Raw genomic sequence first — 72,089 nt, 5'->3', positions numbered from 1 at the left:
ATAAACAGGTCTATGTACTTACAAAAGAATAGGAGACCTTACTTTTGGGATTACCCTCGTATAAATACTGTAAGTATTAGTATTGCTTTGGGTTTAAATTACATTGATCCACAAATTTTCACTTTTTATTTTTTACAGAAACAAACGTAGCCGTGCTTTGTAGTTTTAGATGCGCTGCATATGAATATCAAGTTTAGAATTGTCTGCTAGCTTAGGGTTACATGTAATAAGGTGTACACGTTTCACAGTCACAGTTATGGGACATTGTAAGAGCTACATGCAAAGGCAATGTGACAAGGGGTCCTCTGCTGTAAGTGAGCAGAGCGGACGCTTCCAGTATATTTTGCTGACACTGCTTTACGCCATGACTCATGTGCGCACCATCCAGTAATGTGAGCATTGTCTAATGTAGAAAGCACACGCGATCTTAATTATCGACTGCCACGGCTGCGTGTTCTTGTGTTGCGTTATTTCTCTTATTACTGGAACGAGTATCGTGACGTTTGGCACTGAACGCATGCGAGGTGAAGTGTTGAAATTGGAGAATTGTCATTATGCGGATGTACGCTTTCACAAAAATTCCCCGCAACTGCTGTAACAAGTATAATAACTTTTGCAACATCTGAGCAGATGTTATTTGTGGTTCAAGAAGGCGGCCAATGACGAAAGCAGTGCAACAAGATAAATCGTGGGCTCTACGCCTGTGTTCCTTTACTCGCAAAACTTGGCTGCATGGTATAAACGGCTCCATGAAGTTTGGAGTGCCTACTATTTGGCATGAACCCACAAATCATGCATTGGATTGCAATTTTTTGTATCCTAACTTCCTTGAGGAAACACGTAATACCAACAGGAAGAGGAATATGCAATACCCTGTCATCCCACCTGTCATCTTCCCTGTGGCTCATGGCGAAGGATTTCCAATTCCTGTCCCCCCTTCGTCCCTCCCCCCCTCTCCCCACATGTATCACCATCAAGCAGTGATAGTGATGATGCTGAACTGACACACAGCCGAAATAGTGCAATGAATCACCTGTGATACTGACCCAACATTTATACCAACGTCATCATCTGGAGAACCACACAAAATCACACAGAGCGAGATCAGTGGTATGATTAGGATTTAGATACTGCCAAAGCTAAAAGCTGGACTCTTGGCCCCACGACTGCACGAATTTTCTCGCTGACGCAGTATGTGTGTCTGTGATTCAGGAACATAAGAAAAAATGGATGTCATGTCAGTACTGGAGGCTACATTACCTTCATCAATGACATTGATGGTTTGCTGAAACGCCTGAACATTACATACAAACCAGAAGAGTGGGGACTCTTTGTAGATGATTCACAATGAAGTCCGAAGGCAATACTGTTACACAATAATAATGATAGCCCACCGATCCTTGTCGCATATCCTAGAAAAATTTATACCATGTTGAAATCCGTTGTAACCTGCATTAATTACAATAATTGTGGCGGCCTGGTACGTAGAGATTGCAAAGTCCTTGGGATGCTTTGGATTTGCATGGGAGTATTGCTGCTACCTGTGTGAGTGGGAAAGTCGCACAAGAGAGCAACACTGTACACAAAGGGAATTGCTTCCACGAACAGCTCTGGTGCCTGGATCAAAAAATATTGACGAAGAACTTCTAGTGCCAATGATGGAAGCTTAAGAAATGAATTAAAATTTGTGCTGGCTTCAATGCGTCTCCTGCTTACTAGGGACATGCGCTAACCACTACACCGCCGTAGCATTACGACTAATACAGCTGCGTGGACCACACTATTTCAGCGTCCTCCCCAACACAAACTACAGTTCACGCCTTCAGCCACTTTTTTCCCCTACTCAAATCGTCAGTGTTACAGAGGCTCTCCAGTACTGAAATAGCGCCCTAGCTATGTACGTAATGGGGAAATCCTGCCTGTATCTCAGTGTAGGTGATCTACTGATCCGATAGAATAACATTTTCCTTGAGACATATGTTTCAGTGGCTGACTGTAAACAAGAGCTTTTTACTGCTAATTGCGTGCGCCACTGTACTAGACCGTTTGTTTTTGTAGGGCCAACTGCTGCGCTATTGCTACAGCAAGGAATACAGCAAGCCAGAATTTGTATAATACAGTGATTTCTAGTTACTTTGTCTCGTCATAGGAAACAACATCTGACTTCAAAAAATATTACAGGGCTGGTACGGAAAACCACAAGTCACTATGAAAGGAGAAGGATAACTAGTTGGATGCAAGGCCGAAGTGTTACTTAAATGGCTTGTACAAAGTCGCTTCAGACATAGTAATAGTCACTCCAGACATAGTGTTTGCACTAACAAGCAAAGCGGCTACCTGTAGTGTCCGTACGTATCCAGTCAACGTCGGCGCAATTGCATGTAGGCTATACTCAACTAAAACAATCTTTTATATAGGCATGTATTGTAATCCCTTTAATAATAAATGAAAGCGGGATAAGATTCAGGTTTGCGAAAAAACCAACGTTAAACACCAAGCCTCAACTTGCAAGTTATTCAATTTCCTGAGCTTGTCAACTGTCAACAGTTAGGTCACCGATCATAAGCGTATGCTATATTTAATATATAATTAGTTCTTTCGTAACGTTCTTTTAAGTGAAACTTAGTTCCCTATTTACTGATACGTTAGAGTTCCTTCCGTAAATAAAACTTCCGACATTGTTGGGATAACTCGTAATAAACTAGCTCTCGAAATAAAGTGTTCACTCTACACCTACATCAACATTTATATATATACTCCGCTAGCCACCAAGCGGTGTGTGGCGGAGGGCACAATTCGCGCCAAAGTCATATTTCGCCCCGTCTGTTCCACTCCCGGATCGCGCGAGGGAAAAACGACTGTCTGAACGCCTCAGTACGAGCTCTAATTTCCCTTATCTTTCAATAGTGATCATTGCATGATTTGAAAGTTGGTAGTAATAATATATGCTCTACATCCTCGGCGAAGATCGGATTTTGGAGTTTAGTGAGCAGCCCCCTCCGCTTAGCGCGCCGTCTACCTGCAAGTGTGTCCCACTCTATGGCAATCGGAAATAATTCTGTCGAAGTATCAGTTATACAGTCTGCTTAAAAAAGTCAATGGCTATCATTGAATAATTCCTTTAGATTTTTAAGGTCCTAACTTTCATAATATTAATATATCAGCTTTGATAGACGTTGTAATAACTCAAAGAGTTATCTGAAAATACTGTCCCTAATCCTCTTTTTAAATGAAAACACAGTTAACATCGTTTAACGAAATTTAATAGGCCTACCTTCAGTTACTTATCAGACGATATCATTATCTTTGTCTTCCAAACATAAACTCTCTTTTTATTTTTGTACTTATCCGTAAAAGTAAACCATTTTATTATTTCACCCTAGACTGAATAATACCAACCACTGTTACATAATACTGCACAATTATAAGGCAGATTTAATTATCTTTCTGCTAGCGTAGCAGCAATTTTATGCAATAAACTCAAACTACTACAGATTTCCGTAGATTTCAAAGTGCGACTGCTGTGATCAAAGGAAAACACCCTTTCATACTGTATGGTAAGAGGAAAACAACAAAAACAAAACAATTTCTAAATGCCACCGCCACTTTAGTCCATAAACTAAAATTAACATTCATTCAAAAATTACAAAACTAAACCTCTCCAGATGCTGGTAGTCTGCGTCCCTTTATAATACTCTGTGAAACATTTATATTTATGGTTGCTTGAGTTCTGTCAACTCTGCCAACTATCAAGTTGAATACCCGGGTTGAAGTCCCAGCCATGGCACAATTTTTAATTCATTTCTTTAAGTTCCAGGATTATTGAAGATAAAGTTGAGACACATAAGTTTCAAGGAAAATGTTTTTCCATCAGATCAACAAATCACCTACGCCTGAGGTACAGGTAGGATTTCCCCTTTACGTACAAAGCAAGGGTTCCAGTGGTGCTAATCCAATGTCAGAGAGCCTCGGCAATACTGAAGATCAGAGAAAGGGAAAAAAAGGGCTTTAGGCGCTAGCTAAAGTTTGTGTTGAGGAGAGCATTGGACTAGGGTTCTCCGTGCAGCGGTGTGATCACTACTATTACTGTGGTGTAATGGCTAACACATCTGACTAGTACGCACAACAAGGTTCCAGTTCTGGCTGTGGTACGAAATTCAATTCGTTTCTTTAGCTACCATCATAATCTAAGAGGAAGTTGAGACACATATGTCCCAAGGAAAATAATATTCCATCATATCAACATCTAGTGACGTTAAACAAAATAATTCTATCTCCATCACACATTAATTTGGGACCCATCATAGCATTTGTTAATGTTGTGCAGAGAAATGAAGCAACATTTCCGTATTTGTGTAAGACGTTTCCGCGAGTCGATACATAAAAAATTACAAAGTTTATATTCATAGATCCACAGATACGCCAACTGTTGGGGGAACACACACTCTGAGTGAACGCTAATCCCTGATCAGCTGCACGCGTGGCACAGTTTTCGTAACCTGACAACATTGTTCTTAGGAAACAGGAGAGCCGAAAATTACAGGGGCCTTGTGGATGAACTCATTCACGCTTGTAACATCATTGGCTACAACATGACCCTGAAGATGCACTTCCTATACTTCCACCGCCATGTGTTCTGAGAGAACCGCGGTCCATTCAGCAATGAGTACGGCGAGCTTTTCCACCAGGACATTTCCCTTATGGAAAAGAGATACAGTAAACGGTGGACTGCCACTGCGTTGGCTATAATCTGCTGAATGCCAGAGAGAGATGCTCCAGACACCACCCATAAAAGGAAGGCAAAGAAACGGAGACAATACTCTAGGTAAATTTAATTAATATGTGTATCCTATTGGTTACAGTAGCAATACACATGGAACATAAAGTCAAATCTTACTTGTAACCCCGAGTTAGGGAACAATTTTAATCATGATATTCGGGCTCAGCGGGTCAGAAGACCATCTACTCTGGTTTCTGCAAAAAATTGATTAATTCAGTGGCCGGATTCTAGCTTTGCACTATTATACAGTAATTATTATAAGGGGAATCTTTAATTTCATCGTTAAAGGGGAAAGTCCCGGCACTACGAGCAAAGGCAGTTATTATTGAATGGTCCGGTTATAATATACTTTCCCTTTCAGATGAGCCAATTATGATATTGCTTGCATTACTTGTGTCGGTTCTGGTTCCTGTGGTATCTGTGGACCGCTACGTTGTATATACTAAGGTGTCCAGTTATGTTCACTGAACTATGGCGGGCCGGCCGTGCGGTTCTAGGCGCTACAGTCTGGAACCGCGTGACCGCTACGGTCGCAGGTTCGAATCCTGCCTCGGGCATGGGTGCGTGTGATGTCCTTAAGTTAATTAGGTTTAAGTAGTTCTAAGTTCTAGGGGACTGATGACCAAAGATGTTAAGTCCCATAGTGCTCAGAGCCATTTTTGAAGATAAGATCACTGAAACAGTAGGGATCGTGGGAGAAGGAAATGGAAGCTGCTGGTGGTTTTATTGAAGAAATGCCAATTCATCATTTATTATTAGACACCAAACCTCAACTTTACACATAATTCCTTTTCCTTTTTTGATTTACACGTGATTCTAAGAGCAGTTTACTCTGATTGATCCCAGCCGATTTATCTCGAAATATATTGGATCACATTTGGCAGTAATAAAACAAATCTCTGATTTTACAACTGGTGGCAATATGTTTGGCTCTAGTCCCTCATATTTATTATATAAAAAAATACCTGCCGGCCGATGTGGCCGTGCGGTTAAAGGCGCTGCAGTCTGGAACCGCAAGACCGCTACGGTCGCAGGTTCGAATCCTGCCTCGGGCATGGATGTTTGTGATGTCCTTAGTTTAGTTAGGTTTAACTAGTTCTAAGTTCTAGGGGACTAATGACCTCAGAAGTTCAGTCCCATAGTGCTCAGAGCCATTTGAACCAAAAAATACCTCAGGCAAACATGTATTATTAAGGCACAGTCATTCCGGAAAGGTGGAAATGACAGCTAACGATCAGTATTAAAGCGAAAATATTATGACTAATATTTAAATTTATAATAACAGCAACTTCGAAAATAAAGTATCTTTTCTTGTAATTCGAAAGATATTTACAAGCTATAAGAAAATTCTTTAAAATAAATATTCTCGACAAAATTCTACATAAAAAGCATGCATGGCATGTACGTGACTTAACTTGAGACATATCGAAATCTTTACATACGTTGGCCCAACTGGCACACTAAACATTACAGAGTCGAGTGGTGGGACTCAGATCAACAGCATACACCGAACTATCTGATAAACGACCTCAGCGCTACCAACGCAATAAATATTTAAAGATACTGGAGCAGTGGGAAGCTTCACAACTAATCATCTCAATACGGCATGATAGTCCTCTGCAGCGCTTAAAGCATGTGGTTAGAGGCATTAGTAAACAAATGGCAACTCACACTTTAGTCATTGTAACAAATGAGAGCAAATGAGAACAAATAACAGACTCCCCTCACTTATAGGGGAGACAAACGAACTGACATACGCCGTTTAACAGGGCACTAGTTCAAGCGCAGTACGCAACACTAACAGAACTCAATGAATGACACGAACATGATGTACGAGAAAGAAAAAAAAAAAAAGAAAGAAACACGTTGCTGTACGAATCGTATTGCTTGAGAGAACAACGTCACTCACATATATGATAGAAGTCTTGTACCCTCACTGTGCGCGCGCGCACACACACACACACACACACACACACACACACACACACACACACACACAAGCAACTGTGAGAAAATGGCAAGCCGATAAGTTTCTGTTCACCATATTCGGTACACGGCACCGAGAGAATGACAGGCCGACACCATGCACCCTATGCCTGTTAGTCAACAGCATCCATGCAGGCACCGTCTCCATGCACGACACCAAGAAGTGGCTGACAAACAGCCTGTCTTCGATGCGCACAGCTCAGGGATGTTCTCCGTACTCAGCGGTCGCAGGCACAACTCCAGTACACAAGCTGGCTGTTATTTAAGACACTCCAGCAGGCCATGTGTTCCTTCCCTCGTTCGTAGGCAGTGCCTTGCCCTTTAAAAGGGATTGGGGATGGCAGAGCCTACCTTTTCACCACATAACGTGGATTTTGCTCTCAACTGCAATATCAGTGTGACTTTCCTTTATCAAGAACGGAGGACTAGGTTGTATTTCATACAATCACCACATACAAGAGTCGTCGGCGCATCAGAAGGGATTAGGGCCTGGCACAATGATCGTGTATCTGAGTGCATAAAAATACCCACCAAGATCAAACAAAAACTACTAATTGAATTTACAATCAATTTTATCACCTTAAGAGAAGCATTTTCAGTAGGAGGATTTCAACGCTAGCATTTCCTTGATATCTCTATAACTGGGGTTAACACTTTTCATGGAAAGTCTGATTAGGAGCACCACCATTTATTATAAATCGAAATTACACATGTACAAACGAAGTATAATTATTGAGTATACATATCTTGTTACCTACGAACGTTAATACAAGACTGGGGGCGTAGGGGGATATGACCTAAATTCAGCAGTCACTCGCAATACTAGCCTTCGAAATGGACAAGGAAAGGTGGGAGGTGACCATTCAGAAAAGAATTTACTCTAATAATTAGTGAAAGGTAAGACACAGTATCCAATAGCTAATACGTAAATAAATTGAAAAGGCAAACTATGAACTACTTGTGGATGCACGTTATTAAAACGGCCTCCCGTCTGTAAACTAATAAAATTCATAAAACTCATTCTGCAACACCTTGATTTATCAATGTGACTAACAAGAAATGCGGGCCATGCTGCTTCTGGTTCAATTAAGTATCGTGCGCAGAACTACTCGCCACGTGTTCACACCTGGGCGACAAAGAAGGGAAAACCTAGCACACAAAGGCCGTTATGAAATGTTCAATAATATCACGGCCGGCCGCGGTGGTCTAGCGGTTCTAGGCGCTCAGTCCGGAACCGCGCGACTGTTACGGTCGCAGGTTCGAATCCTGCCTCGGGCATGGATGTGTGTGATGTCCTTAGGTTAGTTAGGTTAAAGTAGCTCTAAGTTCTAGGGGACTGATGACCACAGCTGTTAAGTCCCATAGTGCTCAGAGCCATTTGAACCAATAATATCACGGAGTATGGGAGAAGGAAAGACATTCGCTGAAGGCGAAGTAGTTACGAAGGTGGCTGCATTATACCGAACGTGGTGACTGAGAATCCCATGTATCTTTTGCATATGGAAATAAAATAAAAGTACCTTGCTCCATTCCTCTCTCCAGTTTCATTATGTTGTCTTACTGAAAAAAATCACCAGAATAGCAGGCAAGCTATTGCCTTATTAGTAATGAGAATAATATTACAATATTGTAAATAAGTGAAAAAGTGCAAGGTAGATGCACGTCTTTCAGCAGACTTACGACGGAGATCGCGCGCCAGCCAACACGGCTTCCCTTCCGCCTCGGCCAGAGATAACAAACGCCACAGCCCACACGCGGCAGACATCTCTGATATCGATTGTCAGTGACGTGCTGGGAAGACTCAATTGTTTTATCAGCCAAAATGCTCCTATTTTTTTCGCTACAGACCTATTGTTTTCAACTTATAGACTGTTTTTCCAATGGCAGATTGCATTATTATAGCGCAAATCCATGTGTGGAAAATCCAGAACTAGATTTACCATACATTCTTCCTGTGGGCTGGAGACGTTTTCCCATTAGAGATTTTCTCACAAGTGGGAATAGGAGGTAGAACCATTTCGACAGCGGGCTGAGTGGGACTGGGGCAATCCTGGGGGAACTGAAACAAGGAAATATCCCCGCTCGTGCCTAAGATTAAGCAAGGGGACCTCCAGAGCGGAAGTATGTAGTAGGTCTGCTAGATCGCAGTGGCCTAAATCCAAATCTGAACCTACGTATTTTTTCACCAATTCTGTCCAGAAGAAATATGGAGCATTCAGCAGTTATGGTTTCGCCTTATGCAAGGTAATCATTAAGAAAAGGGACTCCCCCCTTCCCCAGGAAACACTAGCAATAAATAAAAAGATAAGTTTATTTTGGTGTCTTTTATTGACACTGAAGAATTTTCAACTTGCCCTTGGTTGGCCTTGACTGGTTTCGACTGAAACCATCTATTCATGTGTAATATCTTACACGACTGTGGCGGTAAATTATCTTTTCAAAAACATTATATCAATTACATTTTTGTCTCCACTATGACGAAACTGGCACATTTACCTTTTCGTTGAATCGAACGTATTACACTGTAAGGTAATTTTTTGAAAAGGAAGGAAGATTAGAGTTTAAGGTCACATCGACAGCGCGGTCATTAGAGACCGAGCACAAGCTCGGGATACAGCAGGATGGGAAAGAAAATCGGCCGTGCCCTTTCGAAGGGAACCATCATGGAATTTGTATTAAGAGATTTAGAGAAATCACCGAAATCCTAAATCTGGATGGCCAGACCGGGGTTTGAACCGTCGTCCCCTCGAACGCCAGTCCAGTGTGCTGACTACTTCACCACATCGCTCGGTGAATTTAGCTTTATGAAGGTAACTGTTACTCCTGTCTATCTGCTAACTGATTTGTTTCCGGCTGTCGCCTATAATAATTAACGGTTTTGCCATAGTTCTTTTGTCTTGTTCCATATTCTTCTCTTACTGTTTACCGATACCGATGGTTGTCTGCCACATTCGTTTTCGAAAAAAAGCTGCCGGTTCTCAGAAAGAAGATGTTATTGCAGCAACTTCGATAGTTTTAATGTATCCTCCTATTTACACTCATCGTATCTAGAACGCTTCTTGCTTTTGCTATCAGATACAGAATAATGACCTTGTAACAGTCGTGAATCTATGTATTAGTTAGATTTGAAATGAGTGAGGGGAGCTACCATTCCGATGGACAGCCGTGCAGATGTTGTCTGTACATGTAGAGACGACCTAGATGGACTAGCTACGAGATTTATTTTAGATGCTTTCGAGGATTTTGTTGCTAATACTTGGAATCTAAAATCTTAGCGCATTCATCGAAATTAACATCATCTCCTCGAAGCAGACGCTTTCAAACAGCTTCCAGACTTTTATGTAAATCAACTGAACTAACTGAAGGACTGTGTCTTTCATTCCCTTTTGAACTTCATGGTCTCCTACCACGAAGAGTGATACTGTTACATGGACCAGAATTTTGGACTGTATTCATTATCCTCCAGCTTGCTTTGTACAGGTCAGTATTTTTCTCTTGTAGGCCTAAACATAGGTTGTGAAGTAGGTCGAGAGCATCAAAAACAAGGCCTAAATCAAGAACAAACTCGGACGACTTTATATTTCTCAATAGACTCTCATAAAGACAGCAATCTGTTTGCTTCTTTTACTGTCTTCTCTTGCCTCCTGAAATTGAAGAATGAGGGCTTCAAAGACTTTATACACCGCAAAGACTGTGCACAAGCTAGACTGAACCCAGCGATTGCTTAAAATGCTGCCATATTCGTGAAGTTATAGCTGTAGAGTCGCTACACAAGCCTGTAGATCCCTAGCACTCTTAGGTAAAACATGCCAAGTTACGTAAAACGCCTAAACACCTTCTTGCAACGGCGAAAACACCACAGAACAAGAAACATTGATGTAGCAAGTAAAATGGATGCAACTTACTGTTTCCGATGCCAAACTATGAAACAAGAAAGCATGGCACTAACTTATAAGGAATAATATCGGCAATTTCATTCGCTAAAACGGTGCCTTCTAGTGGGTTATTTGTAACACATTTTTCCCTGCGTAAAAGCGATGGTTGTTAACAACATGCAAATATTGACTCTGAGCACTATGGGACTCAACATCTTAGGTCATAAGTCCCCTAGAACTTAGAACTACTTAAACCTAAATAACCTAAGGACATCACACACACCCATGCCCGAGGCAGGATTCGAACCTGCGACCGTAGCAGTCCGGCTGTTCATGCAAATATTAACATAGTGAACAGGAACACAGAAAGTCTAGGCAACATGAGGTAACAATAAACACAGCGAAAGCAATGAGAGCTGCTCTGTGACCAGATCGGTGACCAAACAAACAGAAATTTACAAAGCCAACAAAATGCAGTAGGAGCAGTTTACAAGGCACGATTTCTTCTTCCATCTCCGTTACTCCTTGGGTCCTGCTGTGTTAATGATGAAATCTCCCCCAGGTGACGTCCCTGTGGCGTAGTGGACATGAGGCACTCGATAGATACTTCTTCACTGGGGGTTGTAAGCTGTCCTACATACGAGTGAGGAACACGCTTTATTCCTTGAAATATACCCCCATACCCCCTCCTCCTCCCCCTCCCAGATGGTGAATGCGGTCCAATGACAACTCGACTTGGCCGTTTGACTACTGACTGCATATGACAAGCTCACATAAGGCACAAAACATGTGGAAAGTTACTTGGAAACAACCCAATTAAAACTGAGTACGTATATTAAACTATGTCTGCAAGCTATTTAAATGCTTGGGCTTACTGCGTTCTGAACGCTATACAGATGTTTGCTGGTCTAGTACGTTCATATTCACATACATTTGCAAAGCTGCTTGGTGCAGTGTGCTGCTCCGGACGGCGAACAAGCAAGAAGCGTTTTCGTCAGACAGATCACGTTGAAACATAATTGAATTCTGTTGCGCAGCGTTCTCTTTGATTAAAGTCAGTCAAAGCACTCCACTTCATAGGTTATTACTCTCTCGTGTTGGCAAACATAGCTCATTCGAACAGAAATTGGCAGCGCGTGACTGAAACAACTGAATTTTTCCAAGCATGGAGTACTTATCCGATGCATGAAAGGCGAACGTTCAAAATGAAGTGGTTCTACACAGAGAAGCTAAGCCCCAGGTAGACATTTGGAAGCAAGTTTGTTGAACAATATAAAACTATAATCCTGCTCCCTCAGGGCGTAATCACACAACATAAGCAACAATTCACAATTAAGTCTCTGCAACAGATTGTCTTCAATTACACAGACACTGCGTCGTGCCAAAATAGCCAAGTCCCTGAGATCAGCCCTGGCGAGGCAATCTCGACATAGATCGAGGATTATTGTTGGTGGTTCCACGCAGCGTCAGAGGCGAATATCCCAGGCAGGTAGACTCGCGTTGGCCGAGAGATCGCAGGACTATTACAACAGAGCTTCTATTTGAGGAAACACTCCAGCAGTCGGTGAGAGTTCAGACAGCTCGTCCGTGGAGAACTGACTAGCCATAGCTGCGAGCCAGCCTAAGTACTGTTGAGGCACCAGGGTACCGTGACACTTATTTTCGAGCACTTGATCCTGCATAAGGGACTGCACCCTATCGGAGCGATGCTGCTGCCGCCTTTGCAGCCCCTGCGACTTTTGCCACAGGCCACCCGTACTGCAGCACTGCTATACTGGAAGCCTATGAACCCCGAGAAAGCACCAAAACACCTGTATTTAAATGTAATTTCTGCAACTAAATGTTCCTATCATTTCTAGCACCTCAGTGGCTTCATACTTTGAGTAAGACCAGGATCTAGCTCAGTAATCGGATATCTCTTAGAAATAAAACTATTTGCTTTGACGTATCGATCAGTGTGGGTTGGTTTCCTATACACTTTGTCTTCCGCTCGACTGACACATCCAAGAATGGTAGTTTTAGCATGCTTCGCCATTTCGACAGTGCACTTTAACGAGAGGTCATTTCTAGTGGGTACCGTCGACGTGCTGAGTAAAGACGGGGGAAGTAATGCAGAGATCAGAGACCGTTCCTCAAAATGTACCATGAAGAAGCCCTTGATGGCTGACAGGAGTGGTGTTTTCACCACTGTGCCATTAATCATCCTATAATATTCATCGCGTAAACAGATGGCTGAAAAACGGTACCGGGTGAAAAATATATGGCGAGAAGTCCAGCGTACCTTCCAAAGTAATCATCCTAAAAAACATCGCCACAAGTAGACTGAGGATCTGGTAACTATGATAGATCTCCAGATTCTTAAGGGGGGTAGGACGTCAAACGGGCCTACTTGGAGCACGAGAGGCACCACAGGACATTTTAAATTCCATTGTCTATAGTTTTACAAATAAATTCATAAAACTTTGTCAGTATGACCAGGAAGGATTCAGAATTCACACTCATAGCAGTGGAAGTTCGAAAACATTACGAAATAATTTTCTTTACATGTGAAATTTCATCATTTTTTCACTTACTAATGGCAGCATTTGTTGCTACAGGTACACTTTTCGTCAAAAGTAAGAGAGATTCTTCGATGAATTCTGCACAGCATACAAACCATACTTAAAAGTGTATGAAACTCTAGAATTTTCCACATTTATTAAAAACTGTGGTAAAAATTGAAATAATTAACTATAAAATTTGTGTTTTTTCTAAACATGAAGTTTAAAATATGACAGCCCATTCGTTTTTTCATAAATTAAATAAATTCTAGAGTTTCATACACCTGTAAGTATGGTATGTATGCTGTGCAAAATTCATCGAAGAATCTCTCTAACTTATGAAGAAAAGTGTACCTATAGCAACAAATGCAGCCATAAGTAAGTGAAAAACTGATGAATTTCACATGTAAAAATATTATTTTTTTATGTTTTCGAACTTCCACTGAAATGAGTGTGAATCCTGAATTCTTTCCGGTGATAGTGACAAAGTTTTATGACTTTATTTGATAAAATATAGGCACTGGAAATTAAAATGTCTTGTGATCCCTCTCCTGCTCCAAGTCGGCCCGCTTGACGTCCTAGCCCCCTTAAGTGTCTCCAGAAACGTCAGAAAATTAACAACATGGTGCTCGCACTGTCGTAGCTTGTGTACTAATAACCCTGATAAGATGTTTCCCCAATCTATTACCATCGTAACTGATAGCAGTAACAGTAGGCTAGCAGCGGTCCGTTTCTCACGTATCTCCTACAATCTACAACATCTGAACAAAAGTAACCGGACACTTGTCTGTAATATGGAATTGCCCACTAGATGTCATGAGAGGTGGATCGAAGTATAAAACGAAATGGACTATTATGTTATCAGTAGAGAAGCACCAACAGGAGTATGGGTCGATCAGAAGACCTCAGTGCTTCGAAGTGGACCAGTCATTGGATATTACCTGAGTTACAAATCCATCAGGGATTTTTCAACCCTTCTAAAGCTGCCGAAGGTAAACGCGAAGAAAGAATCACAGCTAAAGCAAGGCCAGAGCAAACTTTATCTAGAGGCGAACAGGGACCGCCGAGCATTGTCACAATGTGATTGTAAAAAACGGTATGAAACCAGCGGAAAGAGTCACTCGTTAATTTCGTATTACTACCAACAATTCAGATAACACAATGACTACGCGTAGTGAGTTAAAAGCGTGGGGTACAATGGTCGAGTAGCTCCTCATAAGCCACATATCTCTTGTGCTCAAGAAAACGCTGAATGCGGACGGATATGGAAATTTTGGAAATTTGTGGTAAGGTCTTATGGGACCAAAATGTTGAGGTAATCGGTCCTTAAGCTTACGCACTACTTAAGCTAACTTAAAATAACTTACGCTAAGGACGACACACACACACCCATGTCCAAGGGAAGACTCGAACCTTCGACGGGGGAGCCGCGCGGACCGTGACAAGGCGCCCGAGACCGCGTGGCGAATATATTGTACAGGATTGTGCACTGCATATACTAGAAGAACATCCATTGATACAATCATTGTCATTGTATCACTATGACAATGCACCTTTCATAAGGCAGTATTTCTGAGAGAATGACCGCCGACCACTGTGGCCGAGCGGTTCTAGGCGCTTCAGTCCGGAACCGCACTGCTACTATGGTCGCAGGTTCGAATCCTGCCTCGCGCATGGATGTGTGTGGTGTACTTAGTTAGGTTTAAGTAGTTCTAAGTCTAGGGGACTGATGACCTCCCATAGTGCTTAGAGCCATTTGAACGAAGAGAATACCTGTATACAATAACGTTCCTGAACTGAATTGATCTATTCATAGTCGCGACCTGAACCCGTTAGAACACCTTTATGATAAGTTAGAATGTCGACTTCGCTCCAGACCTCAGCTTTCAACATAACTTCATTCTCTTCTTCCTACTCTTGTGGAAGAGTGGCTGCTATTTCTCCACAGCCGGTTAGGCACCTCACTGAATGTGTCCCCAGAAGAGATCAAGCCTTCATAAAGGCGGAGGTTGGACAACCCCATATTAATGTTCGCTAATGGCTGTGCAGATACTTTTGATCAGATATTGTACACTGAAGCTAAGAAGAAATTGGTTTATGGTTAGTTCAAATGCAGAGATACGTAAAAAGGCAGAGTACGGCGCTGTGGTCGGCAACGCCTATATAAGACAAGTGTCTGGCACATTTGTTAGGTCGGTTACTCCTGCTACAACGGCTAGTTATCGAGATTTAAGCGTGGTGTTATAGTCGGTGCACGAGCGATGAGACGCAGGATCTCCGAAGCAGCGTTGAAATGGGCATTTACCCATACGGATATTTCACGAGGGTCCCGTCAATATCAGGAATTCCGTAAAAGATCAAATCTCCGACATCACTGCGGCCGGAAAAAGATCCCACAAGAACGGTACCAACGTCGACTGAAGAGAATCGTTGAACGTGACAGAAGTGCAACCCTTCCGCAAATTGCTGCAGATTTCAATGCTTGGCCATCAACAAGTGTCAGCGTGCGAACCATTCAACGAAACATAATCGATATGGGCTTTCGGAGCCGGTCCACTGGTGTACCCTTGATGACTGCACGTTACAAAGTTTTACCCCTCTCCTGGAATCGTCAGCACCAACGCAGCACTGTTGATGACTGGAAACATGTTGCCTAGTCGGACGAATCTCGCTTCAAACTGTATCGAACGGATGGACATGTGCGGCTATAGAGACAACCTCATGAATCCATGGACCCTGCATGTCAGCAAGCTGGCGGAGACTCTGTAATGGTGCGGGGTGTGTGCAGTTGGAGTGATATGGGACACCTGATAGTCTAGATACGACTCTGAGAGATTACACATATGTAAGCATCCTGTATGATCACCTGCATCCTCCGTTCATGTCTGTCGTGCATTCCGACGGACTGGAGCAATTCGAGCAGGACGTGCGACAGCCCGCACGTCCATAATTGCTACAAAGTGGCTCAAGGAACATTCCCCAGACATGAATATGTAGCGTATCTGGGATGTCTTGCAACGTGCTGTTCAGAAGAGATCTCCAACTCCTTGTACTCTTACGGATTTATGGACAGCCCTGTACCATTCATGGTGTCAGTTCCCTCCACCACTACTTCAGACGTTACTCAATTCCATGCGGCATTTTTGCGTGCTCTCGGGGGCCCTACACGGTATTAGGCACGTGTTCCAGTTTCTTTGGTTCTTCAGTGTATATTGCAACTGTGATCTCACCGCCAACAAAATAGGAGAGGACCATGAACCAAAGCAATAAAGAGCGGATGGCTGTCAATTACAGTTTTACCCTTTACAGAACAGCGAACCGAACGAGTGTTGTTGTTGTAGGAGATATTGACCTATGAGTAGATGTATTCGTGTTTCGTAAATCTGGATTGACTTCAGTTGTTTGCGACACTTGAAAATTGGAGCCGGGCAAGGACTCGAACTTGTATTTCCCACTAATCGAGTGCGATCGGCTTCACCACTTCAGCTATCCGAACAGGCCTCTAGGATCGATCCATATACCACGAATACGAATCCCTTACGCTCGTACATCTGCTGATTACTAGACAAGGAGAGACAAATATTTTATCAATTTAGCCCGTTGAAGTGTGGATACGTCAGGGTGGATCGTAACGAATGTCTCTCCCTGTTGCGAGAATAGCATATCACCTAAAGTGTGTGCTAGACAACTATAGACAAGTGTGACATATGGAGGTTTGGATCGGTACTGAAAGCGTACCTGCATGGCCGAAGCGGTTAGGGTGATCGCTCGCAGTGAGCGGGAAATCTAGGTACGAGTCCGACAAGAATTTTCATGCCTCGCAAACAGCTGACGTCAATCCAGATTCGCAAAATGAGAATTCTTTTCGTAATATTTACCACAGCTGTAATCATCAGAACAGAGCTTGCTTCAGATATCCATCCTTGCATGCCCAGAGGACATTGTATAGTTGCTGTATCTGCACACTACAATCACAGAGCCGCGCGGGATTAGCCGAGCGGTCCATGGGCGCTGCAGTCATGGACTGTGCGGCTGGTCCCGGCGGAGGTTCGAGTCCTCCCTCGGGCATGGGTGTGTGTGTTTGTCCTTAGGATAATTTAGGTTAAGTAGTGTGTCAGCTTAGGGACTGATGACCTTAGCAGTTAAGTCCCACAAGATTTCGCGCACATGTTATTACAAACACAGACATTGTAACCACCCTTGATGGATAGTGACTTGGGTACACAGCACATGTCGAGCAGGTCATCGGCACGACGCTGTATGCTCACCAACAAAGACATTTCACACACACTATAGTTTCTCTTTTGTGTGGTACATAGTTCCAGAATTACATTAGAAGTGTCTCCCATCCATTGGTTGCAAGACAAACACCGGAAGTGGAAACCCCTCCAAAATATTCCCATTTTTGGAACTCCGCCTCCTCAATTACCGGTTGTCACGTATTTGGCTGAAGTTCCTGATTTTACATGGACGATAACGACCGGCCCGCGCTACACAGAGAACTACCTAAAGACTGAAAAGCTAAAAGGGTACGTGTGTTATACCTAAATGTTTGTGCAGATGTAGAAGACACCCACTACAATAGCTCCAAATTTTAAAACGGAAAACACAAACGAATTGACGTGCACAGCGGATGATGAAATAGTGATGGCAAGTGACGGTTTTATAAGGAACGGAATACTGTTCTCTTGCGAGTATTATTTATTCGATAAACATGTGAACATCAGCGACATTTACATGGTGAGAGAGGCAATCTTGATCTCCCTCAGAGGCAGCGGCGATTTGCGGCCACGCGTATTCCAAAGCCCCGCCTCGCCTCGGCTCGCTTCTGCTCCGGCTTATAATCCCGGGGTTTACCGCATGCGAAACCTTAGAGGCAAACAAATATCTGCAGAGCGCCGCGACGTAATCTGTCAGTTCAGCCTCGCTAAAGTCAACTGCGCCACTTTCGAAGTGTAAACTTTTGCCTCCTCCCTACCCCCAACTCAGCCTGATGTGGTGACCGAGGTGTAGGATATACGAGGCTTCTCCCTTTTCCCTGCTTCGAGTCTGCGGCTGACATGTATAAATTTTGTGCTAATAGTATTCATGGCGTTCCCAGAAACTTCCACTCCTATGTACTACTGCATATTCTAGCACAAAACTTAAAATGTAATTCGACTTCTTTTCGTCACCATCACTTTTCGTCAAGTTCTGTCCTACGATAACAGTTTTTCTGTTTGCTGTGCACCATCAACGATATTCCACAACAGTCATCTGTAGTTCTCTCTGTACTGTTTGCATAGTCTGTTTGTTGTTTGTTGAACTGTCTGTATTGTCGTTCTGGAGTGTGTACTGTGGCTACTTCCAAACATGCGTATTTTACTATTTTAATTACTTACGAAGACGGATGGTTTGAAAATGTTCATAATGTCCAAAACTAGTTACTATCAATAAATAAGGGTTACTTCTTAATGTGACTTTTAACGGTACTCCAAACATTTATTTCAGTCCACTGTAGAGCAAAAGCCAACAATGTCAGACTACTTTTGGCCGATAATTTCCATCGAGATGCTCTGCCTGACGAAAAAAGTAAAGCACCCAGAAGAGGAGGAGGAAATGAGGTGTAACTTCACGGGTTGAAAGGGTATATTTTGGGGTGGGTTGTTTGGGGAAGGAGACTAGACAGCGAGGTCATCGGTCTCATAGGATTAGGGAAGGAAGTCGGAAGTAAGTCCCTTTCAGAGGAACCATCCCGGCATTTGCCTGGAGTGATTTAGAGAAATCACGGAAAACCTAAATCAGTATGGCCGGATGCGGGATTGAACCGTCGTCCTCCCAAATGCGAGTCCAGTGTCTAACCACTGCGCCACCTCGCTCGGTGAAAGGGTATGGCTCTGAGCACTATGGGACTTAACTGCTGTGGTCATCAGTCCCCTAGAACTTAGAGCTACTTAAACCTAACTAACCTAAGGACAACACACACATCCATGTCCGAGGCAGGATTCGAACCTGCGACCACAGAGGTCACGTGGTTCCAGACTGTAGCGCCTAGAACCGCACGGCCACTCCGGTCGACGGTGAAGGGGTATGTCACGGTATTTCAGTGATTACAAAATCGAATTAAATTTACAAGGACTTAACAGTATGAGCTTACTTATCAGTATGGCATTGCAACCGTCCAGCCTAGATGCAGGCAGAGATTCGACTGAGAAGGGTAACGAAGACATTTCATTGAGAGACATGCCACATGTTGCTGAACATTGTCCTGGTGAAAAATAGTTCCACAGTACTGTCGCATGAGGAGGTAACATGCGCTCGCAAGATCTCTGTGACGTACCGCCATGCCGTCAGAGCTCCCTGAGTCTCTACCAGTCGACACGTGAAGCCAGACCCGACGACTCCAGATAACACCTCTCCAAAACATTGGAAGAATTGGTCTTTTCCGGAGGTCGCCGCCACACTCTCTGGCGATAGCTATCAGTCATCCTGTGTAAAGCAGAAACGCGATTCGTTGTTGACCTCAATGAGACGCGATTCATCAGCGGTTCAGAGCTTCCTGGTCACGACACCATACCAAACGCAGCCGTTAATGTTGTAGTGTTAAAGCCAGCATACGCATGTGGCAGTAATTCCCTAGTCAGGTTGCTGCTACCCTCCGACCAGTGGTGCGGGATGACGCAGAATGTTACTTGTTCTCGGATTGCAGGCGCAGACGCGTGGGGTTTCGGTGTGCTTTCCACACAGTACGGTGATACTCCCATATGGTAGCCAGATGTGGTTGACCAGAACCTTGATGCCGGGTATGCATCCTCTCAGGTTCCCAAGCAGTCCAGTACCGGGCCACCGCCACATCCGAACTCCCCACAAGCGTGGATGTTGCACGTTTCGACCACCTGGCCTAGTGGAGACCCTATAGTCTCCTCTTTCAAACTCTCTCAATGGTACTAACTCTGTAGCACACGAATTCCCGAGTTCGATTCCCGGCCGGATCGGAATTTTTATCCGCTCGGGGACTATGTGTGGTATTGTGCTTATCGTCACTTTAAATACTGCATCAAATAAGAGAGACTTGCACTAGGCGGCTGAATAACCCCAAATGGGGTCTCCAGCCAAATAATACCGTACGGGCACTTCACTTTTTTACCTGGCATCCCCATGTCCGTGTCGTGACGCTGTTCAGACCCCCATGTATACCATACCAAGCCTGGCAACACGAACAACACTGAGGCACTCTGGCTGCCTTTGCAACTAACACAGGGAATTGCAACTCTATTCATATACATGCTCGCCTATTGTGCGTACGTGTACGAAGTTACATCGGTATCCGACTATGTCACGTCCCGGCGGAGGTTCGAGTCCTCCCTCGGGCATGGCTGTGTGTGTTTGTCCTTAGGATAATTTAGGTTAAGTAGCGTGTAAGCTTAGGGACTGATGACCTTAGCAGTTAAGTCCCATAAGATTTCACACACATTTGAACATTTTTTAGACTATGTCACTGAGTGCCTTATTATATTATCAGGCAATGCATCTCCTTCAGCTGTTTCCCAGCTTTAAATATTCAGGCTTTCTTTTTGCAACCGAACAGAAACTGCTGCCTCTTTGGCCTGCGTATCCGCCAGCGTTGTCGCCATTTGGCCGCGTGAGATACGCGGTACCTCGGTAACTGCCTAAGAACCTGGCGCCAATAAACCGTGCACTTGAGCCGTACCACCACGGCTTCCAATACGTTAAAAAATGTATAATTTCTGAGTTATTTAATATCATAACTAACAAGGAGAGGTTAAATTCGTAATAAGGGCTAAGCTGTAGTTTATTTGATAATGATTTGGTCTAACAAGGGAAAAGCCTCATGCACGGGCAACAGATTTGGCTCATATTTGGTAGGTCGTTTATGTACACCCTAAAACGAAAAAAAAAACAAGGTATTTTGCCTCAAAAACAGCCCATTTTTTGAGAAAATCACCCTAAATATCATGACGTGCAGTGGACTTAAATTTGACATTATCGATGGATAAATGAAAAATGAGACTGTTTCATACTCACACGTAATGTTCACAAATGCGTATTTTCCTAGAAATCGAGGAAAGAACTTTTTCAACTGCCGCTTTTATAGCCAGAACGTAGTCGCTGTGCAATGAAAGCGCCGCTGACGTAACGACGTACTGAATTTTGTTCCTTCTGTTTTTCTTTCCGCGTCGAAATTGATAGGAATAGGAGCGTTAATAAGGTAAGGAATAAATAAAGAATAATAACAAGGTTGTCTTAATTTGTCAAGCGACTTGGATTAATAAAGAATTAAAACTTGTGTGAAACGAACTCCGAGTAAGAGTGCTGCAAAGACGAGCATTCGATGCACGTTATCGCATAAGGGAGGAAAACGAATCCCCGTTGCAATTCATATACGGCGCAATATTCCATCACAGCATCTGGAAAATTGTTGCCTAAAGTTTTCATGTCCTTATAAGAAACTAATGACTAATTTGGTCTTTGGGGTACAGAAGAGGTCAGTCCCTTTACCGATTCCTTAAAAAATGTTTACGTCACTTTTTCCCAATCCAGGAAATTGACAAATTCAGTTTACAAACATATCCTGAGAGCATCTTAAAACCATACGTTGCTGATAATTTATGTCTGATACTGTATTCTTGGAGTGCATAAACTAATACCGTCAAGTGTTTTTCTATGTTTGTAGATGACAAGGGTCAACTGACTTGCACGGTAGTAGTAATATCACCAAATTGTTCATCTCTATGGAAGCCATGTACGTTTATTTTTACATCCAAACACAGGTTAAAAACTTTATTTTGAGGATTCAAAAGTGCAGTCTGCTTCTGAAAACTCAGTGGAAATTGCACAACTGTGGTTATACAATAACTGTTCACTGCAGCCTTCATGTTCAACCTCCAGCACCGATTTTTCAGTCAATGTTATCATACTCGTGGTATGCATCAAAATTATTTCCCGAAAATATTTTTAAAAGTAAACAAGTCTATGTTTGGAAGGTATGATGAATGAGTAGTTGCGCGAAGATTGCATTAATTATACACTGATGTAAAAAGTCGCAACACCACTGTTAATGTAGGGTAATGAAATTTTAGGAATATATTTGTCTAGGTAACATATTTAAGTGATTAACGTTGCAAGATCACAGGTGAATGTAAAGGCGAGATAAGCCATTGCAGATGTGAAATGCTGGTACATTAATAACCGGTGTAACCGCCAGAATGTTGAACATAAGCATGCTAACGTGCATGCATTGTTGAGAGAGGACACGTTAATCTCTTACCTATTTTCTGCATTCGGAAAATTGTTAAAGATTTTATTACAACCTGACGCACCTTGAGCGAGACCCTAGAAAGTTAACAGCCTGAGCAGACATTGATGGAGCCTGGTAGGGTACTAAAAGCATGAGGCAATTTTATGGTTCTTAGCTCGTAGAAACGGGATGTTGGGAGTGGAAAGTATTGGCGGCGAGCCCATCCCTCAGTGATTTGTCCAGACAGGGCAGCCCCTCGTCGAGACAGGTCTCCAGCAGAACAATGCCATGATACTTGCTGTGGTGCGAGCTGAAGTATGCGCTCGGGTCAATGGTCTGAAGGAATGCATCTACACAGTGTAGTTGTAAACCAGGCATCGTGTGCAGAGCCATGCATCATAAAAATTCACAAGTTTTCATATTTGCCAATACTGCAAATAGGCCTGTGAACACTCCCATTGGCTACCTCAGTTTGCAAGAAACTGCGGCATCTGAGAAATGTTTAGAGATAGAATCCTTATTACACCTCATATTGGCACAGTATCAGAGAAAATCTCCCCCCCCCCCCCCCTCCGTGTAAAAACTTAACGAAACCAGTAATTGGCAGTTTCTTTTTTTTTTTTTTTCCAGAGACACAGGTTTCTTCACTCTCGCCCTGGAGTTTGTGGTGTTGTGTGGGAGAGGAGATTTAGTGTCTTCAGAGCCCTGTGATTGGCTCACATGAGCTCCCGAGGCCCAACGCATGGCGTCCATGGAGATGAGGCGCGCATCAGAGCGTAAGTTAAGTCTTGCTGTTGACTTAGTACTTATGTACCACATTTTTAAAATGTGACTACGCCTATTCAGGCTGTTTTAGTTTTATTTCTAGGCAATGCCCTCTTAGACAAATTATAGATTCTGAAGAAGGCTCAATTATTTGGGCTGAAACCTAGGTAAGGTTGGTTTCATTACCGTAATCGAGGCTGATAGTCTTATATATTTGATGTTGCTTACATATGCCAGTGTGTGAGCTTAGGCTTCTGCCATCGTTTTAGTTTTCAAAAAAGATTTTTCCAGGCATGTGTTGAAGTGTTTCCTTTCGTGCCACTCGTTTAAAATCCGCATTAGTGGTATTTTCGTAGGTATTCGTTGAAAGGATCTCCTTCAACAACGGTGGGAAAAATAAATTCTTTACGTTCCACATATCAACAGAATTTGTATTTTTGATTAGTGTTCTTAAGTTTCTTCCTGAATTACTGGAATATGTCCTTAATTTAAAAGTCTTAAGTACAGACCAAAAGTCAATATTCGTTGCCGGTATGTTTGACGCGCATGACTGTGTAAATGAGTTAATATTCTCACACAGAAAGGAAAAGATTATTGGACTTCGTATTAAAACTGAAGGTTCGCCTTTGAATAAATAAACAGTTAACTACAGAGCGCCAATGGCGCTCGATCGTTGCGTCACCAAACGAACCGTCTCCAACTCAGTTGAAACTGAGTCATTTCCATGACCCAGTTAAAATTAGAGGAATAATAGGTTAATCAGTATATGATATGAGATTTTTTTAATGTAACGACGACTGAGTACCCATATTTGTCATTATAGATGCACTGAGAACGGGCAGCGACCGAAACTAGCAAAATGGTTCAAATGGCTCTGAGCACTATGGGACTCAACTGCTGAGGTCATTAGTCCCCTAGAACTTAGAACTAGTTAAACCTAACTAACCTAAGGACATCACAAACATCCACGCCCGAGGCAGGATTCGAACCTGCGACCGTAGCGGTCTTGCGGTTCCAGACTGCAGCGCCTTTAACCACACGGCCACTTCGGCCGGCCGAAACTAGCAGCGATGTCTTCATTGACTTGTGGGTGACGCTATATGATAGTAACAACAATTTAGTATCACTTTCCAGAGATCTTCTGTGCTTCCATTTTTTCATTTATTTAACTGACATGCAAGCTAAATTAGAGCGCTAACAAGCTGAATAACACTTTTTCTAATATCAACTTGCTTTTCTTGATATTTGTATGATTCCTGCTCGTTTCTTTATATTTCATGATTTCATCTATTCTGTATTTCATCTCCTTTCGCCTTGGGATTTAGACCACGTATTTCCACTTTGCAAACGGCTTCTCCAGGCCTACATACGTCACAAAGTCATCTCTCTCTTCTACAACCAAGTCCAAAGGAAAAACGATTGCTTCTGGTATTGTCCTATCTTTTCTCAAACCGAACAAATTTGTATCCAATTAATCTCACATATTTTCTAGTTTTTTGTCTGCGTAAAACCCGTAACTAAATAAAAATCCTGTGACGTTAGAATAGCAGTTCTATAGATGTGTTGTTCTGCAATTCTTTGACTGTGTGACGAGAACTATTTCTGAAAATTTGACGCTGTCTCCTGTTTCATGGCATCTTGACACCAGATCAAACTAATTTACTCTTTTCATTGACACTACGAGCCTATCTTGCCTTTCACTTCAGTGTACGTGTTTCATTTTATCAGTTCACTGTGAAATTCTGACCACGGTACTGCACAAATAACATCATTATTTCACGACTTCTGTCAATTGTCTGTGCTACATCTCGCACCCACCGCATTGCTTTCCTTTTTATTTCTGGTATATTTCTCCGATTTGTCAATGTCTAAAACAACAGATTTCCTGTCAGTCTATTCATCTTTCCTACCCCTCCATTAACTGTTTAGTTCAAATTTCCCTCAAATTTCCAACCAGATTTACATTTTCCGTGATTCTCCTAAATCGCTTAAGTATCGGGGTGGATCCTTTGAAAGGGCTCGGCCTACTTCCTTCCCCAATCCAAGCTCCTGATCCATTTACAATGACCTCTTCGTCTACGGGACGTTAAACCATAACCTTCGTTTGTTTTTTCTATCCGTCATATCCTTACAGTACTGTGCATTTCCTTCTTTCATCGATTCACTAGAGTGCGCCAGCCTGATCTGTCTCGGCATTTGCTTCAAGTATGGGTATTTCGTTAAATGATCACCTCTTTCTCATTCGTTACGCTGATAATGGACTGATTTAATGTGCTTGGGTTGTGCTGTTTCGTTGCTAGAAAATTTCGAATTGATCCTGCCATTTTTAATTAGAAGTCTTACACTTCCCTGCAGCCTTGACCTTTGTCATGCAATGAATTCTAGTTGCTCAACATCATATAGTTGCGAGTCGAATTCGTTTTGTTCTGTCTGGTAGGCTTTTGCTCCACAATCTGATATCTTACTGTTTATCGGACCAGTATGTGACATATTTAGATATGCCTGAGTCTCACGGGCGTATCCAAAAACACCTGTCTCTGCTATGAGTTTTGAAGTGTTAGGCACTCTTACCTGGGAAGGCCACTGTTCAAATCGAGGTCCAGCTACTCTGATTAATGTTAGGAAACTCCACCATAGCTTTTGTAGCATGTGAATTTATTACTCCACGCTTTAGGTGACCTTCAGTTCGACAAGACACAGATTAGGCTAAAGAAAGATGTATATAATACATAACCTGTAACTGACATCGAAAATTCTCCAACAGTCTAAGTAACTAACACAAAGTGGCAGAAATGTGACAGAATCATGACTCAAATTGCCTAATCACCAGACAGCATCCCTAAAAAGACACATGCTGAATCACGACTAGGACACTGATTCACTTTCGCCCGCCGTGTGGGACAAGAACAACCACCAGGGTATGCAGGAAACATAACAGTATGCATCACTATTCTGGACCGAAAGGCATGTGCGCTCGACGAAAGAAATAAACATGCAAAAATTATGCTTGGCATCGATCGAATTAGATTAGTGATTATAGGATATCACAATCGTTTCAAACGAATGTAATGACCTAGAGCGCAATAGAGTAATCTCATAAATATATGGATGGTGGTTGTTATTAACGTTTAAAACTTTCGATGCGACGTGGACGACGCTGAGACAACTTAATATAAGAAATAAGGGGTCGCAAACGTCGGTAAATACCCGAAAAGTGGCTGTCAAATTCTGAACGTGTGGCGTCACCATATGAGATATCTCGCTGCACATGCAGCGGTTGAGTCTATCACTCTGTCGCAGGATATCATCCCAATCCAAGTCAGGTATTCACGCCGGTGTGGCTCCGGGCCCACGTGCGCGACTTCAGCGCTTGCAGCCCAGGGTACGAGTCCTGCGTCTGGCAGGCAGTATATTTGTCATTGAATAAGACAATTGTATACGTTTATATTGAGGTGGGATTTATTATTTTATTTACCGGTCGCGCGATCTCCGCCGGTTTATTGCGAAGTACAGTACAGCAGAAACATACGGTACTGCGTCAGAAGTAAACGAGTATAGACTCCCGAACTACGTCCTTATCGGTAAACGGTAAATGGCCTATGTTTTCTTCACTAAATAGCGTCTATAAACAAAAAATAGAAGGAACAAAAGGAAAGAAACACAAAATAAGAGAAGCTTTTATTTGATTGCAGCGAGGACAATAATTTTGTAACTTCTGCGTTTACAACAGATCATACTTGCAAAATGTGTTCAATATTCGCATCGTTTGCTCGAATGCAAGTATTGCATCGCTCAGTCATCCCTTTACTCCCAAGCGCAAACGGTTCATCTGTGGCGAGATATGTCATCTGGTGACGCCACATGTTCAATTTCTCGTCTATTTTTGGGGTATTTCCCTAAATTTGCGGCCCCACGTGTCTCGTATTAAATTATTTGTCTCAGCGACATATACGTTGCTTCAGAGGTTTCAGGGGCTTTTAGACGTCAATAACAATCATCCTGTGTACATACGTACAAGCTCAAATTAAAAGTAAAATTTATATTTACCTGCCAACGGCCTTGCCGCAATGGTAACATCGGTTCCCGTCAGATCACCGCAGTTAACCGCTGTCGGGCTGGGCTAGCACTTGGATGGGTGAGCATCCGGTCTGCCGAGCGCTGGTGGCAAGCGGGATGACTCAGCCCTTGTGAGGCAAACTGAGGAGCTACTTGACGGGCTAAATTGAGTACACACTCAAAGGCCAAGTAAACAAAAACAAAAAAAGTCTCGTAAACTGACATACGGCCGGCAGAGCGGTGTGCTGACCACATGCCCCTCCATGGTTGCATCCATTGACGCCTGTGTGCTGAGGATTACACGGCGGCCGGTCGGTACCGTTAGGCCTTCCAATGCCTCTTCGGACTGAGTTATACAGGGTGGTCGGAAATTCACGTTACAGACTTATAGGGCTTGTAGAGGGGAGTGAGTACATCGTATTTTGAATACGAACCCATTTCCGGAAACGTCACCCAACGAGACTACAGAGAGTCAAAGTTATAGGCGCGGGTGTCTGTAAATGAAAGTATACACGGGGTGATTCCGTGATGATGTTACAGACGTTATAGGATGATGGAGAACGATAAATGTGCTAATTTGAAGTAAGGATCCCTGTACCGGAAACGAACGAGACGAAAGTTATAAACGAAAACCGTTGTGATACATCTGAAAGTTGAATACATGTACCAGTTCTTGTGTTGCGAAGAGTGTAGGGTTGGTAGGTTTCAGAGGTGGTAGTGTGGACAAAAACAAGAAAAAATGTCCATAAACGTGGGCTCTAAGATGCATACCTGAGGAGCTATGACCATTCGTTCATCTTAATTAACGTGAAACACATATCCTGTATTGAGCAAGTGTTCAGAGCTGTTAAGGTATGGACTTTAGAGGCCACTTTTACTGGACATTTTTTCTCGTTTTGTCCACACTACCACCTCTGAAAGCTACTAACCCTACACTCTTCGCAACACATGAACCGGTACACGTATTCAAGTGCCAGAGGTATCAGAACGGTTTTCGTTTATGAGTTTCGACTCGTTCGTTTCCGGTGCAGGGATCCTTACTTCAAATTAAGACATTTACCGTTCTCCATCATCCTAGTAAGTCTGTAACATCATCACGGAATCATCCCGTGTATACGTACATTTACAGACACCCGCGCCTCTAACTTCGACGCTCTGTAGTCTCGTTTGGTGGCGTTTCCGGACATGGGTTCCTGTTCAAAATACGATGTACTCACTCCCCTCTACAAGTCCTAGAAGTCTGTACCGGAAATTTCTGACCACCCTGTATATTTACCTTCTTAAAACTCTATTTACACAATGAATAAAACAGAAATCTTTCGTGCTGTTCGTGCACAATCTGTGGTTTTTTTTATCCTCACATTTTCGTATACATTTCATCAGCTTCTATGAAATATTATATGTGATGATTAACAAAAGTTTGACATTCTGGATCCATTCAATATAGATTACGTCCCTTACATCTGTAAACACATTCACAATAGCGCCAGTTTCCATTTGATAATTCTTTTTTTTCGTTTATGATTCTGAGTACGTCTTTCAGTGCATTCTGGTCACGCTGGAAAATCCACATTTCATCATGCAAGGTATTTATATTTATTTATTTTCTTTGGTAACACTACTAGTAAAACGTACATGTGAACTATGTGATCAAAAGTTTCCGTACACACTTGTAAATACAGAAGTGAACACTAGATAGCACAAGCGGTGGAGCCATCTGTATAAAAGGAGGTGGAGAATATTGTCAGTAGAGAAGCAGTAGGCCAAACAGCAGAACTAGTGGGGCAGGAGACCCCATTGGCTTCGAACGTCGACTAGTCATTGAATGTCACCTGAGTAACAAAACTATCAAGAGTTTTCATGACGACGGCCCCCACGTCATTCTGAAAGTTTGGAATAAAGTTTTTCCCACTAACCTTGACAATGACCATGGATGGAAATTACAGCCGCAACAAATAATTTTTTAACCGGCCAAAGCGAAATGACTTGTTTAACAGTATCAATCAAGGACATTTCAAACCTTCTAAATCGACTGTTCATGATGTGATTGTGAAATAAAGACTTGAAGAAACAACCACTTCTAAACCAAGACCAGACAGACCTCATACGCTGATGGACAGGGACAGTCGAGCATTGAGGAGGGTGGCTGAAAAAATTTAGATGAGAAGAAAAGGATGATTTGCATTACACAACGATAAATCACATCAACTCGGCTGAAGGAGTCATTCGTGAGTCACTTAACTGCACCAGCAATTTAGCTAAAACGATGGGTGTGTTCATTAGCCACACATTTCTATAGTCAACGCTAAGCGGGGCTCCAGGTGGTGTAAAGAGCCATGACACTGGACAGTGGATGACTGGAAATGAGTAATCTGAAGTGATGAATCATGCCATGCCCTGAGTCAATCCCATGCCCTGAGTCAATCCGATGGAAGGATTTGGGCTTGGTGAATGCATGAGGAACATAGTCCGCCATCACGCGTATTTCCATCAATGAAGTATGGAGGAGGTGGTGTTACAGTATGGGGATGATTTCGTGCTTAGGATGCGGTCCCCTTATTGCGCTTAAAAAAACGTTATATTGGGAACGATACGAAAGTTTAAAACATTGTGTGCTGCGTAAGTGGAGGAACAATTCGGAGACCATGATTGTTTCATCACGGCAGTGCACCAAATCAGAAGACGACGTCTACGAGACTAGGCTCTGTGGGCAATAACATTCCTGTAATCCACTGACCTGTTGAGGCTCCCGACCTGAACGCAGTGGAATACCTTCGGCATGAAGTAGATCGTCTACTTCGCTCTGTGGTTTGGGCACTTGAGGAAGAATGGTATGCCATTCGTACACAGACACTCATTGAAAGCGTGACCAGTAGAAATTGTCCCTAGCAGGGTTCAAGCTGCGGTTTTACACATGCTATTTTAGTGTCCACTAATAGGCGTCCAGATACTTTTGACCAGATAGTGCACAATCACCTTTCAGTCACATGTTATGACGTTTTGAAGTTGGCTTGATTCTTTTTTTAACTGTAGCGTTCGTCTCATTTTTTACAAGTTTGGAAGGATGTTAGCACGACGTATGGAATGTTGGTCAGCTGTAATTCTTGCACGGCTATACTGCAGTGTCCTCCAGAACCAAAGTTCAAGACTGGACTAACGTAACAAGAAAGGAGAAAGTAGTGACATGAAACTGAACTGTTGAAAGAGTCATGACTTAATTGCCAACTTCACGTAAAGTAGGCTACATTAGTATACTTTCCTTCGAGGGCGCATTAGGACATCACGTTTACAGTGAAGCAGGTCGTCTTCAAAATTTTAAACTACACTTTTTACTCTCGTTTAAGTGGAAGCGAATTTGATTTGGTACCACGTATCTCATCACTTTGACTGTTCCGAAGAATTAGACCCCATTGGTTTATCGAGCTGTTTCATAATTTGATGGATAAATCTGTGCCTGATACAATTTACAGGCAGTTTCAGTTAATAATGGGCTAGAAGGTACATATTTTGAGCCCGTCTCTGGGACAGAGCAAGTCTCCGGAATGGAAAGCTCGGGAAATAATGCTGCGTCCTCGAAAACACAATGGAAGGCGTTATTTTTTATTCTTCGCTGCCGGCTTTTTTACCGCTGACAGTGACATCTTCAAAGGCGCAGCGCCGCTTTGGCACAACGCTGCGCCTCACGCAACGTGTTTTCGCCGTGGCGATAATCGATAGCGTGTTTCCTCCGAATAGCCCGCACCTTGCCTTGGGCTGTGTGCTCTGCTTCGATCGCAGAAGCGACCGGGTCATTAGGTCAGCATTCTTCGCTCGCGTGACCTCGCGGATGCCGCCGTCACCGCGCCGGAGTCCGGTTGCAGAGGATGGCTCTGTGTGTGGTGCCGCTTACATTAGTATTAGCCGTGCTTTGTTCGCATTGGCACATGGACTGTGCTGAGATGGTGACGCGACAGGTACTGAAACGCCCGCTGGGCAGAACAGGTGATTAGGATTGTGGAAAGGGCCCAATAAGGTTGGGGTCAGTTTCGCCTTAAAATTGTAATTTATAGTAATTTAATAACACATTTACAACCAAAGCGGCACATAGCCGAACTTTTACAACTACAAGTTTCAAACTCCAAATCTTTCAAGGCTAAAGGCCTCCAAACAAGAAATCTTACAGAACAAAAAGGTAAATTTCAAGTGACTTAAAACACACAGTTACAATTACATATATATATATATATATATATATATATAATCACAGCTAGGCTGAAACTGAAAGCCTCAAAGCAGGGGTGGATAAACAAACATAAACAAGATGCAATACCAACGGCTGAAGGCCCACAAAAAAATTTACAAGATTTTAAAATAAATTACCAAAACCTTTCAAAGGCAGAAGGCCACAATGTTTAATTTTGAAAGGTAATTTTAAGAATATGGTTTCAAGCCTCAATGTTTAAGCTTGAAAGGTAATTTTAAGAATAAGGTTCCAAGGCTAAAGGCCCGCAGTTAATTTTCCAAACTTTTTAATAAAATATGACCAGAAGCCTTAAGTTTTAAGTAGCTGAAACCGGACTAAAAGAAAAGTCAACACAATGGCAATAACCTTTCAGCAAATATCCACTTGCAGGAATTCAAAGTTACTTACATAAAACACAGTAAAATCCAGAATTTTTTTAATGATTGGCTATTAGAGATTGTAAGTAGACAATTAAACACCGGTGACAAAGCCTGTAAAGACAACAGCACTCAGAAGCCTCCAGGGGGTCGGTCTGCCATCGTTCATTTAGGTGAGACAGGTGGTGTGCCCAAATGCACTTGATCCGTCGGAACCCAACCAAGGGACAGCCACGGACCGACCGACAAACGACTTGCTTGTCACCAATCGGTACTTGAGAATTCAAACACAAAATGTTACGGGCGTGATTATTCACAATCAAATATTTATATACATTAAGCTGTGAAAATTACACACCGTGTTGGACCGCGACAACAAGTGAGGAAAGGACACTGCCTGAAATTACGTTAGTGGCCAGGGCAGGTAACCGGAACACTAACGACCACAAGGCAGAAAATTGCGCTGGTGCATTTGAATTGTAGTCAACCAATATAGTTAATTCCTCCGCTGTTAAATTTCAGGAATACAAACAGTCGGTGTTGCTCACAGGAAAACCTCCCCAACAGCGAACCACCGAAACGAACCATACAACATGAATGGACGTGGCCTGGGTACTTGAAACCACTACTCAACCTTGACGTCCTGGGTCAGTGAATCACGAAGCTCAAAGGGATCGGAAAGCTCCACACACACTCTGACACTGCGCAGGAACCGTCAGCGGACCTAGTCGACTGCACGGCGCGGAGATAACTTCCCTGGTCCGCAGCAACCAACCGACTTCCCTCAGAATGCCGACAACATCTTAAACAGTCGTCAGTGGAAATAACGCCAACTACACACACAACCTGACAAACACTGCACGAAGACCTGGACGATACCCAACAGTAACTAAGCTCGCACGAATACAAATCGGGAGTCGATGCACACACGCACACACACACACACACACACACACACACACACACACACACACAGCCGACTCATGAACGATCGGCGAGCCCAAACGCGTCGTGTGGTAGGACGACCGACCAACGATCCACCAAGACCGTGCCCCGGCTCAAGTAATGCGTGGCGGCAATGGTCCGGCGACCCATGTCGACACAAACCTCACTGCTCCAGCCCGGTTGCATTAGTGCCGCATTGCAACTCCCCGACTGGCAGGTCCGGACTGCGCTCCAGACGCGTTCCAACTGACTGGCAGATCCGAACTCGCGATCCGAACTGGCCTACCAACAGAGAACGACCGGTAAGTAATAGCAGTCGAGCAAAGATACTATGAGAGGGGATATATCGATACGCGCTGCTAGCACCGGTCACGGTCAGGCAAAGCAGCAACTGAGTGACAGTAGTAATTTAAATTAACGTAGTGTGGTGGAAGTACGTTAAAAACAGGGTGTGAAATACATGATGGCGGGAACACGAGCCACGCACGGCTCAGGTACTAATAGTGGAGGATCACTTCTACATACATGAGAGGTAACCATAAAGTGTTGATATTCGTCTCCAAACACTGAAGTCCCACATTTGATTTTTTTTGTTTCTAGCTACATGTGAGCAGCGTGGTATACATTAAAACCTCACGTAGTTGTTCTCTAATGACAAGCCACTACGAGTTAAAACGAAATGACGACCCTATTTATGATGTGTAGTGTCGTGCAGCTATTCGTGATCTGCATTTAAATGAGAACGATATCGTCACAATTCCTCCCCCGAGTCCTTTTGCATTTCTCTCCTCTGCCTTTTCCCATTCCCTCTCGCGTCTGCCCTGCCCTCCCTCCCCCCCCCCCCCCCCTTATGAGTCCTCTACCTCCTTCGGTTCCCCCCTTCCCCTTCGGTTTTCCTCTCCTCCCTCCTTGTTCTCCCTCTCATCTGTCCAGGTCCCCCCCCCCCTCCATCTGCCCTTGGCTATGGTGTGTCTTATTTGTGCTGACATTATAGTGCATTGTTTACAGTGAGTGTTCAGTGTTGTGTGTCTCTTCCGAAGTGTTGCGAACGGACATCATACCGTCGCTGGGTGTCATTTTTATATCTCTTGCGAACAGAAACCAGACCGTCGCCATGTTTTTTAATTGTCTGTCTACATCTGTCTACTATGTTACCTGTCTGCTTCCTGTGTCTTCCTGTGTATTTTATTACCATTGCCAACCCTTTGTTTTATTTTTTAACTTTCCACAATTTTCCGCCGTTTTACAATTTAAGTCACCGTTTCATCGCCTGCTTTTATTGTTTCTTATCTTCTTCTTACGCTTTAAAAAGTCTGTAGGCTGCAGAGCAGCGTACTAAGCTGCCGCCAGCCCGCCCCCTTAGGGGGGAATCGAAATTCAATAAAGGAAAAAAATAATCACAATTCATGCTGCGTTGCTGGAAGCGCACTACAACAATAATCATTATATGACTGAGTGTTTAGGTGTCATACACGCTTCCAGTGTGGTGAAACAGGCCCGAGTGATACCGAAAGAAGTTGGCAGTTGTCTCTCTGAAGAACTGTGAATTGGAAGAAGAGGTCGTGGTGCTCGAAGACTAGCGTCTCACAGTCGACGTAATAGTGGAAAAAAACTGTTCATGCATATGTTTTTAACATACTGGACGACATTTTGAATATGATGGATGTCGCCACCCGTTTGTTAGACGACCATTTTTCCCAAAATTGTCTCATAACTAATATGATACCAGGATATAAAGACCCTTTAGTTCAGAATAATTAATCAACACTGAGAAATGAAATGCATGTTCGTACCAGCGGTTGTCTATAATTAACAACTTAATTTACAGTTTTATCGGGATTTGCATGGCGTATATAAATATGAAGCCATTTGGAAGTACAATGGGATGAGCTTCCAGCACTCGGGTGAGCAGCGAGGCTCCATAGCTGGATACAAAAACCAATCCTGAGGGAATTTTTGGAAGGACGCCCGAATGAACTGTAGGTCTGTGGCACTCGCTTGTCCACGCTTCCCCTTTCAGTTGCTGCAGCTAGACGCCGAGAACCCTACAGGCAACACGGATACTATTTCCCATTGCGTAAGACTTCCAACAGCGACTGTTTTATGATTCAGAGGTGGAAAGAGGCGACATTCTGTTTTTAGTGAGGTCCAGGAAACGTACTACTGTGAACAGAAATGATGTATTTTTGGAGAGCATCGGGCGTCACAGGTAACATCTAGAAAATGGAGTAACAGCCCACAGCTTGTGACTTCTTTGTAAGTATGGTCCGCAGCCGAGTTAGGTCCACAAAAACCAAATGTTTACGCAGTATAAGATCTGCCAGAATTGGCTAATGTAAATAAACTTTAAGTTTGGGAGAGAAACTCGGCTACACTGCCGAGGTCCCACTTCATTGACCACAAACTGATAGAGAGTGAGATGCTTTGTTTCAGCACAAAATGGTAGGTAGCACATTACCGGTTAAGCGCCTGAAAAAAAAAAAAACCCTGACATGGGTTGGGATCAGCTTCCTTTAAGGAATCTTTTCACTGGTCAGCGCTCATAATATCCATAGTCCAGCCAATATGAGCAAAGTAAAGAACGCAAGCAGAAATACGAGTTGCCCTTTTAAGAAACAGTCAATACCAATTAATTTCGACATTGGTTTTTTTGGCACTTCGACACCTGATTCACTTGACCACAGGGAACCATCTCCTCCATTGGCCTTCGTAACTTCCTAGGTCCATCCTCGAACAGATGAGCTGAGGGATATTTGGTTTTTTTATATTATTCATGTTTCATATATGTATGTATATATTTTTATAGGTTTAATTTATTTTGTCATCAAGGACTAGTGCTTCAGTCGGGCTCTATTATCTTGTTGTGGATGGAACCAGGTAGTTCAGTTCCCTTAGCTTTAAGTAATTTTAATTGTATCTTACTTTTCATAATCGTAAAGGTTAATGTTTTCTGCCTCTTGCACTGGATTGTTATTGAACACTGAGATCCACTTTGGTACTGCGATTGACAGGATCCAGTCTGTGTGTCCTTTTAATTTGGTTTCTACCGCTAGATGTCGCGATCCTCAATTCGCGACGGTGTGGCGCTTGCTCGGCTCAACGGTATTCAGTGAGTGACTAGCGCTATAGCGTGCAGTTCTGTTTGACGCCTGCCAATATATTTTAGTATGCTGACCACTCCCAAGGATTGTGTGTCTTGTAATTGTTTGTTTCTCGCACGGATTTCAACGATGGAAGGCTTCTCTTCTATACCGACACCGCGAGCTGTGTCTTAACTTACATTACGTTCACTCTGCAATGTTTTGTGCTCGTCGCTTTTATCCCATAAAACGATGATTGTCGAGTGCCTTCCAGGCTCGTCTTTCGACTGTGTTTTGGAGACGTGTTAATGATCATGCATGGTTCGAATCGGATGCCCATCTGCCGTTTCATCCACGATTTTACCGAGCAGCGACATATTTTTATGTGCAGATGTACTTCGGAATTCGTGTCACAGGGAGTATTAGTTTTACGAGTAGGTCACTTTACTGTCTACTTTGTTCGGTAGGTTATGTTAACTACCAGTTCTTTTACTTATGTAGTTTTATTCTATGTGCAGGTATGATGTGAAGATATACCTCCACATTATGAAACCGATCGTCATGCAGTGAAAACACAATAAACTTATATTGCGGATTTGGACTTTACTCGGTTTTAACATGTATCTCTGATTTTAAATAGTTTGATTGTCCTTCGAATTATGTATATTTTTTTAGCGGTGGTTGCTCGTCCTATAAGGCTATTTCTAATTTCAGAATACAACCTTCGGTCTTAATCACGCTGTCGTTTTGGGTGAGCCCGAAATTGCGCCCTGTGCCTACTTGCAGAGTTTCCATTCTTCAATTTGAGAATTATATCATGGACTGAGAGGAGCCTCGTGACTTCCGCTGTCCGCCTTTGAGCGATTGGCTGAATTAGACAGTAAAGAGTAGGAGATTATTTAACGCTGTTAGATTTTGTTCTTTCGCCGGAACTCGAAATCTTCACGCTCACTGGTTGGCTACTTCCAGTTCTGGCAGCAAAACAGCAGAGTTGAAGACGGCTCTTAGAGAATACACTTCGCTTTAGGCTTTAAGGACTTCAGGTTAGGACAGGAGAGATGAATGATGTACTGTGCCTTTGTACCATTGGAGTGTTGTCTATACTTAAGCCCTAAATACGAAGAGAGAGCAGAAGTCTTATTCTCTAGCTGCTGCTGCCACTGGCTGCCCTATTCAGGCCCCGCATGCTTTGCTAAGATGTGCCATCGTCACACATACCAGTGTCGTTCGGATGTGAAGTTCATTTGCTCCCTTCAGAAGTCTAGTACGCATTGTTGAAGTTACGTATGTTGCTCTCAGTGTGAGTTTTTGGCAATTCTGTGGTGTTTGCTCCTATCTTTCCGTGTACTTTCTGCGTCTAATTAACAGTTTACGCAGCCGCTGGCCGTGTCTGCAGATTGTTAACGTAGTGGTGTTTTATCCTTCTTACCCATCTGTTCCTAGGTTATACTCTAGCGTTATAATCCCTTGTCTGTTTGTGAATGGTAGTTTATAAACATCAGTGGCTACATCTCACGTCTAAAGATAATAAATCTAAATATTGTAGTTACCATTTGTTTCCGTTTATAGGTAGATGCCCTCTCCTCCCTTTAATATGTCTTTGTGACTGGTATGATACCCATTTGTTTCGTGCTTAATTGGGTCACACCTATTAATATTTACTTGAGTAAGAGTTTCCGTTCTGCGAGAGTATTGTTATTTTAAATTAATTTACTTGATCAGTTGGGGTGGCTGCTCACTCTGTTGATCACCAAAATTTGGTCTCCTTTGTATCGCAGGGATTTGCTCCTACCACAAACGACAACCCTCAGAACAAAGCAAGCAATAAAACCTTGTGGATTCACAAGCGCCGTAAAATAGTTGGTCTCAACCATTAATGGGGAAGGTGATACTGTTTTTTGGGATCCCCATGGTGTGGTGCTAACACATTATGCTCATAAGAAGCAGTCCACCACAGTAATACACAGCTGAAATCTCCTGATGAGGTTGCGGTAGGCAGTCAAGACGAAGCATGGCTGGAAACTGACAAACGTAGTCTTTATACTGCACAACGCTGCAGCTCGTTCCGCACGTGTAACATACAAACACGTAGCTTTCTTTGGGCTATCAAATGTAGCTAATCCCCCCCCCCCCCCGCCCCCTCTACCCGTGATTTCCTCGCACGGTACCGTCCGCTTTCCTTAAAATGTATGATAGGCATTTCCAGTATAACGACGAAGTATTATTCGAGGCGGAACATCTACTGTACAGCAAAAACGGAGATTTCTCTTCTCCGCAAGTCATCCATCATTGACAAAAATGTACCTCAATTAAGGGTAATTATGCCAAGTTCCGTATTCGCAACGTCATAGACAGGGTACTTAGGAACAGCTGTGATTAGCGCTGGTGTAGCTGGTACTAATAGCGCAGTTTCAGATCTACATCTACATTTACATAAAACTCTATAATCCACTGCGAAATGAGTAAGCGCGTGGCAGTCAGTACTTCCCACTGTGCGACATAGCAGGATTTCTTCGCGCAACGTTAACGTAAGGACTCAGGTAAGAAACACTGCTGAAATGGAGCAGTGTCCGTCGCTATTAATCTACAGGAGTTGGACAAATATATGGAAACACCGCGGGAAATGCGTCCTTCAGAAACAAATGCTGATGATAGCCAAAATGCAGGTTGCTCTGTTGTATTTGGCCACCTGTACGATATCCTCGAAACATTGTAAGAAATTCTGTGTAATTATGAGTACATTATGTCGGAGGTGAGTGAATTCGAATGTGGACAAATTGTTGGTGCGTGTATGGACGATGCTTCCGTAACCAGGAGAGCCGAAATGTTTGGTGTTTCAAAAGACACCAATCGAACATATATACCGCATACAAGGGAACCGGCAGAAGGGATAGATAACATTCAATCGATATTTCCAAAAGCATAAGCATTGATGGAAGTAGTAAGAGAACGACTATTCACGATGGTGTGTAGAATATACGGGGTTGGTCATATACTAATAGAATTTCGGGAAAAGTCACCAACACAGTTCCAAAAATAGTAAGAGCCGACAAGTGCGAGAACTATCACAGAATCAGCTTAACAGCTATACATCCAAGTTGCTGAAAAGAATAATATACAGAAGAATGGAAAAGAAAATTGAGCATGCGTTAAGAAAGGTAAAGGCACCAGAGAGGCAGTTTCGACGTTGCGGCTGATACTGGAAGCAAGACTAATGAAAATTCAAAGTACGGTCATAGGATTTACCGACCAGAAAAAAGCGTTCGACAATATGAACAGGTAAAAGGTTTTCGAAAAATCTAAGAAGAATAGGCGTAAGCTATACAGAAGGAAGGGTAATCTACAATATGGACAAGGGAGTAATAAGAGTGGACGACGAAGAACGAAGCGCTCGGATTAAAATGATGTAAGACAGGGATGTAGTCTTTCGCCCCTGCTGTTCAATCTGTACATTGAAGAAGCAGTGATGTAAATAAAAGGAACGTTCTAGAGAGGGACCAAAATTCAAGGTCAAAGGATATCAATGACAAGATACGCTATTGGTATTACTATCGTCAGTGAAACTGAAAGAGAATTACAGGATCTGCTGAATGGAATGAACAGTCTAATGAGTACAGAATATGGACTGAGAGTAAATCGGAGAAAGACGAAAGCAATGAGAAGGAACAGAAGTGAAAACAGCGAGAAACTTAACAACTAGATTGGTCATCTTGAAGTAGATGAAGGTAAGGAATTCTGCTACCCCGGCAGCAAAATAACCCATGACGTACGGAGCAAGGAGGACTTTAAAAGCAGACTAGCAGTGGCAAAAAGGGCATTCGTGGCTAAGAGAAGTCTACTAGCACCAACAGAGGCCTTAATTTGAGGAATAAATTTCTCAAAATGTACGTTTGGAGCACAGCATTGTATGGTAGTGAAACATAGACTGTGGAAAAACCGGAACAGAAGAGGATCGAAGCATTTGGCACGTGGTTCTACAGAAGAAAATTAGGTAGACTAATAAGGTAAGGAATGAGGAGGTTCTTCGGAGAATCTGCGAGGAAAGGAATATATGGAAAACACTGACAAGAAGAAGGGACATGGTGGTAAGACATCAGTTAAGACATGACGGAATAACTTCCATGGCACTGTAGGGAGCCGTAGAGGGTAAAAACTGTAGAAGAAAACAGAGATTGGAATACATTCAGCAAATTATTGAGGATGTAGGTTTCAAGTACTGCTCTCAGATGAAGAGGTTGACACAAGAGAGGAATTCGTGGCGGATTGCATCAAACCACTCAGCAGACTGATGATAACAAAAAAGAAAGCAGACATTTGCAGGGAACTTGTGTCACTGACGATCGCAGACGGTGTGGTCGATGGCGACTGTTCTCGAAGGCATTGGAATGTATGTTGTGAATCCTAAACCAGAACTGGAGAAGATGTTCAGGGATGTCTGTTATAAGGGACCCGTGTTTTCCGATGGCCCATTACAGTGCAACAATACAATTATGACTTACTCGATTTGTTACCACAATTACCGTAGCTAAAATGTCTGCAGTATGCAATCACGAAGATGTATAACGTAGGTACAGATGCAAAATGAGCCGTGCACGGTTCGTGTTCATGCCATTTATTGCTTGTCATCTTCTATTACGGTACTGCCGCCTCGTTTTCTTATTCCATTTACTGGCGTCACTAACTTCCTGCCTTACTTTGCTCGTGAGTGGCAGCAGCAGCGCAAATCGATAGTGCACTGTCGTACCATCTCTGGAGCGACCGACAGTACTTCGCGGCCGTCGTGTGTCTGGAAGTCAGTTGGAGACGGAACAGGAGGGCTGTTGGGGCACAGCAGCAGTGCAGGCGGGGGCGGAGCCCCAGTGAGGTCCACACAGCTAGTACCAGCGGGCACGACCGTTGGTTGGTCGTTCCGTCGATCGTCTCATCGACAACGTGTATTTGGGTCAGTTCCTTGCTGTGCAGAGATATCGGTTGTGTTCCCTATGTATGTTTGGGTCCGAGCCAGTGTCTCCGTGACATCGTCCGTCCGAAGGAAGTAAGTTGAGTTGGACCAGCAGTGCAGTCGGGACGCAGCAGCGCTGAAGTTCAGTCGGACACGGAGCAGCAGCCGGGCACCGAGTTGGTAGTCAGTAGCAGGCAGGTCCGCACGGTGCAAGTACTCGCCGGGACCGTGGCCGACGCAGACGGAAGGCCGTTGGTCGGTCGGTCGCCTGGTCGTCGGATGACGACATGTTGACTGCTGAGCACTGACACCAGTTCACAGTTGGCAGCCAGCAACAGTCGGGTCCGTATGGTGTTGGTATTCGCTGGGACCGCTGTCGGCGAATGTGGGCTACCGTTGGTCGTTTCCTCGGCCGGTCGTCGTAGTCGACGACGTCTTGGATCCTCAGGATGAACACCATTTTAGAGTTGGGATGTGGTTGGACCTTGTTGGTTCGTTGGAACTGAGCAGCGACGCAGTCTCCACAGCGCGAAGCCACACCGGGGTTTTTGGCGGCGGGCACGCGCTGTTGCATTTGGAGGCGTTAGCTGTATGAGCGACTTTTCGCTTTCTTCCGAAGCAGGATCCTCAAGTTGAGTTGTTAGTTACTTGTTCTTAAAACTCAACTGTTACGATTTGTTCGTTACTTGTGGACGTTTTCTCAGCCGATGACCGGTGTGATAACGGGTCATGTGTTTGTTGCCTAGAATCTGCAGCCTCCCGTGGTGACTTGACAGTTGTGACTTGTATTTTTGGTATTCTATTAAACTTGTCTTCAGTGGTGTTTGATGCCTTGATCTTGATGAGGCCGAGTTTGAAGTTATTGGTATCCTGGCTTACTCTTCATCGGCAGATATTTTCAATTATCTGTGCAGTTGGATCTGACCGTTGGAAATCGGTCAGATTGTAGATCGGTCGTGAACCGTCCCTAGGTCGTGTTACCTCCCGATTAAGAGGCTGTCGGTCTGGCTGCCTGTCTCACCTAAACGTGCGTCAGCGTTACTTCCCACGCCCACCCTTGGAACCTTCTGAGTGCCGCTCCTTCTGTTTTAGATAGTGGTTTCCTTTTAGTTTTATGTACTCTATGTGGCCTTCAGCCGAGTTTTAGCTTATTAAAATTGTAAGTTTTTTCTCTTTAGGCCTTAAGCCGTGAAACTGTTTTATCCATGGTGTGTGGTCTTCAGCCCAGTTTTAATCTTTCTTAAACTAAAAATTTAAATTCTTGGTCTTCCCTTAAGTCATAACATTGTTATTCTTTAGTATGAGGCCTCCAGCCGAGTTTGCATGAAATGTTTTAAACTAAGGCTCTCCGCCTGTTAAATTGAAAGCCCTTTTTCCCACGTTTTAAGCCGTTGAATTGTTTGGTTGATAAACCGCCTTCACCCGGGTTTCAGCCTATTGACAATAAACAATGAAAATCTTTGTTTTGGCCTTAAGCCGTTCAAATGGTTCAAATGGCTCTGAGCACTATGGGACTAAACATCTATGGTCATCAGTCCCCTAGAACTTAGAACTACTTAAACCTAACTAACCTAAGGACATCACACAACACCCAGCCATCACGAGGCAGAGAAAATCCCTGACCCCGCCGGGAATCGAACCCGGGAACCCGGGCGTGGGAAGCGAGAACGCTACCGCACGACCACGAGATGCAGGCCCTTAAGCCGTAACATTATTCGTGCTTAATGTGTGGCCTTCAGCCTATTTTTATTGAAGTAAAAAATTTTATTTGAAAGAAGTGAAACCTCCAGAAGAACTCCAGTACCTCAATTCCTTGCTTTGGCCTTGGGCCTTGGATTTTCGTATGTGGCTTTCGTCTGATTTAAATCAAATCAGAGGAGCTCTTTCGTTAAAACCTTGAGAGTTTTTCATTCTTGCTTATGGTATTGTGTGTTTTAACTAATAAAATTTATATGTTGAGTGTAACTGACAACAACTTATTTTGGCCTCTTTCCACAAATATAACCTCACCCGCTCTGTTCTGCTAGTCCAGGGATTTCACAAAAGTACTCTGATGTGGGAACAGCTCAACATAACATCATTGTGACACTCTTCAACTGAATTCAGTGAATCGTTATACGAGGTGAGTACTGGCCAGCTCTTCAAGAGTAAATCTATCCATACTTGTGTATCACTATTAACTTGTGTATCACCATTAACGTCCAATTAACACTACCGGAAAAATAAACTCAAGACAGAACTGAGCATATCTGAATGCAGACTTGGGGGAGAAGAGTTAAGTTGTGTAAGTTATGTAAGTCTGAGTTCGCTTACATTCCACGTCAGTGACAGTAACAGCTTTCGATCACAGCTAGATTTCCTTAGAGAAATATTGATGTTCAACGGCTGTGATGACCTTACCATAAATACGGCCTTCGAACGAACCAGTAATAACAATAATGCAGTCTGGAACCGCACGACCACTACGGTCGCAGGTTCGAGTCCTGCCTCGGGCATGGATGTCTGTGGTGTCCTTAGGTTGGTTAGGTTTAAGTAGTTCTACGTTCTAGGGGACTGATGACCTCAGATGTTAAGTCCCATAGTGCTCAGAGCCATTTGAACCATTTTGAACAATAATGCAAACAAGAAGAACGAGGAATCTTCTGCACGTGCTTTAAGGTTTCGTTTGTGTCTAGAGCAATGGACCACATAGGCAGAAGTCTTCGGAAGAATGCTTTAAGGACTATTGTTCTTAATCACTATAAGGTAAATGACTTCTTATACTGGCGAAACAGGTAGAACAACAAGAGACCGCTCCGAAGAGCAGGACGCCACACAAGCGTAAGACAAAAGATTAAATAAGGAATAGCGGAGCACCAACAAGGAAGTGACCAGGTTATGGATTTTAAGAAAATGCGTGCGGAACTGAATACAATCTGAATAGACATGATGGCTTCAGGCTTCCATCTCCAGGGCAACTCATTATGACGTGCGTAAACATCCAATGATGAGCAAGGGACGTAAACCGCTACCTGCAAACAATCGAGGTGGCTTAACAACAGCAATATTTTGGATTCGTTTCTCTGTTATTACGTTGTTTCAGTATTTGTGCAATGAAGACGGTCGATTCAGCCGCTGTGGCCGAGCGGTGCAAGGCGATTTAGTCCGGAACCGCGCTGCTGCTACGGTCGCAGGTTCGAATCCTGTCTCGGGCATGGATGTGTGTGATGTCCTTAGGTTAGTTAGGTTTAAGTAGTTCTAAGTCTAAGGGACTGATGACCTCAGATGTTAAGTTCCATAGTGCTTAGTGCCAGTTGAACCATTTTTGAAGACGGTCCATCAACAACAGCTGGAAGATTTTTACCCAGGAACTTCATTTCTCCGAAACAGCTTAGAAAAAATAGCCTCTTATAAGAGAACACGACAGTGTCGTTTGAAATATGCCAGTAGAGCGATCGAAGCTTCGATCAATGAAGAAATATGAAGAGGAATGTACGCGGCGTATCGACTCAGAAGATTTTATCATCGCAGAGTGAAATTGGCATTACTGTTATCGGTAGCAACTAAAGTGAATCCAAATGAGACGGACAGGGTGTACTGTCGATATATCCACAGTTGTTTACATATTTTCAGTGTAATACAGATACAAGCATAAGTGAAGATAAGAAACCAAACGATGTGCAGTTAACCTGTGCCGAGCGATTGATAACGATTGCCTCACACCAAAATACTGAGAAAATATTTCTGAACAACTCTGATAGTTTTGTCTGTGGAGTTTGGGACATTTATTCTTTTCCCTTTATTGTTATTTCACACCTTTTCCGTCACGGCGAGGGTGAGTTAGCAGCGGTACCTGTTACTTTTCCGCGAAGGCGGTGATATAACATACGGACATAGCTTCCGAGTGATTTAAAACTATAGAGTATCTAAATCTTGTAAAATGTATTAAGACAAGTGATTGTACATTTAAAGATCTTACTTAAAATATTATTGTCTTTTATCCTAAAATAGGTCGATCTGCTTAGGCAAGTGGCTGTGCCTGGCTGTAATGCTGAGGAGACGCGTTCGATTCCCGGTTTCTGCCAGGGCTTTGTCCTTGGTGAGAGGACTGGTACTGCGTGCACTCATCCTCGTGATGGCAACTGAGGAGCTACATGAGTGAGATGAAGTGGTTCCAAGGTCTGGGAAGGCGAAAATAGCCGGGAGAGCAGTGTGCTCACTCCCTACCCTCCATAACGCATTCGAATGACAGGTGAGGTGGCCGGTACTGAGTGTTCCGACAGGGCCAGTAGACGTAGCTCCTTGATTCAAAATAGGCAAAGAAAGTCTTTATGGAAACTGAGTACTTTGCTCACTGTAGGTGCAGCAAGTGAACAGCAGGTGAAGAGGGTTGGTTTGGCGATAGTGTTTTCTAAAGGATGTGAGAGAGTGGAGTTGGGAAGGACCCCAAACCATGCGCGTGGGACAGGGGCATGGGGGGGGGGGGGGGGGGGGAACCCTGGCGTGGAGAGAAAGGGAAGTATTCTATTATAACTGGAAGAATGGGTGAATTCCATGGTATAGTAAGGGGAAGGCGTCAACTTCTCATAGGGATAGTACGTGGAGAGCGTGTAGGTACAAGACTGGGTGGATTTTTACAAGCGTACTAGCTTACTGGAGGTAATAATCAGAACTGAAACTATAGGGTGTTTGGTGTCCGGTTTCCGTGAAGTTTAGGGAATCTGGAAGTGTTTAGTGAGGGAGACGTGAAATTAATAATATGTTCATGTATTATCGGAGTGGGGGATGGCAGGTGGAAATGAAAGATCGAGACGGAATGCATGGCTTTAGAGGATTCCGGAGGACCGGTAAAAGTGCAGGAGAAGTGTAGGCATGGGTGGCATAAAAGACGATAGTTCGGATTAAGGCTTTGTAGATGTGGAATGTTGGGAAAGACGGTATCCTCATGTTCGTCCAGTTAGTTCCGGATGGTTATAATTAAAATGGTTCACATGGCACTAAGCACTATGGGACTTAACATCTGAGGTCATCAGTCTCCTAGACTTAGAACTAATCAGACCTAACTAACCTAAGGACATCACACACATCAATGCCCGAGGCAGGCTTCGAACCTACCACCGTAGCAGCAGCGCGGTTCCGGACTGAAGCGCCTAGAACCGCTCGGCCGGTTATAATTAAAGTGCAGATTCTCACAGAGAACTAGTGTGGGCTGTAATTACCGTACGGCAGCGGAAGTTAATAGATATTATAATGCATTCATGGGGAACCGATTTACGCTGAAAAAAAAGTTTCAATTTTGGTCACCAGGTGAAAATCTGGCTGTGTGAATGCAAGAAAGACGTACGGAAATGTTTCCACATATAATTGATTAGATACGGGTCTTCTAAATGAGAGGCCAACAAGTGAGAAAGGCATAATATTGATTTTTATTATTAACCGCTGCTTACACAACTTGTTCAATGTGAACACTGTGGACTCGACTGCACCTAGTGGCCAAAATTAGAATTATTTTTTTCCAGCCTAACCGGTTCCGCATTAAGGCATTGGCATACCTAACAAGCTTCGCTGCCATATGGTAATTTCAGCCAACAGTGGGCTTCCGTAAGTAGCTGTACTTTAATTATAATCACTCGATAGTCTCAGTAGATCTAGTGCATTGTGAGCTTTTTTTGGACGATTAGTGCCTGAGGCTCTCGTGTTCGTTTACTGGCAAGATTATGTTGTGTGAACGTTCAGCCTGTGTGACGACATTAGCACAGAAAGGAGATCGCGGTGGACTGCGTCAAACCAATCAGGAAAAAAAAAAAAACAACCTGACAACTTGGGACTACACAGTAAATGATAGCCGTCTCTCAACAGGATATGCCCTTTGCTAGTGGTGGGATTTCCACCACTCGAACTGTACACTCGCTGTTGGCAGCAGTGTTTAGGACGGCTTGCGAAGCGGTGACGGCCGCTTGTTTTTTCCGCGTTTCGGCAGGCGCAGCCACGCCTCGCCCTGCCGCACGCGACGGTGTTGAAGTACTGAGGAGCCGTTTCACGGAACGTTCAACTCGCTGTTGCGGGATATTGAATTCTAAAAATAGTTTCCTATTATGCTGCGCGGCGCAGGATAAAAAATGGACGAGCGCTCCGCTGCGGCTGCACCGCCCAGGCCGACGGCGGGGCGGGCGCCGTGCAACAAGGCTGGCGACGCCGTCCGCCCACCGAGGGGCGCCACGAATCTCGACGTCACACTCACCGCACTGTAAGCGGACCGCGTAATAAAGTGCTACACGCGATATAAAGTACTGGCGGGAGAAGCAAACGACGAGGAGTTGGGAGGATTCAAGCAGTGGTAGCAGATAACAAGGGGAAACGATGTACTGAATGTACAGAGTAACGTAGTTGTGTACCCATTGGTATTTACGTACTATTGCGTCATCATTAATGTTTCTCTCGTAATGACGATACCGGAATATGCAATGTGATTCCATGTAACCTTCGCCTATTTCCCTTTCTCCTGCATTATTTGTCTCAAACAGATTTTTGAGTGTGTGATTTCTAGTTGTGACCATTTAGCCTAAAACATGTGGCGGTTTTTCTGTTTATAATACCAGAGTAGTTTAGCACCTGCTGCTTAACTCGCGTAGACTGCATGGTCTGCAAAGATATTTTTTTGTTTTTCCTTAACCGAATTTTTATGATGTTCGGAAACAGCAATAGCTTCTAAATCTTTCACGCAAATTAAGGCCACAGACACATGGACTTTCCCGAATTCATTTCTGTCCAAACGATACTCTGGTAGCTGTTTCATTAATACTGGCCCTTGTGGTGATATTTCCATAAAATCTTTCGTCCCCTAACACAACTTTCGTAGATTTGTGTTTAAAAATGTTTTAAATTAGCGAAATATTTTCACAAAAGCATAGAAACGTGAAACATCCCCCTAGAAAAATTTATAAATGACAGTGCTGGAAAAACTGTGAGTTATTTGATTTTCAAACAGCTGAGAAATACTGAACGTACTCAGACATTTGTCTCTTTACTTATTCTGATCAACACTAAACTGACACACAATATTTTTTTTAGTGCAACGCAATCTGACTTTCAATAATCCCTACAAAAGAGTGCCCCTGACTAACACTAACCTATACCTTTCATGAGTCACTTACCTCACAAAAATATTCGTTACTCAAACTACTGCAATACAGCGAGCGCCAATACTGCCAGCTAAATAAAAGATTCTAACTACTGAAGGCACTAACTACTGATAGGCATAGTCAGCAAATGAGAGGTTTTAATGGAGAACAAACAATAGTGTCCAAAAGTCGTTATATCATTTCATGATATCCAGTCTTACAAATTTCCCTTTTTTACGGACACACTTCCAGATCGTCCGCTCTAAAAACTCTGCCATCTCTCTCCCCACATCCACCACTACTGGCGGCTCACCTCCAACCAGTGTTGCCAACTGTAAAAAACCCGAGTCGCTAGATTCAGTATCAAAAGTCCGTAGCAAGTAGCTAAAACTGCTTTTACTAGTGGTGTACTGAAAATTTCGTGCTGTGTATGGTGCAATAAGCCAGACAGGGGGGGGGGGGGGGAGGGGAGGGGGTAATAAAATATTAATAAAAATTTTCTCATATGTAATTACTATATTGTCTTAATTAAATGACGCATCGCTTGCGACAACATACATATAAAATACGTTAACGTTTAATTAAACATGTTATCATAATTGACGCAACACATAAATTGTTGTTTCAATCACAGTAGTCAAATATACCAGAAATATACAACTATATTTGTAACAAAAGAAAGCAAGAACTCAAATTATGTTACAAAATATATACATACCGGTATGTGAGCTATTCATTGTCGTCACTCAGAAGATCGAATAACTCTTCCGTTTCATGCTCTGACAGAACTGTAGTTGATGTAGAAGGTTGAACGTCGCTCAAAAGATGATGTTGCAGTTCGACTGGTTTTGTTGCAAAAGAGTAACTTTTGTTCCTTCCAATAAGCTCCAATACGTCTGACGGCATGTCAAAAGATGCACAATCTTTCTTTTGTTTCTTCAGCTGGTCTCTCAATATGATCAAAACATTAATTGTATTTAACAATAATCTGTTATGTTGTTTAGTTTTGATACTGTTCATAGAATTGAATATTCTTTTCACTTCTGCATTTGAATGCGGTAGGCATAGAACAGTCATTGCTAGCTGTGAAATCAAAGAAAAAGGATTCTCCCCTGCGGCATTTTTATACTGCAAAACCCCACTCCAAAATCGAACAGTATTAGTAGTGTTCTTCCTAATGAAGTTGATATTATGGCATTCTTGCAGCATACCGTCTATGAAATCGCCACTAAAACCCAATTCTTTGGCTACATCCGCTACAGCATTATTTTTATTGACTTTTAGTGTTTCTTCAACATTCAGCATTGACATTTTTTCAGGATCGTAACGTTACTTGGCAGTCTTTGTTAAATTTCTTTTATGAGTTTGAGACTAAACTGAATGCATCTTTTCTTCAAATAAACTTTATTTTCTTCAGACAAACTTGACTCAGACAATTTTTGTTCAAACATAAAGCCAAGGTTCGGATTTGCGTACATACATTGCCTTGGAACTGGTGTCGTCAACAAATCAACAGTTGGAAAAACTATGTTTTGTCCGAGTGACTGCATGAGGAATACAAGTGTATCTAGTAGTTTAGTAGGGTCATTGTCTTCTCCTTCAAAAGCTTTTGTTGCTATTTGTACGTCTTTTAAAGCATGTTTAATGTAAAACATGTAAAGATGATTTGAGTCGTCACAATACATCTTGTACAAAAGATCGGCAGTGTAACAATTGTCTTGAACCATGGCAAGTGAAAAATGTAGCTTTGGTTCTTCCCACTGCTCCAGAATTCTCCGTATTGCTGGTTCAATTGAAAGCCAACGTGTTACATAGATTTTCAAAATTTTTACTGGCTATTTTCCACAATTTATTGTCTCATAAATCTTTTTATATTACTCTTGTCTTTTGGGTGAAATGGAGAACCAATTGTAGGTTTCCCGTACAAGAAACTCTATGTTTCTAGGTGTGGTATTCACTGAGGCGTGCGAAACTGCAAGCTGAAGAGAGTGACAAATGCAACGGATCAATACCAAATGCTTCAAGCCATATTCTCTCTTGAGTTGTTCGAAAAGCCCATTGTTTATTCCAACCATATGCAGAAGCATTATCTGCGCCAATTCTTACCATATGAGCGATTGGAAGTTTGAGATCATTCAAAGAATTCACAAGAACAGCAGCCAGATTTCTTGCATCTGCAGTTTACACCACAGCAAGTTTGAGAAATGCTGTTCTAATGGTTTGGTTGTTTACACTATAGTACTGTATAGCGATACCTAGCATTTTAGATATTGGTACATCTGTAGATTCGTCTATTAGTACACTGTATTTTGGCGATTGTGTAAAATATGGAGCCAAAACTTCAGTTATAATGTTAGTGCACTTTGTACGATGTAATTGCATGTTTTTAGCGCCCTCATCACCGGAAAATACCTTCTTGCACAGTATTTCTAAATGATCTACAACTAAAATAGAACAATGTTCAGCAATAAATAAAGAAAGGGCGCCTTCCGCTCTGCTTGCTATTCTAACTGTAGTTTTCGGAACAATTTTCACAGGTAAGGTGGTTTGTGTTTTCTTTTAATCAATTTTTTGTTTATGCTTAATAGTTTGCGAATGCTTTCTAATATCACACAATCTAGCATAAAACTCTGTTGCACATACTTGACATCTTGCCTTGGATAAGTCTCCAACGACTGGTTTCAGCCACCCATTGAATTCAGGTTCTGCTTCCCACGCATCCCGATATTTTTGAGCGTACTGCTTCTTCTTCTGCGGTAAATCCATTATGTAAGCCACCACAACATAAGTTTCATCAATTTATAATCATTGAAAATACATTAAAACTCAGGCGAACTAGAGTTCATGAAACAATCTACTCACTCGGTAACTCGATATCAGTCCTATTGTTCATTGTTTAAAACGTAATAATGCCTGAGATACCCCCACCGAATTGTTCTTGCATTACCACTGTGCATGTGGTAATAATTTCACTGCGAGTTAAAATTTCGAAAAATCAGAGGTTGCTGGACAGAAATGTACTTTATTATACTTAATATTACGTATGTTTTTTTGTCAATTCGAAAAATAAAAGGAGTTCAAAAGTTGAAGAATTATAGATCGATACGCTATTGACAATAACAGGCTAGTGGGTAATGCATACTGAATTGTTCTATAGTCAAGGTTTTCTTACTCTGTAGGCAATTCCCACATTCAGATTTACTAAATGCTGAACAATGCTACATGATCTGCTAAGAACTTAATTTAACTTAGTAAACCTAGAACAAAGTCTTTGTAGTACCCATTCTATAGTTAAAATCTTAGTTTTGTTAATGAAAATACTGGCCCAAAATAGTTTTGATTTGTACTTCAAGAGTCGTCAGTACTCCAAAAGTAGCCAGATAAGTCGCTAAATAAGTTTTCGCTAAATAGTTTTTTTTGTCGCTAAGACGAAGGCAAAAGTCGCCATTTCTAGCGACAAAGTCGCTAAATTGGCAACACTGCCTCCAACTGCGCAACGCTATACGCTGTTCACATCAAACTGCCTAACACTACAATGGTAAATATTCCAACAATGCAAACCAGCCACAGACTGCACACAGCACGTTCAGTGATTTTCATACTGAGCGCTACGTGGCGTTACCAACATAAAAACCTAAACAGCCTACTTACAAACGTATTTTTTAATTTCTAATTGAGAAAAAAAAATGGTTCGAATGGCTCTGAGCACTATGGGACTTAACTTCTAAGGTCATCAGTCCCCTAGAACTTAGAACTACTTAAACCTAACTAACCTAAGGACAGCACACACACCCATGCCCTAGGCAGGACTCGAACCTGCGACAGTAGCGGTCGCGCGGTTCCAGACTGTAGCGCCTAGAACCGCTCGGCCACTCCGACCGGCTCTAATTGAGAAGCCTAATACAAATTTTCTTAGATTTAGCTTTACAAATGCTTTCATAATGATATATTTTCATAAAAATTTTCATCCCCTGTTTCATCCCCTTACTTCTTTAATTGGCGAAAACAGTGGAACGTGAATTTTTTATGTCGAACCGAGAAGTCAAATACCAAATTTCGCAGATGTAGCTTTAAAAATGCTTTAGTTGTACTTTAATAATCATTGATTTTCAAAAACTGAAACACGTATTTTTTTCCTACTGAGAAATCAAATACTAATTTCTTAGTTCTGGCTTCAAAATTGCCTTAATAGCGTGGCATTTTAAAAATATGCGTGGGCTATTGGAAATTCGATTACAGCACGCTGCTTTTCACCGGCATAGTTAAATTACACAGCGCCATGCCACATACTACAATTCGGAACTCACTAGCGTCAGACGGTTGCAGCTTGGGTTAGGAAAGCGGGAAAGACGACCGAGTAATATGCATGATATTGAAAATAGCATAACAAATTCGCAGACATTACTTTTCAGCACGCCCACGCAATAACGCAGTGAGAAATCAGCGTTAATTCAAAGAGAAACCATCTCTCCCTACTACATGTAACATTCATGAAACGAAAAAAGAAAAAGATTGCATTGCACTCATTTGAGAATAAGTTCTTAAGACTATCACACAAACCCTCACACCATGCAAAATAAAAACAGTGCAACACTGACACTAATCTTTCGGGTATATTCAGGAAATAAATTTCCAGCCTCTCTACCTTGTGCTATCTATCCTCTCTTTAAATAACGTTCGATTAACAAAAAGATTAAATTTAGTATTTACTATCATTGTCTGGCGCATGGAACATAGTTACGTTCGTCTGGAATGAATACAACGTAATGACTGCTGTTGAACAAAGTTTCAACAAATCACATTCTGGCACGCATCTGTAGCGCAGAACACCGAAATTAAGAACAATAAGGTCCATGTTACGACACGGGAGCAGAGATCGAAAGTAGCGCTCCTAGTGGCCAGGCGGTGATCTTTAAAAACAAGAAAAGGGTGCTAAAATGTCTATCTTTAATTAGAAATACACGATTCAGATGACAATATTTTTCCTTTATAATTTGTGGACGGACCTCGTAGTCTACTGATAACGTGCAGGCCTGCAAACCGAAAATTTCTTGTTTTAACGTAGTATATTTGAGAAACCCCAATCAAAAACTAAGGTTCATTTCTCGTACATGATGTTCACAGTCATGAAAAATTTTGCAAATTACATCGTGGTCGCCTTGTGACTGTAAAATTATTTATTTGTATTGTGACCAAGCTCACATTCTGATTTATTTTTCCATGTGTCTTTAATAGTGTGGAGTAAATGATACCATATTAATTTTTTTTTCGTATAAAACAGAAGCTGGTTCCCTCGCATTGTGCTCTCTACACTTGCGTGAGTTTGTTCCTGCTTGCGAATCCGTGTGTGAACTGGTCGATTTAAATGCGTCGTAAGCGTATTATTCATACTATACTTCATTTTAGCTCTCATCCGTTTTTCGTGCTTTATCACATTCAGTGGAGAACTCCGCGTCAGCAGCCTTTAACAGAAATGGTATTCAACTTGATTACATTTTGTCACGAAGTGACTATGTATTTCTGCTTTGAATGGTTTTGCTTGTTGCCACCGAATATGCTTTGTATTCTTAGTGATGAGAGCGTTCTTCCTTTCAAACGCTAACAATACAACAGCAGATACGTAAATGTGTTCTCACGATATTTACAGGTACTACAAACATTATAGCAGAAATCCATGTCCTAAATTCATCCTCCCACTCCAGTGAAAATATTAAAGGAAATAATACACACACACATGCTTTCATCATTGGATGTATTAGTGAATTCCGGACGACCAGAGTATACTAAATGCAGCTGCATCCAGTACGGTGGAAGCACGTATACTGTATTTTTGTGGCCTCTCTGTACATCCTAGCACAGTAGTTATTAGGTCTCGCTAAAACCCACAGTTTCAGAGAAGGAGTATACAAAATACCTCGCACTTAACCAAGCATACATAGGAACTATAAAAAGAAGCGTTTATACTATCCTTAAGGAACACAGGAGGAATAAAGTCCCGTCTGGGCAAGGCAGGTAAATCAGCAGTAGCAGATTATGCAAATTCGTTTTTCTGACATTATGGTCTTAGCTAGATCTAATAATTACTACGCTAAGATATACAGAGAGACCACAGAAATAAAAAAAAAAGTGTGTGAAATCTTGTGGGACTTAACTGCTAAGGTCATCAGTCCATAAGCTTACACACTGCTTAACCTAAATTATCCTGAGGACAAACACACACACCCATGCCCGAGGGAGGTCTCGAACCTCCGCCGGGACCAGCCACACAGTCCATGACTGCAGCGCCTTAGACCGAAAGAAATACAGTGTACGTACTTCCACAGTACCGGATGCAGTTGAATTTTGTATACTCCAGCTGTATAGAATTCGCAAGTAGATCCAATGATCAAAGCATGAGAGTGTGTATTATTTGCTTCTATACGTTCATCGGAGTGGGAGAACGAAAGTAAGACATGAATTTCTGCTATAATGTACTCTTTGTATCACCTGTTAATAAGGTATGAACATATTTTCGTAACTGCTGTTGTATTTTTAGTATCTGATAGGAAGAAGGCACTCGTCACTAAGTCAGTAGCATTAAGCAAAACCATTCAAAGCAGAAATGCGTAGTCATTTTGTGACGAGATGTAATAAAGTTGGATACCAAGTATGTCAAAAGCTATTAACACGGAGTTCTCCATTAAATGCGAAACTTCCCTGAATGAAAGCATGAGTCCAAAACGTCAATACATCCATCAGGCTGTGCCTCCTTTACTTCTGTATTACGTGATGAAATACACATAACAATGTATGATGAAATACTCACATAACCTTTGCCACATTATTTTATGGTGCCCAAGTGGCAGGGGCCTCTCTTGATACTACACATTGACGGCTGCTATCAGTGAATGACGGTCAATCACCACCAGTTTCTGGGCGCACATGACTAAAGCAAGTGCGTGCAGTAGGCATATGGAGTAAGATACCACACTAAAAAACCATTGTTTTCTTCGGAACATAAAGCTGCAGCTAAATACCGGAGATTGTGGCCAGTAAATGAGTGAGGGCATCAAAATTTTGCGTCTTTTCAGATGATGATAAGCGTCGTGTACACCGACGCGACGGACCAATGCGGTTTCTAACGTGCGGTGTGCGCAAGGTGTAGTTCCCGTCGGAGTTGTTATGTGGCTTTTTGAGGATGTTTTTCGTGTGATGGCGGGTGCCCATTCATTCAGATTATCATGAACATGAATAACGTGAGTAATTAAAATATGGTATTATAACAATACAGTATTACAGTATCATCCTTCTTCTAGCCAAAGGTCTTTCCTTCAGGTCACCGAAGTTAGCACTGTTGGGTGTGATGATATTTAGTTTGTGGAGCGCTCAACTGCAGGTTATCAGCGCCCGTACAAATTCCCAACCTTTGTTCAGTCCAATCTCGCCCCTTTCATGAATGATGGTGGAATGATGAGAACAGCACAACCACCCAGTCATCTCGAGGCTGGTGAAAATCTCCGACCCCGTCGGGAAATGAACCCGTGATCCCGGGCTCGGGAAGCTAGAACAAGCCGAGACCACGAGACGCAGACACCACTGTTGGGTTTGCTAACACTGGATCTGCCGAGTGCTGTTGGCAAGTGAGATGCACTGAGCCTTTCTGAGGCCAATTGAAGGGCTACTTGATTGAGAAGTAGCTGTCAACGGCCGGGAGAGTGGTGTGCTGGCCACATCCCCCTCGGTGACGCCTAAGAGCTGAGGATGACACGACGGCCGGTCGGTACCGATGGACCTTCACGGGCAGCTTGGACGGTGTTTGCTTGTTTGTTTTATTGTCCTTCTATATCTTCGTGATGTGTGCTTTGAAGACGCCTATCTTACAAAGTGACAGCACGCATGCATGCATAATGTCCTGATTTGATAAACGTGAATGACATGAGCTTAATCCCATATAAACTGCCTGGGGATATTTGGAAAAGCAGTTGAAACTGAACGGGTGTGGCAATGCACAGAGGAGGGAACGGTGAGGTGACGGGCACCAGCTAGAAAGTAAAGTCCTCCCAGAAGAAAAAAAAACTATATTTGCTACAGGTGTCCATAAACGATATTTGCCACAATTTAAAAGACAAACTTTAAGTAAACTTAAGCTCCAGTTAAGAATAATAAATTGCAAGAAAGACTCAATTAAACTTATTAATCAACTTATTAGAGTTATAAAAGCAGTCTACGAGGAAATTTAACACAATTTAAAAGCGAAACAATTTTCAGTTGAAAATGAGAGTTACTTTAACATTAGGAAGATTAACAAATAGAATAAAATTTCAGTGATAACAGAATTATAATCTGTTCCTCTCTAGTGGATCACTAATTCAACACATCGATCAAAGTCCGCTTGCTACAGGTGAACGTGTTGATTCCAAATTATAAAGGCCTCTCACTGGTGCTAATTATCCACTTCACTACACTATAAAGAGATGTACACGAGAAAGGTGCCGGTCGCTGGTGGCCGAGCGGTTCTGGCGCTACAGTCTGGAACCGCGCGACCGCTGCGGTCGCAGGTTCGAATCCTGCCTCGGGCATGGATGTGTGTGTTGTCCTTAGGTTAGTTAGGTTGAAGTAGTTCTAAGTTCTAGGGGACTTATGACCTCAGCAGTTGAGTCCCATAGTGCTCAGAGCCATTTTTGAGCCACGAGAAAGGTTCAGGTGACACCACAGACAAGACTTGGCCTTAAAAGCAATGAGTGTCCGGAGAAGTGCCCAAATACAAGTTGGCCTCACCACTTGAAAAACCCCTTACAAAACGCGTTGGTAGCCTCTAACACTATTAATCCTATTTTATATCATAAAAGCAAGACCATGGACTTCAAAATACAGCGGGTATACATGACGAAACGATTAGCTCAGGTTTCACAAATGGAGCCTCATCAGATTCGACGTACTACCGTTGTTTACATAGAATTCCAGTACATCATCAATGAAACCCGCCTGCAGCCATGAGTCAACGAACATCCACTGCGAAGCACCACACACACACAGCGACGATTACTGCTAAATTACACACGTCCTCTGGTGCACCACACTAAATCCGTTCATCGTGTAGCACACCGCTTCAGCACTCCGGCGCCGTCAACACCAGGCCGCGCACCAAGCGAGACTAGACATTTGCAGGCACGTCCGGCATTACGTCTCCTTACCCGCGCCTTCGCGTGCCACCGAGCGAGATGCCCCGAAACCCGACACTAAACGACAAAGTGACGAGTTCCGTGGCTACAGTCAAGTCATCGATATGAGCCTCTCCACGGGAAAAAAGTAGCACCTTGCGATTTGGACACCGTACGGGATGTAGTAAACAAGACTTCAACTGAATACGGCATATGTGAAGAAATGCGCAGATCCTCTTTCCCGACGAAATTAGATCGTTATCAAAACTAGAGGTGGGGCTAAACGGTATTCTGATGACCTCTCCTGGATGTGAACAATTTTTTGTCCTATTGTCTTATACACGGTCCAATCACATTAATGTGACCACTGTCTATTCGACGTCAACGTAGAGTAACGACTCACATACGGCACGGTGCAGAACTAGCAGTGGAGAGTTGTTGTTGTTGTGGTCTTCAGTCCTGAGACTGGTTTGATGCATCTCTCCATGCTACTCTATCCTGTGCAAGCTTCTTCATCTCCCAGTACCTACTGCAACCTACAGCCTTCTGAATCTGCTTAGTGTATTGATCTCTTGGTCTCCCTCTACGATTTTTACCCTCCACGCTGCCCTCCAATGCTAAATTTGTGATCCCTTGATGCCTCAAAACATGTCCTACCAACCGATCCCTTCTTCTAGTCAAGTTGTGCCACAAACTTCTCTTCTCCCCAATCCTATTCAATACCTCCTCATTAGTTACGTGATCTACCCACCTTATCTTCAGCATTCTTCTGTAGCACCACATTTCGAAAGCTTCTATTCTCTTCTTGTCCAAACTGGTTATCGTCCATGTTTCACTTCCATACATGGCTACACTCCATACAAATACTTTCAGAAACGACTTCCTGACAATTAAATCTATACTCGATGTTAGCAAATTTCTCTTCTTCAGAAACGATTTCCTTGCCATTGCCAGTCTACATTTTATATCCTCTCTACATCGACCATCATCCGTTATTGTACTCCCTAAATAGCAAAACTCCTTTACTACTTTAAGTGTCTCATTACCTAATCTAATCCCCTCAGTATCACCCGATTTAATTTGACTACATTCCATTATCCTCGTTTTGCTTTTGTTGATGTTCATCTTATATCCTCCTTTCAAGACACTGTCCATTCCGTTCAACTGCTCTTCCAAGTCCTTTGCTGTCTCTGACAGAATTACAATGTCATCGGCAAACCTCAAAGTTTTTACTTCTTCTCCATGAATTTTAATACCTACTCCGAATTTTTCTTTTGTTTCCTTTACTGCTTGCTCAATATACAGATTGAATAACATCGGGGAGAGGCTACAACCCTGTCTCACTCCTTTCCCAACCACTGCTTCCCTTTCATGCCCCTCGAATCTTATAACTGCCATCTGGTTTCTGTACAAATTGTAAATAGCCTTTCGCTCCCTGTATTTTACCCCTGCCACCTTTAGAATTTGAAAGAGAGTATTCCAGTTAACATTGTCAAAAGCTTTCTCTAAGTCTACAAATGCTAGAAACGTAGGTTTGCCTTTTCTTAATCACTGTATAAATTGAGTCGGGGGAGGGAGGGGGAGGGACCGAGACAAGTGCAGTCATTGACGTAAAAAGGAAACGGAGTGATTTATCTAACGTCCAAAAGGACATGATCATCGTCTCTCGGGCCAAAGGTGGTAGCACTTCCGAAACGACCGACTTTGAAAACTGTTCACTTGCCGCCGTTCTTAAAGTATACTGAGCGTGGCAAAGTGGCCCTATCGAAGACCGGCACCGAGGCCACTCGACTGCACGATTGGTCATATATGACAGGGGTGAACAACTGATGCGGCGATACGTACTGGCGAATAATCGTGCAACAAATCGAGCAACTGATCGCTCTGATGAACAAAGGTTTCTCCCGAGCTGCCGTTCACGGAAAGTTGCTGCGTATGGGCCTCCGCAACAGGCACCTGGTTCATGCTGACTGTTGTTCGTAGCTGACGAAGGCTGGGAATCTGCACTTCAGCATCGCGACCTGACGTCCACTGAGTGGCGATGGTGGCTGTGTCCGACGGATCACCATTGGCGTGTGCGGCGTGAAACGTTTGAAAGAAAACACCCTGCAACTATTATGGTCTGTGGAATGTTTTCGAGCCATTCCCAGGCTAATCTAGTCATTCTGGAATGCACAATGGATCAACAAATTTATGCATATATCCTAGGGGAGCATGTACAGCCCTAAAGGTAATTTGTTTTCTTTGCCACGATGGCATCTGCCAGCAGGACAATGCAACCTCTCACACCTCTCCAAGTGTACGTGCGTGGTTCGAAGAGCTCCAGGATTATTTTAACGTACTCACACGGCCACCAAACTCTGCGGATTAAAACCAAATCGAGACTCTGTGAGACCATCTCAGTCGCACCATGGATCCTCAAAGAAAAACCTAGCGCAGCTGTCCACATCCCTGGAGTCGGCATGGTTCCTCATTGACACTCTTCCTGCAAGTCTCGTGCTGTAGAAGATGGTCAGTCAAGCTTTCGACAGGTGGCCACATTAAACGGACTGAACCGTTGTAAGTAGGCTGTTTAGGTTTTTATGTTGGTAATGCCACGTAGTGCTCTGAATGAAAATCACTGACTGTGCTGTGTGCAGTCTGTGGCTGATTTGCATTTTTGGAACATTGCTATTGTAGTGTTGGGCAGTTGGAGGTGAGCCGCCAGCAGTGGTGGATGTTGGGAGAGAGATGGCAGAATTTTGAGAGCGGACGATCTGGAAGTGTGTCCATCAGAAAGAGTAAATTTGTAATACTGCACATTATGAACTTATATATATATATATATATATATATATGATTGCTTTTGAATTTATTAAGGTAACTACATTGTTTGTTCTCTATCAAAATCTTTCATTTACTAACTCTGCCTATCAGTAGTTTGTGCCTTCAGTAGTTAGAATCTTTTATGTAGCTGGCAGTATTGGCGCTCGCTGTATTGCAGTAGTTCCAGTAACGAAGATTTTTGTAAGTGATTCATGAAAAGTATAGGTTATTGTTAGTCAGGGCCATTCTTTTGTAGGGATTATTGAAAGTCAGATTGCGTTACGCTAAAAATATTTTGTGTCAGTTTAGTGTTGAACAGAATAAGTAAAGAGAAAAATGTCTGAGTACGTTCAGTTCTGCTCAGCTGTTTGAAAACCAAATAACGTAAGAGGTTTATCAGCACAGTAATTCCTAATTTTCTAAGGGGATGTTTCCTGAGATATGATCTTAGTGCTAGCTCCTAGTGCCTGGGTCATCATGAGTGTTAGAATGAAAGAGCAGGGCAGGTAAAAAGTCCTATGCGTCACGCGCCCGTCTCCTGCGCTCCTTCGGACGGGACGCGTCCCCGTCGCAAGCTTGCGCCCTCAGCCGTGAGATTGCGTCCGAGTCGTCCGCCGCGGCCGCAGCTGCGCCTCCGCCCCCGCCTCCGCCTCCGCCACCGCCGCCTCCTTGGCATTCGCGTGGTGCGCCAGCGGCTTGCTTCAAAATAAGGTCCTGCGAAACGACGCTGCGATCGTGACACACGGAATGAACTGCCGGCTCGTGCCTCGGTTTCGCGCTTCTTTCCTGGTTCTGTGGCCTCCTTCCTTTGGATTGCGCTCCTGAGGAAATTTTTCACGTGTATCTCATCCAAAAAGTCACCCAGTCTTCCACTCACACATTTTTTGCACGGTTTGAATCTGGATGTAACAGTCACCTGCTTATACACTGTGAACCATTGTGTTCCATTATAGTGTGTAGGGACCTGGAATGGAAATGAAATCCCATGCTTCTTGACAGAGCGTAGGGGAACGATGCGGAAGACCCGCACCACCATACTAGGCAAGGTCCAAAAGGAGGGGGTTTGCTGTTGCCTTCCTCCGACCGTAATCGATGATGAAGACGACACAACAACACCCAGTCATCTCGGGGCAGGTGAAAATCCCTGACCCCGCCGGGAATCGCGCCCGGGGCCCCGGGCTCGGGAAGCGAGAACGCTACCGCGAGACCACGAGCGCGGACATAGAGGGACCTAAATATGTAAAATATATTTTTCGTATGATTTTGATCTATTTTTACCATTTTTTTAAATGATCAGAAGAGGGTAGAGTGTTGTGCCTGGAGGGTAATGGAACTAGGAACGTAAGATGTTCCGCTGTCGGTATTTCTATATAGTGGTTAATTATAGAAACGCATCAAAGCATACGTCCTAGAAACCGAAATTAGCAGTTCCTGACTTTTCTGTTGTTCTTGTAAGACATTTAAACATCCGCTTAGAAATTTTTTATAAATTACTGTGCTGATAAACATCTTACGTTATTTGATTTTCAAACAGCTGAGCTAAACTGAACGTACTCAGACATTTCGCTCTTTACCTATTCTGATCAACACTAAACTGACACACAATATTTTTAGCGCAACGCAATCTGACTTTGAGAAATCCCTACAAAAGAATGGCCCTGACTAACAATAACCTATACCTTTCATGAATCACTTACCTCCCAAAAATCTTCGTTACTCAGACTACTGCAATACAGCGTGCGCCAATACTGCCAGCTGAATAAAAGATTCTAACTACCGAAGGCACTAACTACTGATAGGCATCGTTAGTAAATGAAAGATTTTGATGGAGAACAAACAATGTATTTACCTTAATATTATTCAAATGTCATAAAATATATATGACATCCAGTCTTACAAATTTCCTTTTTCTGACGGACACACGTCCAGATCGTCCGCTCTCAAAACTGCCATGTCTCTCCCCACGTCCACCACTGTTGGCGGCTCACCTCCAACTGCCCAACGCTACGCGCTGTTCACATCCAACAGCCCAACACTACAATAGCGAATATTCCAACAATGCCAACCAGCTACAGATTGCACACAGCACAGTCAGTGATTTTCATACAGAGCGCTACGTGGCGTTACCAACATAAAAACCCAAACACCCTACTTGCAACATTAAGTTGTGTTTTTGTATTTCAGTGCTGTATAGTACATTGAACGTATTTTCAAGATATTGTTACTCTTTTAGTTATAGAGTTTCATGGTGAGTCAAATGGTGTATATTTTTAAAAATAGTTACATAATGTGTGGACAGTTAAGCCATACTTTGTGGGTCGTGCATGATCCGAGTACTTTGGAACATTGTCTTCTGTCAAGCAACACGTGATATCTGCAAATGAATGAGTTTATTTAATGTCTTAATTTCCCTTGTTCCAAAAATGGAAATTTTAGTTGCCAGTAGCTTCTATTTCAAAAATTTTTAACTGGAAGTTGATTTTGATAACACTACTTAATTTGATTTCACTTACTGAATATTGGTGTGTAACAGAGTGATAATTTAACATACAGACCATTTAATACAGTACTGACAAGATATTCTCTATTGCACCACTTTCAGGTTTAAATGTTATATGTACAACATTGCTTCCGCCGTTTTTTCTCAAAGACCGAGGCTTTATTGTGAAAAACTTACAAAAATTTACGAATCACAGAATAGGCCGTCGCTGGCCACTGCTTTCTCCCGGATTTGGGGCAGCATACGAATTCCTCAACGGATTAACTGCGCGTCTGGGAGCGATGTCTGGAGAACACGGCGGGTGGAGTAGGACTTCCCATTTCAACGTTTCCAATTATGTTTTGACGGGTTTTACTTCAGGGGATCGATCATTGTCATGCTACATTTTCACCATTTCGTGTCTACCGCTGTAATATGGCCATTTGTCTTTCACTGTTCGGCTCACATGCGTCGATAGCTTTCGATAACGAACTGTTACGGTTGTTTTCATCGGTTTCAGTAGCTTCGAAACCCTTCTCTCTTCCAGCACCATGTCGGTCTTCGATATGAAAGTCACCGTTCTTGAAGCGTTGAAATCATTCTCTGCACATTCTTTCACAAAAACGTGCCTCAGCATAGATCTTACCCAGCATTTTATGAAACTCAGCCGCAGATTTATTCATGTTAAGGCATAAAATTAAAACTTCCCGCAAATGACGATATGGGGCTCATAGGAAGGCATATTCAATCAAGAATAACTTCATTATTCAATCACAGATCGTCTAATATTTTGATGGTGTTATGTGTACAAATGCATAAGATTACTTTATGAAATGTCAAGCACCGCAACCTTCGCTGCTGCCAACTATCGGAAAACGGCGGAAGCAAAGTTGTGTACCTAATAGAATATTTGTTCCCAGGTGCATGACAAAGTTGTAACTTGTAACAGTTCCTCACTCTTGGAAACCAACCTTACGTTTCCATAGTAATTTTTGTAATTTCGGGAAACGGCTGCGCACACAGCAATGCTATCATTTCAAAACGTAATAAGAAACTATGTTAAACTCTTATTACAGGGCTGACCAAGTCTGTAAAATGTTCCAAGCTACAACATTCTCACCTACAAATTTAAATTGTAGTCACGCTATATGCTGGAAGGCGAAGCCTTATTGTTTTCAAGTTGACCTTAAAAAAAGTGGTAATTGGTGAGCTATTTAACTAATTTTTACTTTTGCGAAAACGTTGACAGTTTACATGTTTTCTTCATTTCGCAGTATTTACGCTTTCAACAAATGATTGTTTCTGTTGAGAATCAGCAGCGTTTTCCCGCCGTTGAACGGACTGCTTCTCTGACTGAAAGTGTTTACCGACACTGTTGTTCGTTAACCGGATAATATACAGACTATTGATTTAGACATTTTTCGACCATCCACCTACTTGGCGAAGCTAAAGACAGAAGCGACGAAGTACTTAGCGTAGAAGTAAATTGAAAATAACTGTATTCGTATATCAGGGGAAGACGTTCGGATTGATCGAAATGCACTGAGAAGTTTTGTTTCCGATCGATATACTACGCAGCGGGGACACTATAAACTGGCAGTCGGTCATGAGCATAAACAAATTAGAATTATGACCACCAGAGATGTGAAAGTAAAAAGTGACAAACGGTCATAGTATATATAGCCTCTCTCTTTTGGGGTTTGAGAGTTGTAATCGAATTCTGTGATACACCAGGATTACTCTCTTCATTCATTTCAAAATAAGAAAAGAAAAAACGAGCAATACACAACATAAAGCGTTCAGTAACGGCTGCTGTGTAATTGCTCGCTGATTTCGGCAGTGTAGTAAATAATTCGGAATAGGAATTAAAATCCATGGAGAAGAAATAAAAACTTTGAGGTTCGCCGATGACATTGTAATTCTGTCAGAGACAGCAAAGGATCTGGAAGAGCAGCTGAACGGAATGGACAGTGTCTTGAAAGGTGGATATAAGATGGATATCAACAAAAGCAAAACGAGGATAATAGAATTTAATCGAATTAAATCGGGTGATGCTGCGGGAATTAGTTTAGGAGATGAGACGCATGAAGTAGTAAATGAGTTTTGCTATTTGGGGAGCAAAATAACTGATAATGGTCGAAGTAGAGAGGATATAAAATGTAGACCGGCAATGGCAAGGAAAGCGTTTCTGAAGAAGAGAAATTTGTTAACATCAAGTATAGATGTAAGTGTCAGGAAGTCGTTTCTGAAAGTATTTGTATGGAGTATAGCCATGTATGGAAGTGAAACGTGGACGATAAATAGTTTAGACAAGAAGAGAATAGATGCTTTCGAAATGTGGTGCTACAGAAGAATGCTGAAGATTAGATGGATAGATCAAATGGTTCAAATGGCTCTGAGCACTATGGGACTCAACTGCTGTGGTCATAAGTCCCCTAGAACTTAGAACTAAGTAAACCTAACTAACCTAAGGACAGCACACAACACCCAGCCATCACGAGGTAGAGAAAATCCCTGACCCCGCCGGGAATCGAACCCGGGAGCCCGGGCGTGGGAAGCGAGAACGCTACCGCACGACCACGAGATGCGGGCATGGATAGATCACATAACTGATGAAGAGGTATTGAATAGAATCGGAGAGAAGAGAAATTTGTGGCACAACTTGACTAGAAGAAGGGATAGGTTGGTAGGGCACATTCTGAGGCATCAAGGGATCAACAATTTAGTATTGGAGGGTAGCATGAAGGGTAAAAATCGTAGAGGGAGACCAGAGATGAATACACTAAACAGATTCAGAAGGATGTAGGTTGCAGTAGGTACTGGGAGATGAAGCAGCTTGCACAGGATAGAATAGCATGGAGAGCTGTATCAAACTAGTCTCTGGAATGAAGACCGCAACAACAACAACTACAACAGTGAATAAGGTAATTCACGTAACTGGCGCATTCACAGTTCAGAAAGCCCGCCACCTAAAACGTCCACGTCAATGTGGCCTCCATTTTTCAACTTTCGCTAGCTAACAAACGTATGTGTTTCTTTCTTCTACGATGCTAGGTTATCCGTCTCGGAAGCTGCACGGTCGCCGCGGCGGGCTCCTAACCGAAAGGCAAGACTTCGATTCCCGGCCGGGTCGGTGATTTTCTCAGCTCGGAGTCTGTCTTTACGTTTGTATCGTCATAATTGACATTTCACTGTTGAGATGGACGGATGGTCACGGAGCGTAAGCCAATAAACTGAAATAATACATTGAGAAAAAAAAAATTGCTAGGTCTCACGGCTGAGTCCCATGTCGCATTATGTGGCGTGTATCTTATACAGACCATTCAACTGCCCACAATAGGTGTGGCACAACAGCACTGAGCGAACTGATACGTCGTTGCGTTTATGCGCTTTTTATTTTACGGACAGGTTCTTACGCACATTATCTTTTCCAAATTGGGGTCCGGCAGATGATGTGCAATACCAGTAACCAAAAACTGGTTCCATTTTCGATATCTGTATGCATGAAATAAAGATATTTCATAATATCTCAGCTAAAACAGTTTGTAAACTAGCTTTGTGTTTGGAAAGCAGGGACTGCTCTGAAAGGTAGTTGTCCATAAGCTCTAATACTTCCGTGTTGTTTAGGTTAGAACAATGTAATGCCCAAGAGTACAAAGTTAGTAACGCTATCTGAACCGAATAGACTCAATTACACGGAAAATAATCACACGCAGCACACCGACATAAATTTTGCACATTGGAAAAATTCGTCCTGCATATCGAAATATCGTACTAATAAAGGAATAAATAATTTCATGAAAGCAGCAAATTACATTGAATTCGTGTCTTAAGTTTCCATTTATCGCGTCTAGCTGTGCTACGGGGAAGTCTCCCTAGTTATGGAGTATAAATTTAGAATCAAAAATTGATTAACTGCTGAAAGGTTATGCAGTAAATTCGTAATTTCTTATCAGACATATTGACGTAGAAGGTTGGTGAAGTGCTCAACCGCAAGTCTCACATCAAAATCCATCAACATATCCTACGTAATCTTACTTTTTTCAGTTCCCGAAACCTAGTTAGGATGCACAGAGCTTCTGCTGATTACTATTTATAATTCTCATTGCTTACTATGCAGTCAAGTGGTTTATTCAAGTGAATTTGAATGACATTTTTGAGCTTCGCAGCAAGGAAAATAAACTCGTAACATATAGTTTCAGTGGTTAATAAAAACGAAACTGACTGTTTATGACGTAACGATAATCCAACCCACATTTTTCCATACAAATCAAGACCACCTCATCAGAAATGTAATACAGAGCCACTAATACGAAAAGTAATATTAAACTCCGTCATCATTTAACGTCGAAGAATTTACGATTGCACTGAATGAAATTAAATTATTCGTGAAGAAGGAATTATGGTTTTGCAACCTATTCCACTGCGTTGACGGTCGTGACCGAATACTAGCGCGTAGACCGATGCTTGTGGAGATAGCGAGATAATCTCACACGGAAAACTTTACTTCAGCACTGAATATAAGTTGGATCCATCTTACCAAAAATCTTGTAACATGTCTCTCAAAAGGACAAAGGTGACTTCATCAGAACGGCATGCGACTTTGAAAGTAGCTCTCGATCTTGAGAACATGTGTGACATGGATATTTTATGTCAGACCCCCGATAATCTGTTCCACAGTATTACCCAAAAATAAAATGTTCGCTCCTTCTTACACATGTTTCAGACGTAGTGAAGTGCGGGGAAGTGCTTACGGCTCTGTTTTACTCAGTCCTGCGTTATTCTCTGTATTGAGCGCCTGGAATAGCTAGCGGTTCCGGCAACCCTCTCGAGAGTAGTTTTTAATGAGGTTCTTGCTTCCTCATTTGTAGTTTTCGACAAAAATGCAATGGAATTGTATATAACCAGACGCTGGTCATTGAGGCAAAAATTAAAGCAGATCACTGAAGACAATTCAAATCCAGTAAATGAATTTCCAGGCCGAAATGCCAGTCCTGGAGATGCCCCTGACAGCGATGGGACTGTTGCACGCTATACAACCCGACAATCAGAGTGATGGTCTACAATGCCATTTAGTTTCATAGCAGGACACCTCTGGTTGCGATCCGCGCCTCCCACAGCACAGCAGTACGTTGACGATATTCTACGCACCGTTTTGATGCTCTTTCTGGCAAGCCATGCTGAGCTTACATTTCAGCAAGACAATGCCCGCCCTCAAACGGCGAGAGCTTCTATTCCTTGTATTCGTGCTTGTCAAACCCTGTCTTGCTTAGCAAGGTCGCCGGATCTCTCCCAAACTAAGAAAGTTGGGACATTATGGGCAGAGACTTCCAGTCACGTCAGGAGTTTGACAATATAACGCGCCAATTGGACAGAATCTGATACGATATCCCTCAAGAGGGCATACAACAACTCTGCAACCAATGCCAAATCGAAGAACTGCTGACATAAGGTCCAGAGGTGGACCAACGCACTACTGATCTACTCAATGTATTAAGCGCTTTCTCTTGAATAAAACATCCAACTACTCTGATGTCGTAACATACATCTACCAACATCTACTCCTATCGGATTATTCATTCGTGGTGCATCATGTTTTTTGTCTTGAAGTGTATTTAATATAGAGTGTGCTAAGCTTTTAGGGCTATAATTTTGCTGACGGTAGAGGATTCTAAAAGGATAATTTACAGATGAATTAATGGATGGAAATTATTACTTCAGATGGCACAAGGTCTTGAACATACACTACGCATGTTCCTACATCTGGAGGTTGCTACATCGACGTTGGTGGTTCTACCTTAGCAAACCATGTACGTGGTCCACATTAACGTGACCACTGCGTATGTCCGACGTCGAAGTGCAATAACTACTAAGGGACAGCAGGTGGTAGCACTACCAGTGGAGGGTACATAAAGCGTGTCCGGGGATGAGGTAAACAGAGCAGTTGTGGTCTTAATGCGCGAACGGAGCGATTTATCTGACTTCCAAAAGGGCATGGTCATTGGATTACGGGCCAACGATGGAAGCATTTCCGAAACGGCTCAGTCTGTAAACTGTATGTGCAACTGCTGAGAAAATGACCTTCCAGATAAACCAAGGGGCTACCAACGACCATTTAGTGAACGTTGCTGGGTATGGTCCTCCACAGCAGGCGCCTGGTTCACGCACCCAAAGACTGGGATTTACACACCACACCGCGACTGGGCGTCCAATGAGTGGTGACAGGTTGCGATTTGAAATGAATCGTGTTTTATGCTCTATCAGACAAATGGTCATTCGTCGTGTAGGCCGCGGAACGTCTGAAAGCAAACACCCTGCATTAATCGTCGGAAGGGTCCAGGCCCCAGGAGGGAGTGCTATTGTCTGGAGAATGTTTTCGTGGCATTCCCTGCGTGTTATCGTCAGTCTGGGAGGCACAACGGATCAGCACAAGAATATCTTTGGCGACCATGTCCACCGCAACATACAGTTTGTTTTTCCTAGGAACGATGGCATCTAGCAGCAGGACATTGCAACGTGTCACGCAGCTCGCAGTGCACATGCGTAATTAGAAGAACAGCAGGATGAGTTTGCCTCACTCTCCAGACTTTCAGGGACTTGAAACTTATAGTTGGCAGCACTGTTAACCCGTGGAGGCACAAGAATCCGGGCACAGAAGAAAAACGCGATTGCACCGTTGTGCGTGTTGTGGCGTAACAAGCTAGTTACGCCACACTGAGGAGGGAGCCGAAAGGCACGCGTACACACACGCCGACTGGCGTCAAGTCTGGAACAGGATACGTTATGACTGCTATCAAGAAAATACGTAGCTTTGGAATATACTTAACTTTATTCTTTGTTGGTTTACAACGCTCTTCTTGAGACATTTATACGATAACTCTCAAACTAGGTAAGGCTAATGGCGCCTTGCTAGGTCGTGGCCATGGACTTAGCAGAAGGCTATTCTAACTCTCTCTCGGCAAATGAGAGAAAGGCTTCGTAAGTGTAGTCGCTAGCAAAGTCGTCGTACAACTGGGGCGAGAGCTATCCCGTATCTCCAGACCTGCCTTGTAGTGGCGCTCGGTCTGCGATCACACAGTGGCGACACGCGGGTCCGACATGTACTAAATGGACCGCGGCCGATTTAAGCTACCACCTAGCAAGTGTGGTGTCTGGCGGTGACACCACAGTGCGCTTGACGTTATCGCAGAGCTTTCAGGTGATATGCCAGTGAGGTGTTGATAGCGTACGTGGGGCTCCTGTTTTGAGTTCAGCGTACCGCTTATTTCAAAGCGCTAGAAGTGAATGTTATATGGATAATACAATCTAATAAAATGGACATATTTCTGAAAACAAACATTCCTTCGAAGAATCCGATTCTGGAAGTGAACAAAAGCTAAGTGTAAGTAAAAAAGCAAAACAGCGGCCCACTCGTAAGTACAATGAAAGATACATAAGCTATGGTTTCACTTGAACTGAGTGTGAAGATATCCTTTCCCACTGTGCTTAGTATGTATGTATAAAATGGCAAATGAATCTCTGCTTCCTAGTAAGCTGAGAAAACATTTTAAAATAATGCATTCACATTTGCAAGGTAAACCTGTAAGCTATTACAAGAGATTGTCTGAACATCAAACAAGTGCAGCAGATTCTTTTAAAAAGTGTAACGTCTGTTTCTGATAAAGCTCTGATCGCCTCCTACCAAGTCTCTGAACTAATAGCAAAGAGTATGAAAGCTCGTACTATTGGTGTCACTCATTTTACTTCTTGAGAAGAAACGGTTATGACGACTTTAGGAAATGACGGAACTATGAAAATAAACAAGATTCCTTTGTCGAATGATACAGTTCACAGGCCTATTATAGAAGTGTCTACTGATATTGAGAAAAATGTATGCAGTGATGAACTCAAGCACTCAAACTTGGCATTGCAAGTTGATGAATGAACAGACATTACCAACCAATCGCAACTCTTAGCATTTCTCCATTTCACTAATCAGGATCAAATAGTAAATCAGTTTCTTTTTGCAAAGAATTAGGTGTGTTTGCTAAAGGTGAGGACGTCTTCAACACTTTAAATGATTGTCTTAATAAGTGGCAGTTAACATGGAAGTCGTATGTAGGCGTACAGATGGCGCCCCTTCAGTGGTAGGCTGTGTTAAGAGCCTTATTTCTTTTGTAAAGAAACAAAATCAAGATGTCATCGTAACTCATTGCTTTTTTCATAGGAAGGTCTCAAAATCATTGGGAGAAAAACTGTGAGAAGTCTTAGAGCAAGCTGTTCAGATGGTATGCAGTCAGAACACAGACGGTTGCTTTTACACACGGAAGTCAGGTTGTAAGTGGGCAGCTTCTGTGTTGGCAGCGCTGTGTAGCGCTTTGCATTGGATCTTTGATTGCGCTTTCTTTGTAAGAGGCTCTGTGGCTGGTCGGACTCGTTGGAAGTTGATTGCCAGTACTTTTGGGCAGCTGGAAGTTAGTCGCCAGCAGTGGTGGAAGTACTGTTGGGCATTTGGAGGTGAACAGCCAACAGTGATGGGTGTTAGATGTGAGAAGTTAGCATTGATGGACGGTAGAGGTCTGAAGTGTTAGCATAGGCTAACGATCTGTATATTTTCGACTTGGAGATTCAATATTATTCGTGATTATATACATTATTATTAGATGTCAATGACGATTTATGTTTGTGTTTGAACTGGATGTCACATTATTAAGGTAAAAAAATACATTATTTGGTTTGCAAAAAAATCTTTCCTTTGTTAACCACATGCCTATTAGTAGTTACTGGCTTTAGTAATCAGAATCATTTATTTATCGCCGGCCGGAGTGGCCGAGCGGTTAAAGGCGCTACAGTCTGGAACCGCACGACCGCTACGGTCGCAGGTTCGAATCCTGCCTCGGGCATGGATGTGTGTGATGTCCTTAGGTTAGTTAGGTTTAAGTAGTTCTAAGTTCTAGGGGACTGATGACCACAGCAGTTGAGTTCCATAGTGCTCAGAGCCATTTTGAACCATTTATTTATCTGGCAGTATTGACGCTCGCTGTATTGCAGAAGTTCGCGTAATGAAGATTTTTGTGAGGTAAGTGCTTAATGAAATGGGTAGGTTATTGTTTGGATTTCTATTTAGTCAGGGACATTCTTTTGAATTAATTATTTGAAGACAGGTTATATATTTTTTGAGCAGTCAGATTGCGTTGCACTAGGCTATTGTAGGTCTCAGTCATTCAGCAATTTAAGTACAGCCACACTCATTTAAATAAAGAAGTCTCAAGGTGGTTTTCGAGGGGGAAAGTACTTACCCGTGTGCATGAGCTACGACAAGAGCTTCTCGTGTTTTTCTAAGAAATAAAATGTTTACATTTTTTCAACCTCCTTCGAAGTGAATTTTGGATTGCCAGATTGCAGTATTTGGCCGATATATTTCAGCAGTTTAATATTTGGAACACTAGCATGCAAAGGAAAGAAGAAAATATCCTTACATCCACCGAAAAAATTAAAGCGTTTCACAGAAAACTACAAATATGGAAAAGAAACGCTGTTGCAGGTAAGTTGGAAATGTTCCCCTTGGTAAGGAGCACGTGCATAAATGAAATACTTCCAATAGTATTCGATCATTTAATAAGTTTGGAAGAGAAACTGAATTCATATTTTCCACCCCTCAACACTGAACAGTACGACTGGATTCGAAACCCATGTATGGGAACTTCAAGTGATTTCGGCTTAACATTAACAGAAGAAGAAGAACTGATCGTGGACTGATGATTAAGCATAAGGAAATTT

This window comes from Schistocerca americana, chromosome 2 (assembly GCF_021461395.2).
Source record: "Schistocerca americana isolate TAMUIC-IGC-003095 chromosome 2, iqSchAmer2.1, whole genome shotgun sequence".
Classification (NCBI taxonomy): Eukaryota; Metazoa; Arthropoda; class Insecta; order Orthoptera; family Acrididae; genus Schistocerca; species Schistocerca americana.
Note: the sequence above shows the minus strand (reverse complement) of the source record.